The sequence below is a fragment of the Engraulis encrasicolus genome, chromosome 5 (genome assembly GCF_034702125.1).
Source record: "Engraulis encrasicolus isolate BLACKSEA-1 chromosome 5, IST_EnEncr_1.0, whole genome shotgun sequence".
Taxonomy (NCBI): Eukaryota; Metazoa; Chordata; class Actinopteri; order Clupeiformes; family Engraulidae; genus Engraulis; species Engraulis encrasicolus.
Genome location: NC_085861.1, coordinates 47,016,756 through 47,081,221, shown reverse-complemented (window position 1 = coordinate 47,081,221; position 64,466 = coordinate 47,016,756). Strand labels below are relative to the sequence as shown.

Sequence of the window (64,466 nt, the reverse complement as noted above, 5' to 3'; positions counted from 1 at the left end):
AAAGGTGGCTGCCTTCAATATAGGCCTTAAGTGCTGGGGAAAATCCTGGTTTGTGTTCCCTCAAATGAAAAAGAATCCCCACCCCTGCATTAGATTCTGGAAGCTCATTTTTGTAAGGCTAAAAGAGAAATATTACTATAGTAAATCAAAAGAAAAAATTCATGTCATTTTTAACATACTATGAGTGGAATATAGTATGATGTAATAGAATATACAGCCTTTATTGTAAGTGTACAGATACAATATGAGATTTACATCTTAACCATAATTAAATATAGGGGAAATGTTCAGTAAAACTTAACACCAAGGCTACTGGCTACTATACATACCGGTAATCTATACACTATATAAGACTAAGCAAATCCTGGAGGTACACAGGCACATATCATCATCAGGCTTGAGAGGAAAGTGACTAGAGTGATCCGCAGCATCAGGTGATAGCGATGGCATTTACAGACACTGATTTTAAGTCAATGGCATCTAAAAACAGACTGGTTTGGTATTCAATGGCAAATATGATAATTTGCAGATAGCAATGATACAAAATATGTACAAATAGAAATTACATAATAATGACATAGGCCTAATAATAGTGCAAATATGATCACTTACAGTTCTCTGGACAATGCAGAAGATGCCTATGAACAGATTAACTGATTCATACCACAATATGACAATGAGTGTTGACATGCAAGTTTTTGATGTAAGACCAAGTTGTTGGCAGCATTGTGATGGTGGTGACATTTGCCAGTAATATTCTAAATCATTAAGGGATAACTACAATGACTTAATACTTTAAAATGTAATTTCATCTGATACACCTGTAATTACATAGACAGGGGGAAAAAACATTTAATTTAAACGAGGGTTAGGTGTATGGGCCTGTGTGTGTTTTATTAATCACAAGCAAAACGTTGCAATTTTTAAAATTTATTTTTTTTAAATAAAGATTTTGTGAGTGTGTGAATGTGACTCTGTGTGATTCTGTCCCCCAAAACAAGTGAGTCCCTTAAATTTTAGATAGCCTTACTAATTTTACATTTCAATCTCACGTCCCTCTTTAGTGAGATAATGGTAAAAGTAATTTCCAAGCCAGTAGCTTATATCCTATTATCAGAGTTCTAATTTAGCAATAAACTTCTGGACCTGCTTTGCAGCTTTTCAATTTAGTTCGATGCAGAAACATCAAATTTATCTTTTAGATTTGTCACCTCTTTTTTTCCCCAAAGACCCATAGTTTCAAACATGAAAATTCAATTCTCCACAATTTTGCATTCACTTCCAAACCACCTTTCACAAACTCCAGATGAGGCTAGACATTAACCAACAGATGGACTATTGGATCATTGGGCTGCTGGGTTGTTGTATTGAGCAGTCTGTGCCCAAAGCCGGTGACAATGACCCCTCTGTTTGTCTTGAAGCCCACTATGTCTTTAAGAAGCGCCTTCGGTCGACCGGCACACCGGCCCCCAATGTGTGAATAATATTCGGTAAGGAGTTAGGCTAAGTGGGAAAGCTTTTAGCACATTATCCACTGGCAATTGCGAGGTAATCTAATTTGTCAACCCAGGTCCCCTTATAATATATCTGCTGCATTGGATTTGCATTTGGGGGAGCGGCCTAATAGGTTTAAGACCGCGTGGGTGTGGGCCCCTTGTTTATAAATGTGGCCATCTCCCCCGAGTGAGTGACATTGAGGATGAGAGGTGATTCCTCAAGCGAGAAAAACATAGGAGTCAGCACTTTTCCCCAATATATTTATACCTGCAGCGTCGGCTATAGTGGCTTATGCAGCAGCAAGTGCAACCAGGTAAATTGGATATTAGAAGGCGAGTCCTGCTCTAACACATCAACAAGGCCGCTGAAGACGCGCGCGCCCGTGTGTGCGCGCGCGCATGTGTGTGTGTCTCTCTCTCTCTCTCTCTCTCTCTCTCTCTCTCTCTCTCTCTCTCTCTCTCTCTCTCTCTCTCTCTGTGTGTGTGTGTGTGTGTGTGTGTGTGTGTGTGTGTGTGTGTGTGTGTGTGTGTGAGAGAGAGAGAGAGAGAGAGAGGCAGAGGTAGAGAAAGAGAAAGAGAAAGAGAAAGAGAGAGACACAGAGGAGAGGGTGGGGGGGGGGAGAACAAACAAGTAAAAGCAACAACATTTTGTAGAAGTCAACGTTATCGGAACGCCATGGTCAGCATTGGTAACTACATGCGGACAGCCAGCATTTTTCTCCAAGTCAATGAAACATAACACAATTACAACAACTATTTCTGTGAAATACACGCAATAGGCTGGGCTAACTAAACTCACTGCAACAACTTTCCCTGGACGCTTTTGCGTTTTAATCCAGACGGATTACCATGAGAGCATTCCAGGGCGATATTTAGGCTATGCAACTGATAACCTCACTTAGCTGGACTTGCTGATTAGGTCAACTGCTTGGCAACGTTAATAGCCAAAAAGACACGTGTTTCTTTTGTAGAAAAGAGCAAGAAAATGCGCTAGGGCACGAGAGGGCTTGAGGTGGCGTCTAGACAGGATTTGCGTTCATGTCCAGTTCAAAAGGACAAATAGGTGGGAAAACGCTAAACCGTTCTTGAATTGGAAGGGCGGTAGCCAGCCCATTGATAATAATAATAATAGCCTAATAATAATAATAATAATAATAATAATAATAATAATAATAATAATAATAATAATAATAATAATAGCCTAATAATAACAATAACAATAGCCTAATAATAATATGCCTAGGCAATTGTATTAAAACAATGTGTGAAACATGGCCTACAAAACCCATGGCTATGTTGTAATAACTGCATAATGTTGCCGTTATAATACAATAATAATGACCATCAAATCCCGTGACCAATTACAGGTTGACTTTAGAGGAATAACCTACAACTCTAACCTCTAATGGACTGCAGTGAGTGTGCGCATAGGCCAGATTCTCAAAGCACGTTAACAATTTTATTCTGGTTCAAATGTGAGGATGAATAAGTGAGTGAAGTCAATGCATTTTATTCAGAAATGTTAAAAGTAAATACTCGCTCTTAATGACATGACATGGCAATTGCATTTCAATTAGGGCCTACATAAGTGCATACTATTTTTTACGATAAAGGAGAAGACAGTAGCCTAGACTATACTTTCGGGCATTTCTGCACGTGCAGTGCCCCAATGTTTCTGCTATATGTTGCTCCCACTTCTTATGGCAGTAGCACAAAGGTTCAAAATAAACACAAAAATAGAAAGGATTAGGCCTACTGGTTTTGTGTACTGTATGCTAATGATGTGTCATACACGAATTACACATTTCCACTGCCTCTGATAAGTAGTCTTATTTTTTTGTCGAACGCTGCCATACTTTCCCAGCCGTCAGGCAGGTGTTTAAGCGTCAAATTGTGGATTCTCCATTTTGACTGATTTTTTATTGGGCAGAAAATCTGTTTTAGAGGGAGTGCTCTTTTGAGATTCAACTCACCAGGCATTGGACAGCCGTGACGTCGGCAGCGGAACAACTATTGGCTGATTACTGCACCACTGAAAGGAGCTCGAAAATGAAGTGGCGTGCGAGTGTCCCTCGAGCGCAATGAGGATCGTGTCTTCGAGCGACCAACACAGGGGTTCTTGTCAAGGGCATTTCGCTATGTCTCCACCGATTTGGTTTCTACCGACACCAGTGCTTTAATTCTTTCGCGTGTGTTCATCCGAGGCAACTCCTCCGATTGCATGTGCCTTTGGCAACTGGTGGTAAACTTTTTCACAGCCTTGCCCCGCTCTGGATAATCCATTGTACCCCGGCAGTCTTACTGGAAACGACGTATTTTAAGCTTTGAAAAGCACAAGAACTATTTCAACGCCATGGAGTACACAGCCTCTCCGAAGCCCCAGCTCTCTTCACGGGCAAACGCGTTCTCCATCGCCGCCCTAATGTCCAGTGGGAAATCTAAGGACAAGGAAGAAGAGGAAAACACAATCAAGCCACTGGGTAAGCGGAAGGCGCATATGAGATGTTTTGCTTGGACACCATGTAAAACTCAAGATAAGTCCATTTCAGATTTTTGCCACGTTTGATCTTTGTGTAACTATGTGTGCATATGGAGTCCGTGAATTTAAACTCTTGGTGTAGTCTATTTCATTTTTAAACACGTAACGGCGTAGGCCGCGCAATGGGAATGACAGTTTGAGGCGATGCACGTGCGAAAGCCACTCAAATGCAAGCTATTCAATGTCAGGTAACGCCAAAACACAGACAACATGAACTTCAGGCATGCGTTTTTCTCAGACTCTGAGTCAGACGGTGTCCTGAGTGCGATGGCTGTGTTTGGAATTTCGATGTGTGCTGAGTTAAATTGCGCGTGAACAGGGTAGGCATACTCTACCCCTCGGTAAATATGGTACTGTCATTTTCAGCGACTAAAGTCTCAAACCAGATAATCTGTCAGTGGTTATTCAGAGCCACACAGTTGGTGTCCCTCATGTAATGTGCTTGTATTTAGCCTAGACTATTTTCTAAATGGAAGCATGTGTAACGGATGCCAGTTGCGTAGACTGACATTATTATACATTATATTTGGCTAAATGTTCAAATATTGTATGCAACAATACGGTTCAAATCATCTGTTTAAAGTTGAAACATTCTACGCAGAACGCTGCCACACACGTAGGCCTACAGCCAATTTAATATTGACCTTCCCTAGCATTATTACTAGGCTATTTTCTGTATTTTCTATTTCTGGACACTTCAAGAAATTCGTCTATGGCAAACTTACTGAATGACACGACAGAGAGATACACGATACAGAGTTAAATTAATCAAGATTATTTATTATGGTTGACTCCTCCGCATTGACACTGGCATTGACAGAAAGCGTGAATTCCGATAATGCAAGCCAAATGTAAAACAGGCCCGTGCGCACGGCCTTCATCCTCGCCAGTGAATGTACGTGTCTCGTGTATGATATATCTGTCTTCAGCCAACCTCCGTGATGATTATCTTTGAGGGCTCCAACTAAGTGAGTTGTTGTATGTCGTGTGTCACTTCCACCTTTTTAGAACAATTTGTGGAGAAATCATCTTGTAACCAGAGCTTGGGTGAGCTGCCGTCCCTGGACTCCCACGGCGAGTTCAGCAGCCCGGCTCCAGCCGTGTGCACCGAGCCGCTGATTCCCACCACGCCGGGAGTGCCGAGCGAAGAGATGGCCAAGATATCCTGCAGCCTGGAAACCAAGGAACTCTGGGACAAATTTCACGAGCTCGGAACGGAAATGATCATCACCAAGTCGGGACGGTGAGTTAAAAACAAAAACAAACAGCAAACGCCTTCGAACAATATGCGATTATTTAGAAAATAGGGTCTATGTAAAATATATACTTATTCAAAACATTGGCACAGACTTCGTGGCGCACACTGTCCTAGAGTTCAAGCATAACAAGTTGATTATTGCGCATATTGTCTGAGATATGTGCAGAATTTGAGAGTCAGATGGTGTCGTGTCAGAATCCAGACTTTGATTTATTGTATTATTATTCTCATTTTTTTTTACTTGTACACGCCACTAAGATATCAATCATACTGTGCCATTGCATCAAATACCATAAAATAATAAATCAGGTCAAAAATAGGTCAAAATAAGAATTTTGACATTTCATTTTGAATGTGAATAACCTTGTGGCATTGGGATATTTTACATCAATTGATTTTACTGAAATTGCCCTTGAAATATAACGAAATATGATTACTAGTGAAATGTGCCGAAATATGATCAGATATTTTCATAGCCCATTTTAACATCTTTTAAATATGATACGTACGTTTTGTGTTTGAAGTTCTACTTGACGCTCTGCTAAGTTTTTATCGTCCTGTCTCTCCCCCAATCACAGAAGAATGTTTCCAACCATCCGCGTGTCGTTCTCTGGGGTTGACCCCGACGCCAAATACATCGTCCTGATGGACATAGTGCCAGTGGACAACAAAAGGTACCGTTATGCCTACCACCGGTCGTCGTGGCTCGTGGCAGGGAAAGCGGATCCACCCTTGCCCGCAAGGTGAGTAGGCCTGCAATCTTTGTCATCTTCTCAACAACTATTTCATTTCTACACATGACATGTGACGATGTTCTCTCACTTAAAACATATGGTGTTATCTAGCGTATCTCCTCACGTCAGACTTAATGTTATTTGAAAAAAAAAATACCGATTATACAATTACGCATGAATTTACGCACGAGACTCGCTGACATAGTTTGGTTACATTATAGTTGGTTTTTATTATTAAGGGCAACATGTTGTTTTTTGCAGGTTATACGTCCACCCAGACTCGCCTTTCACTGGGGAGCAGTTGCTAAAACAGATGGTGTCCTTCGAGAAAGTCAAACTCACCAATAACGAGCTGGACCAACATGGACATGTAAGCCAAATTTGATTATAAATCTGATTATACATTATATGTACTAGTGCATATTCGCTGTTATACAGTTTGACATTGTTGAACATGTTGACCTACAACAGTTGGATTACAGATTCATTTGCGACAGTGAATCAGAGACGTTTTCATCTCTTTGTATAATATCGGGCACGTGCTCTGGTAATCTTTAAAAAGGCCTACCAATATAGGCTACATTATTTTTGTAACTTTTTCAGCCAAACTCTCATGACATTCTCGCAACATTTAATATCAAGTGTTATGTACTGTTTGTGCCTCATTCGCATCAATAACGCTATTTTAATATGTAGGTAGGCCTGCTCCAAAAATAAATAAATAAATAATAAATAAACACTAATCTACTCAAACACAATATTATCTAGGCTTCTGGGGTGGCTGGCTACCGAGATACAAGGCACATACAACTACAGTAAAGCAGTGTTTCTAAAGGCAATGGCTGTAATGTTCTTATAGCCCACTATGAATAATCACAGATATTTATTTTATTGAATCTGAATTATATGCCTTTACATTGAGTAAATGAAAATAAACAAGGCCTGTATATAAACAAAGCTGACAGATTCACTTTGTCATGGAAGTGTTTCAGTATCCTATTTAAAAATGGGGATATAAATGTTTAGAACATTGACAAAAATTATGTTCATCAAGTCAAATATTATGAGATAATTAAATTAAAATGTGAATATTATTAATATGATAGTATTTGAAGCGAGAGGTCACATGTGATATGTTTATTTCACCTTTATAATGCATTAAATTCTGATGTGAATTAATAAATACAGACGAATGCTCTCTTTGTTCAAATATTTTAAAAGCTGTTATTTATTATTATTATTATTATTATTATTATTATTCCTGATTTGAAAAGGAGGAAATATCAAAATATAAAGCACATGTAAAAAAACTGGATAAAAAAGCTTTTATAGGCCTTTTGGTGCACACAAAGGAGACTTACATTTTTAAGGAAATATCACATGTATTACCACATACGTAGTGTTCCTAAAAATACACAGTGATGTTTTGATGTAACCGATGTGTTGGTGTAACCAAACAACGTAGGCCTAACTTTGTCGGACTTTCCCCATTCTGTCCAGATCATTCTGAACTCCATGCATAAGTACCAGCCGCGCGTACACATCATCAAGAAGAAGGAGCACACAGCCTCCCTGCTCAACCTCAAGTCCGAGGAGTTCCGCACCTTCGTCTTCACCGAGACGGTCTTCACGGCAGTCACCGCCTACCAAAACCAACTGGTGAGTAGCCGGCGGCCACTGGCCCATCCACCACCGGGCAGTGCCGGTACACAGTATGCTATTGGGTCGGGTCAGCTGGGGCCCCAAGTAAAAATTCAAAGAAAGGAACATTTGAAACAAAATTGACACTGTAGGAAAGTGTGAGCTGTCATTAACTATGTAGGGGCTTGGGGCCCCCGAAAGGTTTCCTTCCTAACCTGGTGAAAAGATGCGCCTCATCTTTCGCTGGTACTACATAGTATACTCTTTGTACCGTACAACAGGGCTTGACTTTGACACCTGCTAACCGGCCAAATGCTGGTAAAACTTGGCTGTGGCTAGTAACAGTTTCACTAGCCCCTTTGACAGGTAACTTATTTAATTGATGTAACAAATCACAGTAGTTGCGTCAATTGTTTGTGTTTGAAATCAAAAATAATTACAACGCTGGCTCTTAGAAAGACTAAACAGCTTGTGACTCTGTAAACCACTAGCCACAGTGGCCGGTGAGCAAAAAACTTCAGGCCCTGCCGTACAATTATAGTCGCCTAGTATACTATTATATCTCATCGGAATGGCACAGATCCACTTATTGACACTTAAATAAGGACAAAATGACGCTTGATTGTGTCATTGAACTCATACAGATGTAATATTACAGGATTGTAGTTTAATTTAATATTTAATTTAGTATTTGATACTTGAGCATAATATTTTATTACATTATGTATGTTGGGGCCTATGTAATATTGACACATCGTATCTGTTAGGCTACCACAGGCTCAGTTAGCCCATATCAGCAGCGTAGAAATGACAAGGTGTTGTGTAATTCGCAGCAAGTAATAATATGCTAATAGTAATATGCTATACAGCTATACAATACTGTATCAAAGCAGATAAAGCACTGGTATAAATGGTACCACCACACTGCTGTCATGGGGGCCTACCACATCCAGTTGACGAGTATGTTACCACAGGTCCAGTTTTTAGCGTGTACCCTAGGTTAGAGATTAAAGGCTGAACAGTTGCGTTTGTCAGGGGGGAAATGTTCAGTTGTCCAAGCTCAGCAGTTAAGAAACTAGCCATTTCTTATATCATCACAGCCATCACAGCCTATAAGAAGCAGTTGGTGAATGCAGCAGGTCCAGTTATTGATAAACAGATTCCTCACACGAGCAGCTTAATTACGTAAATGAGTACAAGCTGTATGTCTTAAAGCAGGCTATAAGGCTAACAGGGTCATGCTGTCTCAGGTCAGCCGCTAAAGAAGTACAGCTATGTTTGAAAGCAGGGACAGGGTATTAAAAAGGGGCAAGGGGAAATCAGGTTAGGTTGACCCAGGTCAGTATTTTGAAAGAGTACAAATAAATAAGCGGTTTGTCTTTTAGAAGAGTCTTAAAGAGGTACACGAAATGAGTGGGTTTCATAAAAAGTTAGTAAGGGGGAAATATGGGGTCCACATGTCTTAGGTCAGCAGCTGTACAATTGCTGTAAGTGTGGTGGCTGCAACAATCTCGGCTGGTGGCTGGGTGAATATTTTTGCACGTTGGCTTGTTACCTTATTCAAAGCGTACATGTAGCATTGTCAAGTCAAACTAACTTAAAAAAAGATCCCAAGCACTATGTTTACGTAATCGCTCTGTCTGCTATGGTTGAAGCTACTGTCTCATGTATTGTAATTAGGAGCTTAGACTCATTCTCTTGTTGTGGACTGACTCGTTCAACCTCGTGGTAACACCGCTGAATGTAAAAAAGTTAACTGATTATTTATTGGTATTATCAACCACCGACTCGTCCCAACGGTCAGAGCTTCAGCTGCACTGAATGGGAAACTTAAAAAATAAAATCATGTTAATCTTTCAAGCAAAAAAGTCTTTATGTACGTGGCAGTAGACCGTATCACCTTATCGCGAGCTTTCCAAAGTGGCGAGAGGAGTAGCCGTGTTTATGCTGGTTCCTGTGTCGGGTCGGGAGGCAGTAGGCTTGAAAGTAGGTATGCTTTGGGGGCCGCGTGGCGAGGCCTACGGAGGCACGTGTGTGTTTAGTCTGCGAGGGGCGTTTTGATGAGGAGAGGAGGGAGAAGGTAGCGGAGGAGGACGGCGAACAAAGAGAATGACTGGGGACAGAAACAGAAGCACATACAAAAGGAGTGTGTGTGTGTGTGTGTGTGTGTGTGTGTGTGTGTGTGTGTGTGTGTGTGTGTGTGTGTGTGTCATAGGCACTAAAAAGAGCAAATGTGTTCGACCGAGATTACAAAACATGTGTGTGTGTGAGTGAGAGAGAGGGAGAGAGAGAGAGAGACAGAGAGAGAGAGAGAGAGAGAGCATGTGCAAATGTGTGATTGAGAGAAAAGTGTATCTGTGTGTACACGCGCGCGTGTGTGTATGTGTGTATGTGTATGTGTATGTGTGTGTGTGTATGTGTGTGTGTGCGTGTGTGCGCACGTGTGTGTGTGAGCAATGCGGTGTGGGGGGAGAGAGACAGAAAGGAGTTTAATCTTGTTGTTGGCGTCCTGCTTCACAGATAACCAAGCTGAAGATTGACAGCAACCCATTTGCCAAAGGCTTCCGCGACTCCTCCAGACTCACGGACATCGAGAGGTACTAAGAATTCTCTGTTCTTTAATGTTCGCCTGTTTCTGGCCCAGATGTGATAAGATGGAGAGAGAGAGAGAGACACACACACACACACACGAGAGAGTGTTGGGGTACCGGATGACATCTAGTACAGTACTATTTGTCTCTGTGTGTGTGTGTGTGTGTGTGTGTGTGTGTGTGTGTGTGTGTGTGTGTGTGTGTGTGTGTGTGTGTGTGTGTACATGTGATGCCAGGCTAGGGGCTCCAGGCAGGGTGTAAGAAAATATATTCCCTATAACAAATAGTCAGAGAGAGAAAGACGACAGAGGCCGACGGTGTGTGTGTGTTTGTGTGTGTGTGTGTGTGTGTGTGTGTGTGTGTGTGTGTGTGTGTGTGTGTGTGTGAGAGAGAGAGAGAATTATAGTGTATTTGAGTGCCTGCACACACCTCCGTGTCTGTATGAGAGTGTATGTTTGACTATATTAGCACGTTTTTTACATACTAAGTATTTCCATCACCACCACTCTGACTACCAAACACTAGCAAAAAGGACATAAAAAATCCTCCCCCTGCTCTCTCTCTCTCTCTCTCTCTCTCTCTCTCTCTCTCTCTCTCTCTCTCTCTCACACACACACACACACGCACACACACACATCCTCTTTTTTGGGAAGGTTGTGAATTAGATGTGATCAATTGATCTTCTGGGAGCTGCAGAAATCGCATTAGTCTGGAGTCGGCCGCTGCACTAAAACATGCTGTAATTCGATTGGCCGCCGTGACTGATTGAAACCAGCCACCCACGTTGCGGGAGCTGAGCTGCCCCCTTTCACTCACTTTTTCCTCTCTCCATCAATCTCTCTCTCTCTCTCTCTCTGTTCATCTCTCTCTCTCTTTTTCTTTGTCTGTCTATTTCTTCCTCTCTATAACGTTGTCTCTTCATCTCCCTCTCCTTCTCTCTCCACATGTCTTTCTTTTCTATTTTCTCCTCTCTCTCTCTCTCTCTCTCTCTCTCTCTCTCTCTCTCTCTCTCTCTCTCTCTCTCTCTCTCTCTCTCTCTCTCTGAAGCCCCCCGCTGATAAAAACACACATATTTGTATTGCACTGCTGACAGATATTGCACTTTCCTAACCTAATTGGGGGAGCGTAATGTGGACGCATGGGCCTTTCTGATGCAGGGGACTCTTAGCCCTACCCTGCATGGCCTTCTCTCCCTCCAACCCACCGCCCGCCCCTCTCTGTCACACACGCGCGCACACACACACACACACACACACACACACACACACACACACACACACACACACACACACACACACACACACACACACACACAGGCTGGCAGGCACGCACACACACACACACACACACACACACACACACACACACACACACACACACACACACACACACACACACATATATGCTCGTACGTTACAAGAAGGGCTGCCCATGCAGAGGCTAATCTAACGTGACCTAATGTACTTACAGATCAAAAAAGGGAGCCAGGGCCAATGGTGTGTGTGTGTGTGTGTGTGTGTGTGTGTGTGTGTGTGTGTGTGCGTGCGTGCGGGGGTGAGGTTGAATATATGTCTGTGTGTGTGTGTGTGTGTGTGTGTGTGTGTGTGTGTGTGTGTGTGTGTGTGTGTTGAATATATGTCTGTGTGTGTGTGGCTGCATGCTTCTTACATTGGAGTGGGTTTCACGCCTACACTTTTTTATGGTGTTTGTGGGTGCTGAATGAGCAGTCCTTCATTGACAGTTGACGGTTGCAATCCGTGGTTGTTTACCTTTTTCTACAAATGACCATAGATGTAGACTGTGTTCTGGAGCGAGGGTGATGCTTAAAGGAACAGTCCAGCATTTTTGTAAAGATGCTTATTTTACATCTTCCCCTCAAATTAAATAATTGACTTTTAACTTTCTCCTATTCTTTTAGCTGTTCACTGATTTTGGTGATATTACTTCTGAGCATGTATCACCGAACCAAAGAGGACTAGTTGGTTTTGGTACCATGCGGTTAAACATGCTAAGAAGTAATATCACCCGACTCATGGCAGAGGTATAAAATAAATAAGCATATTTTTAGAAATGGTTCATTGTTCCTATATACAGCGTCCCTTCTGCTAGAATCTCTCCATCGACCCCAGTGCGTCAGTGTGCAAGCAGCAGAAATAATTATTATGTCCATGTCCTTTAGATGTGTTTGTTATGTACCGGTATGTTTGATGTTTTGGTTTCGGGTGTTGGAGAGGAGATCAATGCGATGTGCGATTTTGCTTATGTTCTCAACTTTACAGTTGTTTGGTTGCTGCTAGGGCACAGATTTACATCAGAGTCATAAGTCTCAGCAAATGCTTCGACCAACAATAGTAAGAACAACAGCATACCGAATACAGCATACAAAATAACATTATAGGGTATAGTATATAGGCCTACATACACACACAGTATAGGAGACATTTAAAATAGCCCTTGTTGCTTCCCAAGGAAGAGTGTGCGGAAGGGGGTGATAAGAAATGGCTTGCTTTCCTATGAGTTTTGAGACTAGATTTTTCAGTTTAAAAAAAAAACAACAGTGAAGGGGCTTTAACACCTACTGTAAAACGGTGTTCTCCAGTTTCAACTATTTACTTTGGGTGGGATATATAATTTCATTTTGTTTTTTATTATGTGCGCATTTTGATTCTGTGAAAGCAGAGATATATCTTGGGCTCGTCTCTTGGGTTTTGATGCAGGGAAAGTGTTGAGAATTTGATCCATAAGCACTCATACGCCCGGTCGCCCATCAGGACATACACGGGAGAGGAGGAGGCCCTGGGGGAAGACGGACACGTCGCACACAGCAGGGGTAAGCACTGCAGACTTTTGATTAATGAATGTATTTTCATTTATTATGATTTAAAAAAATATATTTTTTACTATGTTTTTTTTTCTTTTTTTTCGAATGTCACGCTCTCCATTTGTGGTGTGTCTCTGAGGCATTAAGACAGTGTAGAGAATAGGTCACACCGACATGTCTGTGTCTAACCTCTGAAATGGTTGAATGAAAAAGAAAAAAAAAGAACCTGAGTCTGATCTATTCCCTACACTTTATTATTATTTAAAAATGTAATGTTTTACATGTCCATTTATTCATTATTTCATTCTTTTTCTACTTCATTCATTTATTTACGTATTGTTTGTATATGTTTCTTTTTGTTCTAAGTGAAGTTCCGAGTCTTGTGGCTGTTATGCAAAAATGAACTATTATTATTGCTACTACAAATGACAAAGGCAACAACAGCAATAGTAATATTCCAACAACTACTAATACTACTACAGCAATAACATTGTTATTATTATTATTATTATTATTATTATTATTATTATTATTATTATTATTATTATTATTGTTATTATTATTATTATTATTATTAACATTACATTATGCATAAAAAACATGCCATAACAAATCCTTTGCTCACCGCAACATCAACTAACAGCACAAACATATGTAATTGAGGTTGACGATATGAAGTGAGATGACACTAAGTGCTGTTGCTCCTCCACTCTGCCTCCCTCCTCCCCCTACTCCCTCTCCTCCCAGGTTCGGCCTTCACCGCTTCGGACAACCTCTCCCTGAGCTCCTGGGTGACCACCACGTCCGGCTTCACCGGCTTCCAGCACCCGCCGTCCCTGTCGGCCATCGGCTCGGGCGCGGCCTCGTTGGGCAGCCCCCTGCCGCACCCCATCCAGGGCTCCCTGCCCCCCTACAGCCGGCTGGGGGTGCCGCTGACGCCCTCCGCCCTGGCCGCCAGCTCCATGCAGGGCAGCGGGCCCACCTTCCCCTCCTTCCACATGCCCCGCTACCACCACTACTTCCAGCAGGGGCCCTACGCCGCCATCCAGGGACTGCGCCACTCCTCCACCGTCATGACGCCCTTCGTATGACTGCCGTGAGCTCGGACGGATGGACGGAGGGATGGGGATTGAGAAGGTGTGGATGAGTGGAAGCTTGATGCCATGCTCTCATTCTCATTCACTCTGCCCTCTCTCTCTCTCTTTCTCACTGTCGCTCTGTCTCTCCTCTCGTCATTATCTATCTTTTGCACACTCTTTGGTGAATATTCGCCAGAGTGCGCATGCAGACCCATCCACCCACACACGTGTGCGCGTGCACAGACACAGACACACACACACATACAGTACACACACAGATAAGATATGCCTAACACAGCAGCCTACACACTAGCATACACACACGCAAATGCATACCTACATACAGATAAACCCACACTGTAAAAACAAAACCATGGATACAATGACGCAAGTCCTTCATGTAAATAGCGCAAGCGTATGAATGGTTAAAAAAAGAGAACTGCCTTCTCTGTGACGCGGAACTGCCTCAGCAGTGCTCAGTCTATAGTTGGATCGTTGGGAGCGAACTAAAAGAGCGTGGACTTCCTTGTTGGATTGTAATGAAACTGTGGCGCGAGAGAGAGAGAGACAGAGCGGACTTCCTGGATGCCGACCCAGGATCTCGTAGAAGCACTAACAGAACTCACCTTGGCCTGGCTCCTCCTCTCCAGCTTTGTCTGAGGTGAGAGAGAAAATGATTGACAGCTGTTCACGATGACCCACTTGGATGGTCTCACTTTGTCTTTGTGAAGTGAAAAGCATTCTCCTGCAGCCCCTTCCTCCCTCCCTCCCTTCCTCCTCCTCCTCCTCCTGCTTCAACAACTTCTTCTTTTCCATGCCTTGTTGTCCTTCTCTGTCCTCCTCGCCCCTAAATGCATGCAAAGACAAAAAAAGAAAAGAAAAGACAAGCTTGAGGATGCAGAGAAAATTGCTGTGACAAGAACACAAACAGAGCTCTCCTCCTCCTCCTCCTCCTCCTCCTCCTCCTCCTCCTGCTCCTCCACCACATCCACCCCTGTAACATAAGTGAACTTGAACTGGACTGTGGTGGTGCATTGAAAATCTCTGACAGTTCACACAAGCAGGGCGGCCAGGGGAAGAACTGTACACAACATGGCCATCTTCTATATCCTCCTTCAGCAGTGAGATAAGAATTTTAGCTTTACGTTGAATTTCACATAATGGAACGACCTTCCTCCTTGAGATATTTGGAAAAATAAGCCAAACCGGTATACATTGGGAACGTGGTTCATTATTTAAAAAAAAACAAAAAACATATAGCCTAAAAAGCTATGTGCATAGAGAAAGATTACAGGTTGTACCCCATTAAGTACGCCAATTGTATTTTCCCAGTCATTTTTATGAAGGATTGTACAAATCAGAGTCAAATTCTAATATGTCTGAAGCTGTCTAAGCTGTCAAGGTGCATTTGTTCACAGATTATAAAACTGAAAAGTAAGAGAATGTCGCACCATACATTTGACTTTTTTATTGCACATTTTGCCTTCCTCAGTGTGTGAAACACACAGTGTGTGTGACACACTGAGGAAGGCAGAACGCAGAAACGCGTCTGTGTAATAATCTTACTTTTCAGTTTTATGATAATTTGGTCTATTTTTGGTCTAATTTGGACCCTTAATAGAAGAAAACACTTTTTGGGTGATGCCTGATCCAACCTTTATGAGCATTTGATCTGAAATCATCATCCCAGACATGCAGAGCGCCAAAGATGCTGAAAGACTGGGTTATGGTGCTTGTTGTGTGTTGTTGTGCCAATATCTTGGCTTGCAAATTAATCCTGTTCATTTCCTTTTCTAAATCAAGCTAATTTATACATTTGTACAGAGCCACATAATCCAATCCAAGCAGTCTGTATGATTTGTGATGAAGTAACAAGCAGTTGGCATGAAGCAATTGATTGTGTTCATTCTGATCCTGCAGGGATATGTACATTAAGGGATTCTTTCTTTGCAGCTCCCCTGAATATGACAAAGGCTTGAACCTATAATGATGGCATTTCCAACACAGTGAAAAAAATGTATAATGACCATTATTAATGTTGATTCACATGTCACCCAGTATAATGAATATGTTTTGGTCATAAAAGACCTCAGGTGGTTTATTTATTTGTGGGCCATCCTTTAATGTCAACCACCCCCCGCTCTCATCCATGGGTGTCAGATGCAGTGTCTCATGCTGAATGCACCAACAACCAAGAAAAATGTGATTAACATATTTTTATCGACTTGAGCGCTTGGTGCAAACAGAGCTTTAATTATATTTTTTCAGCCTGTTTTGAATCCTGGCCTAGACCCAATGTTGCTGAATCTGATGTGCATGCCTATTCTTAGGCACGTGTCGTTTTTAAAAGGTCCTGTACCATATCCATGCAAATCGTCCAGTGCTGCTGGTGGTGATGGGTTGCCTCGAGTACCTAGTCGGAAAGCAGCATCTCTACACTCTTTCCTTCTGTGAAACTCTCTCTCCCTCTCTCTGGCTAATCTACTGCACCTCCAGGCGGCGTGTCAACAGTGCCCCTGGAGAAAGTCCACACCTGTAAATAATGGCCTCACAGTGTCCATGCCGTCTCTCTCTCTCTCTCTCTCTCTCTCTCTCTCTCTCTCTCTCTCTCTCTCTCTCTCTCTCTCTCTCTCTCTCTCTCTCTCTCTCTCACACACACCGGGCTGGTTCACAGTTAAACAAGTTTCATTTGTGGCCGTGTGGTAGATTTAAAGCATTCTTTGAGGTAGTGAATGAATGTGTGTTTGTGTGTGTGTGTGTGTGTGCTTGCGGTTATTTATGAATGCAAACCATTGCCACTTCTTTCCACTAGCCAGGTGGAGATACCCCATGTCACAACTGGCATCATTCATTCAGTCTTTCCATCAAGTGCTGCAGAAACGTGGTTTAAAGGAATTCTTTTTTTCCTCAAATAATTAATCATATTTTCAATGGAAATATAGGCCCAGATTTTTGATAACACAAATAAATTATGGGGAATCGAAAAAAAATCCACCCATCAAACATCTTCCACCAAAAATGTGAAATAAAAAATGTGCCATCAATTGAGCTTCAGGGGACTCAAGGGTTATCTGCATGGAAGATCATCTCAGTTAAGATTTCAGACACCCTTCTTTTTTTCAAAAGAGATAGGCTTTCTTTTATTTTATTTTTTACGGTGTTTTCTCTGTAGTGGGTAATTCAAATCAGCTTCACAAATGCATTTCTGCTTGGGGGATGAAGTCAACAGTCATAATGGATTCAGATGAAAATGTTTTAAAAAATACAACGACAGTGGGGTTTTTTTTTTTATTGTAAATGATGTCATCGATGCGCTATGGTTGCGGAAGGAGTAAAGAGCTCCGTCGCTTGCCGAGAAGACTTTTTACGCACACATTGAACGAGAATCTGAAGAGTGTCTTTTTGGTTTGCATTTCATTTTGTTTAAATGTTTGTATTATATTTTTGTCCATGTTCTGCGTAATCTAAGTGTAAGGAACATTTAATATCATTTGGATGATTTTTATGTGCAATATATTTATTTCTGCTCTAAAATGATACAGCATAATGTAACATTTGACCCATTTAAAAATAGATGTTATTTGTAAACAGTGACAAATATATACTCTATCACCAAAACCAAATACATGGTGTGAGACTATGATTTCATTTTCTGAAAACAATTATCCCATGTTCTGTTATTCTGACTCGCAAGCTGTCTTGAATGAAATCATTTATTTCGCCAAATTCACGGAACCATCTCGTTTCAGCTTTACGCTTCACTTGAACAGTCCAACTCATCAATGTAACAAGTATCCATTAATTATCCAATTAGTTATTAGGACATTTTTGCACTAATGTTATTTTAAAAAAGATATATAGACCTTGCCAGACGAAACAAAATAGCCAGACGAAACACAATCAACAAATACGCACAACCATATCTCCCCCAGAAAGCAGCTATGTGACATTAGGGCCCTTCCTTTGAACAGTCCAACATTTAAAAACTGTTGCTAAAATGTTTCATAAGAATTAAAATATGCTATGGGCAATGGACTGGGTAGGCCTAATGGTTATGCGGTGTAAAGCTTTGGTGTCATAAGAAACAGCCTGTGTTTTATTTAATTAAATAGCTGTGCGCAATGATGGAGCCTAGGACTCGGGGCGCTCAAAATAACTAAATGAACTCCAAGATTCGGACCGATAGACTGGGCCTACTGTCGATTACTAATTAATCAAGCCCAATCTCACTGATGCTCCATGATCTCTGAAGAACATACATCTTCCAGAGCCCCGCACATCTCCTAGTAAGTAACATAGCAGGGTTACCACATCAATACGCTCATTCGACGAGCGACTGTCTTAGGCAATCGATTTTTTCCAAAAAAAATGTCCACATGCTACATGCTTCAACAAATCTGACCGTATGCCTAGTAGGTAACTTATGTAGGCATACTGCTTCTCTTCACTTCGCACTGTAGTTTGACTTATCATTTCAGTTAAGTGTGGTAATGGAGGTTCTTGCAACATAGGCTAAGCCCGTGGCTGTGGACGAATGATAAATATTAAAAGCGTTTACTACCCACAATAATAAACGCATGCTGTAGGCATTATCTTACAGAAAGCTTTATGGCCATCTTAATGGTCGGTGTGCGCCTCGGCAAAAGTCTCGTCTCAGCAGCTTTGCCGTTATAGCCGTGGGCGCAGCGTCGGATCAATAGCAGAACGTTAGTCACCGTTTCACCAGGAAGAGAGGGGCACTTCTATCCCCTGATAAAAATCGGTTACATCCTTTGGAAATAAATAAATAAACAAATAAATAACATCCACTCCGACTCTGATCGAATTAAAGGGAGAGAGGAAGGGCAGACTTGGGGCGGTGAGGTATGGTTTAACAAATTGAAAAGAGCAGTTCGCCGGAGAGTCCATTTGAGGGAATAACAGCGTAATTTACACAGCAAGCAGTGCTACATGAATCTAATGTCATTTCCATCAATTTTGCATCGCTCTCTCTCTCTTTGTTTTTATTTATTTATTTATATCTTTGTTTGGCCACGAGGTCGTTTTGTGTCTCGAGGAGACACTGCGTCAAAAGCGGAGTTCAGTCTTGGTGGTTTAGTGGCGCGCGGCTTGACCCAAAATCAATTGATGGCGGTGTTGCGTTACACCTGCTGGCAAACAGAGGTCAGCAGGTTAATATCGCAGAATTAATCAAATAAGTCTCCCATCCAGAACTATTAGCCTACACCAACCAACTGCCCCCCCCCCCCCAAAAAAACAAAAACAGTTTACGCAGTTATCACATTCCTTTCCAGATTTCGTCTGCACAACTCGAGTTATGCAGATATGGAAGTTAATCTATTCTACATCTGGCATGACGAGGAATGGGAAATGAAGAGGTTATGATTCAGCTCTAGCAAAAATGAGGGTCAAATAAATCCACTCTCGTAATAGTGCATAATCGAATGGGCCAATGAACCAAACAGGGCCGGTTTTTAGCATAGGCCGGCTAGGCGGTCGCCTAGAGCGCCATGTGAAGAAGGGGCGCCGAAATGGCGCTCTCCTATGCGTAATTTTGCAATATGATTTTTTTTCATGAAGTCGCAATCAACAAAGAGTGGCGAAAGCGCTCCTCACGGCAAAGCGCCCCTCAGCCAATAGTAATATCTCTTCCAACTGTCTCTGGGAAGTCAGTGAACCAATAAACAGACAGTTCTGAGAAAGGGGGCGGGACGAGTGACAGCGTGCGATCTATTTTGAATTTGGAGACTCACTCGAGAGACAGAGGGGGCAAGCGCAAACAGTAGTGCTGCTCTGCTGGATGGAGATTATTATGTTCTCATTAAACCACTCATTGCATGATGCAGGAGTTTCAGAGGGTGTTTTGGAACTATGTGATTTAATCAGCAACCGTTTGTGATTATGGAAAGCCTAATAGTTATGAGGTTACTATTTGGAATTAGAGAGAAAAAGAGCTTTGTTTTTGATCAGAGAAATCGCTAGTTAGCATGCTAACATTAGCCAAGTATGCCAAGCAATGAAATCCAGTAAAGTAGCCTAGCTGTTAGTAGCCTACTCACTACTCACTAACACCCACCTGATATCATAATACTTGCTTAGGTTGACAAGCAATGTAAAGTAAGACTGGTGCAATGTTTAAAACAATTTTAGCTGCCATATCTCCTTCCATCCACATGAATTACCTGCTTGTTGTAAGCTTAAAAAAACATTAATTTCCAGACCAGAATGACATTAATCATGTAACATGTTACATTAATCATGTAACAGAACCATGCACAGCAGACAAGTGAGGCTATTTACTATATTTTGTATATTATGAAATTCAATAGCGTGACAGCTCTTCTCCCTTTCTCTCACCCTGTCCCTCCAAACACATAGATAGCCCCCTTCTCATTCTCCTACTCACAAATGCACCACTATTTCCAGTCCAGAAATGAAATTGGTTTGGAAGACAGCACAAATGTGTAGCTTATTAAAATTGTTATGCTGCCATGCTTTGTGATGCTGTAGATAGTGTAGATCAATGCAGACCTCCTTGGTAGGCTTATTGTCTACACATGCATTTTACATGGAAATGTACTGTATCACTCTCCTGGCATTTCAATTTCACGTTACAATTCAAACACATTGATAACCTCCCTCTCATCTGGTGTTGGGGGCCCCACCACCATCACATCCAACACACCACACAGTGAAGCTACTTTCATGCGACTCAATCTGATGTGTTGGTCGCCTGTCAAAAAGAACCACAAATCCATTTGATGAAAAACGGTTATTGTTCTTGATGCTATTAAGTTAAGCTTACTAAGGATATTAGTCTTGTGTTCTGTGAGGTATAAGAAAGGCACGCGCCAGAAATCAAACTCGCCTAGGGCACCAAATAAGCCAGAACCGGCCCTGGAACCAAACAATCAGTTTTCATTTCGATCAAAGGTTTCTGAGGACAAGGAGTACACAGCCGACCTCAAAACCTACTCATCTCTCCACCATCACAAACTTTGCATCCCGCATGGTGAATCAAGGCAGTGACTCCTGGCTGGAGACATTTGGCAAGGGAAAGCCTAGACATTGAGTAGTAGACCTAGTTCAGATTATTTAAAAGGGTAAAATGAAATACTCACACCGACATTGGAATCAGAATTGCATGTCATTTTCAGAGATGCACCCAAAGACATGTAGGCCTATGCTACTATTTCCATAGGCTATTTCATACTGTGCAGGGACGCCAACAGGGGGTTCAAAGGGGTCACTTGTCCGGGGCCCAGGGTACGAGGGGCCCCAGAATTGGATCCTCATTACATTGTATTGACTGGGTTTGGGGCCCTTTCAGGTGTCGTGTCAGGCCATTTGCCGGTGTGACATGCCATTCAGATCTGTAACCACAGAAGTCACCATTTGTTACATGGACACGAGACACAAGGTGCCTTCCAATATGCGACCTTGCGTCCTCCACTTGTGCTTGTGGCCTCGTACCAGGAAGTAATATGTCACGATGACATCACTGACAACAGCATTACCAGAGATCTTATAGACAGAGATAAGTCATTTCAGTTCATTTCTGGTATCCACTTTCTGTCGGGTGAACGCCCCTTTAGGAGACCTTCGGTTAGGAGACTTTCGGAGTCCTGAGGTTCAGAATAAATGGAGTCCCCTTAGCGCTGTAGATGGCGGTGGCACACTTCTCGTGCAAGCACCTCAAAAATAGGAGGGGACAACGCCCCTTTAGGAGACCCAACTAGAGCACACACTTTTGCATTGTGTGGGCGGGTTTCGAAGCCTCTTTATTACTCCACCCTCTTTGGCATTATATTTCAATATCTTGCAAAAGCTCAATTGTAAAGTCATTTTCTCATTTGCAAACTGGATGGTAAATGAATAGTCCCCCAAAAATTGTTTTGGCTAGGTTGACAGCTGGGAAACTTAATTGTTTTCTCCACAAAGGAGGGGCCAGGAGGCAGGGCAAGTGGAGGACGCAAGGTCGCATATTGGACTGCACAGAATTACACCCAGGAAAGTAAGAATTACACCTAGGAGTACACTTTTAGTCAGCATGGCACACACGCATGTCAGCATATAGGGAGAAGACAATCTGTAGGAGAAGCAGAATATAATATAATGAAGGACAGTGGTGCCACCTAGTGATCCATTTTTGACACAACACTCTAACTCAGGGGTGTCAAACTCAAATTGACTGAGGGCCAAAATCAAAATCTGGAACGAAGTCGTGGGCCAAACTCAACAATTATTTTCAAAAATGGACTAAAATTGTGCATGCATACACTTCATACTGATAGCTAAATTTCACACAGTCTTTCCCATCATATTTGTAAGTTCAAATGTGTCTGCACTCTGCACATCTTGTGACAGCAATTTTCATGTTCAAGTTGTGTTACGCTAAACATTGATGGTGTATCTGGGCCAACTGTAATACACATTTGAATGATCTCACAGGCCGAATGAAATGGCTCTGCGGGCCAAATTTGGCCCCCGGGCCTGAGTTTGACATCCCTGCTCTAACTGAACATTCAGGACATGGAGAAAAAACAAAACAAAAAACAAATCACAGCAAGTGAAACGTCAAAGCTTTTTTATTAATCAAAAAAGCAATACCTTATTGTCGTTAGATCCATTTGTTTAAATATGCAGTACGTAGCTTGTATATATATATACATATATATATATATATATATATATATATCAGTTCTCATATTTGCTTGCATGTGTCAGAATGTGTCTGTTAGTCCTCTTTTAAGCAACTTCTCTTTTTTTATCAAACATGTGAAAAATGTGGAAGACACAGACATCGCCAGTCCACTGAAGGGTACCTTCTGACACGATTAAAAAGGAAACAAATAAAAATAAGAGCAAAATTAAAAACCATAATAAAGTGTCAGCTCAATAAGTAACGCAGAAGGTTTGGGGAGATGTGCACTCACACTAAAAAGCAGCATTTAGGACCCGCCCACAAGTGGCACAAGCAGGACTCTGAGGGTGGGTCCTCTTTCGTTTATTGTGACATCACTTTATTCCGTTTGCAACTTTCCACTGTTCCGTTCGCATTCTTCCTTTCGTTTTATTCCGTTTGCAACTTTCCACTCTTCGCCACTATACACGGCACAGGCCTTTCCACCACTCACACACACACACACACACACACGCGCACGCGCACGCGCACGCGCACGCGCACGCGCACGCGCACACGCACACGCACACACACACACACACACACACACACACAGCTATATGCACATACAGTATATGTGCACATCCACATGTGGCATGTAAACATTCTCTCACACACTCACACATGCACGCACACACACACACACGCCCTTAGTTGGCAGGGTGAGGGGGTCCCTCTGGGATGAGCGAGGTGAAGAAGGTGCTGATGAAGGACCATGCGGCGGCCAGGAAGCCGGGGTGTGGCGGGCCCCCGTTAGCCCCTTCATCCTGGCCCTCCTCGCCACTCTCCCCCTCCTCCTCCTCCACGCCCTCGTCCATCAGACGCTCCTGCCCAACACACAGGACACAAATACATTACATTACAGTACAGTACATTACATGTAGGTGACGAGTATCCAAAGTGATTTAAAGTTATTTCATAGGGTATAGGTTACAGTCCTTGGAGCAATGTGGGGTTTGATGCCCTGCTCAAGGGCACCTCAGCCATGAGTTAACACAAAGAGACACAGATAAAGATACAATCATGACACACACGCGCACACACACACACATACACACACACACACACACACACACACACACACACACACACACACACACACATACACACTGCATCAAGCAGATGGTTCAAGGTAAGCAGGGTATAATTTATCAAAACAAAAACCAAGGGGGGGGGGGGGTTGATAAAAAGAATCTCTTGTCACAACGTGCCTATCATTTCAATTGTGTGTTTCATTAGTATTCATACAAGTATTCAAGTCCCCACCACCCCCCCCTGGTAACTCACACCCTGAAGGTAAGTGTGTGGAAGGTGTGTGTGTGTGTGTGTGTGTGTGTGTGTGTGTGTGTGTGTGTGTGTGTGTGTGTGTGTGTGTGTGTGTGTGTGTGTGTGTGTGTGGTTTTACCATCTCCTGCATATCGTGGCGGTCTGCGTCCTCCTGGGCTGGGCCTGCTGCTCCTGCTCCTGCTCCTGCCCCTACTCCTGCGTTCTGCTCCTGGCGGAAGGGGAACCAGCCAGCCTGGTGCCTGCATTGGACAAGGGAGCACAGGAGTGGAGGATTGGCATAGGACTTACAATAAGGTGACTACTGTATAGAGAGATACAGTACTACTGCACAGTACAGTACAGAACGAGATCAGTAGTATTCTCACAGACGAGTGGTGAAGGCACACAGACAGAGAGAGCGATTCAGAACACTTACCGGCATGGCAGAGAGAGATAGAGAGAGGGAGAGAGTGAGAGATATAGAGAGAGGGAGAGGGAGAGGGAGATAGTGTGAGAGAGAGAGAGAGATACATCGAGAGAGAGAGAGAGAGAGAGAAAGAGAGAGAGTAGCAGCATGGCAGAGAGAGGGAAAGAGAGAAGGAGAGAGCAAGACACAGAAAGAGAGAGAGAGAGAGAGAGAGAGAGATAGAGAGAGGGAGAGAGTGAGAGAGGGAGAGGGAGAGACAGAGAGAGATACACAGAGAGAGCGAGAGAGAGAGAGAGCTTGACTCACAGGTAGACTATTAAGGGCTCCGCATACTTAACGTGCGCAATTTGGCGCGAGAACCATTAAAATGTGGCAGACCATTCATAGTCTAAAGCGACATTTACAGGCTTTTGCTTGCATTTTCGGAAGTGTGCCCTCTGCTGTTCATGAGAGAAACGGCAGAATCCATCGCAACTCGCAGCGGGAGTTCTAGAGATGTATAAAAATAGAAAGCCAAATACGGCTGCTGTAGGGCTACTGAACGTCTGATTTATGACTTACCACAATGAAACATAGACTTTTGTTGTAGCCTACATTGGCAGATCATTCCAAGACATGTGAGAGCATTGTTCTGGCTGCAGAATTTATGAATAGATCGCAACGTGCCTCTGAACAAAGTAAACAATTTTTTCACTGAACAACATGTAAGGGAGAAGATAAAATAACTCTCTAAAGACATTTTATTATCCTCTAAATGATGCAGGGTCCATTCTGTAGTACAGTAGCTGTAGCCATATCTCTTCGCAACTCCTGCTTTGTCTGCCTACCTGCATGGTCTCTGGTGGCGCACGGCAAGTTACAAAAAATGCGGGGTGCACGACCTCGCACCGCGGCAGCTTGCGGAGGGGCGTGTGACGTCATTTTGAGCGCACGCCATCGTCGCGAGGGAGGTATGAATGAGGTTAGCACCAGTTACGCTAAGTATGAATCCGCCTTTAGCATGAGAGAGATACAGGCAGACGGACAAACAGAGAGAGCTTGACTCACAGGTAGATGAGCAGCATGAAAGAGAGAGAGAGAGAGAGAGATACAGACAGACAGATAGAGAGAGAGAGAGAGAGAGAGAGAGCTTGACTAACAGATAGACCAGCAGCATGGGGCAGAGATACAGGCAGAAAGAGAGAGAGAGAGAGAGAGAGAGAGAGATACAGTATATATAGAGAGATACAGAGCGAGAGAGCGCGAGAGAGAGAGAGAGAGAGAGAGAGAGAGAGAGAGAGAGAGAGAGAGAGAGAGAGAGAAATCACTCCACTCACAGGTAGACCAGCAGCATGGCGCCGATGACCATGACGAAGCGGCCGAGCGAGGAGTAGAAGTAGACGATGCTGAGCAGGATGGCGGCGCGCATGCCCGTGTACATCCAGTCCAGCCAGTCGCGGTTCAGCTCGTCCTCGTTCAGCACCGGCCCACCCTGGGCGTTCATCTGGATGTTAGGGGGGTTGGCCGGGGGCTGCTCCCCAGGGGCGGGCGCCGGGTTGGGGTGGGGGGCAGCAGCAGCAGCAGCAGCAGGAGGAGGAGCGGGGGCTGGGGCATCGTTGGCCTGCGGGGCCGGGGTTGCAGTTGGGGACGCGGTGGTGGCACTGGTGGAGGGGGTCGGCGGGGCGGCGAAGGGGGACTGGGAGGCTGCCAACGCTGCCTGGCTGAAAATGAGATGGAAGGGGTGGGGGGTAGAGAGAGCAGGGGAGAGACAGGCAAGAGGGAGACCCAGAGAAGGATGGAACGACAGAGACAAAGAGTGAACAAGAAAGAGAGAAGAGGAACAGAGAAACAGGAGAGACACATGTAAATGAAAAGCGAAATTACAAGCCGTTTGCTCAGGATAACCAGCAAAACGAACACAGCCGTTATGAAAACGATACACACACATTAAGAGTTTGTTCAACTCATCATCATATGAATGCAAGAGATTTTAGAAGAGTTTATGGTGTGCTTTGCCCACACTAAACTTTAACAGTCTTTAAATTTGATTTTGAGAGAGTTCAAACATACTATTAGATTATGACAGAGATGAAAAGAAAGTGATTGAATAACCTATGGACCAATGTTCCCTTGTAAATGAAAGACATTTGTAGTAGTTTTTTCCTCTAACAACTGTTAATCTTGGTCATGCTATAACAGAAAGTTAACTTGCATTAAGATAGAAACAGAATACTGTGATAGAAGCATCTACATTATGAGAGAGATTAGAGATTTTTTTTTAAAAGAACGTTATTGTGTTGATGTGATAGAATAACATTCAGTATGGTCCATATATTCATATTACCAAAAAAATAACGTTCAAATGTTTCCTTGCAAATGGAGATTTGTGCTATTTCTAGTGTTCTTTATGTTTTTTGAAAGAACCATATTGTCAAATGAGTGTAGATGAAAGGCAATAATGAAGCAAAAATTCTCATTTAAAAAACTATGTGTGTGTACACAGTCTGAAAGTGAAAGGTGTCCTCCATAATGTACTGTATGGGCCGTGGTGATATCAATGGAAAGCCAGGGGCACTTACTACTGCATGTAGTAGTGGCGGGCGTACATGTGCTGCCACCACAGCAGCTGCATAGGGGCATACATGGGGTGGGCCGGCAGGTGAGCCCCTTCTGGCATGGGGAAATGGAACCCACTGTGGAGAACAAACACACAGACACGCACGCACACACGCACAAAGAATTTCTATGAGATAGGACAATGCACAAATAAATCATTGAATGTGTGTCTACTGCACATACTTAGGGAGACACTTTTAGAAGACAGAACACTCAAAACAAACCATTTTAATACAGCATTGGATGCTTCAAATGTCAACTGTTGGATCTCCAAAGTGCTGGTTTGTTGTATGGGCCTACAGGACTTTAAAAACACTACATGTAGGTCTACTAACAAGCCTCCTTGTAGGTAGCCTTTAGCTGCAGATGGGATTGCAGATTGGGAGCTCACCGTTTGTAAAAGAAATACTCAATGACATAATAATAACATTGTTCTGACATTATCAAGAGTTTTAAGTAACAGATTAAGGCTTGGTTATTGCTGTTTTGGTAAACAATACGCTTGTAATAGGGGCTCAGTGTGACAGGGTTAGTATCAGAAGGGGCGCAAGCCAAATTACTTTCTCTCCTGTTTTCCTGTTGCTCCTGGCCTTGTGACGCCAATCTTGAGGTCATTGATGATAGCAGTTTTATTCAAAATCTTGCAAAATCACAATTCAAAGGTCATTACCTCATTTGCAATGGGAACGTTAAATGGGGAAAAAGCCGCCCCAAAAGTTTCTCTGATCAGGCTGACAGCGGACCAGAGCCAGGCTGAAACGAAAGGCAAGATACCACAAGCAACAGGGAAAGAATGGGAGGAGGAAGTAGATTTGGAATGGTGCTTCTGCGAGATATTTCATTAAACTTTAATCATCAATGAAGTCTTGCCTTACATCACTAGGCCACAAGCAACAGCAAAGGACGGGAGGTGCTAGTTTGACATGGACCCCTAGGGTGCATTCCAATATGCGACCTTGCGTCCTCCACTTGTGCTTGTGGCCTCACCCCGCCTCCTGGCTCCGCCTCTGTGGAGAAAACAATAAAGTTTCCCAGCTGTCAGCCTTGCCAAAACAATTTTTGGGGAACTATTCTTCATTCACCATTCAGTTTGCAAATGAGAAAATAACTTTACAACTCAGCTTTTGCGAGATATTGAAATATAAAGCTGCTGTCAGTGATGTCATCATGACATATTACTTCCTGGTACGAGGCCACAAGCACAAGTGGAGGACGCAAGGTCGCATATTGGAACGCAACCCTAGTGTTGGGTATCTATGGCCTACCACAAGGCCCTCTCAAGGGGTGATAAATACTGACTCTGGCATGATGCCAGGGGGCGCTGGGTTGACAGCATGGGCATGGGAGGGGCCCCGGTGTCTCAGGCCGTCACTACTTCCTGCACTGGGGGCAGGTGCTCCATCCTGATTGGGTGAGCCAGCTGAGGAGGAGGAGCTGGAGCTGTCAGAATTCTGAGGGACAAGAAAAGAAATTAAATTAATGATCATAATAGTATCGCACAATAATTATTTTTTTGTATTTGTCTGTTTTATATGAATTAAGCTTAAAACTCAAGTTTAAAATATCTCTCTCTCTCACACACACACACACACACACACACACACACACACACACACACACAAACACACACACACAGTGAAGTGGTGGAGGCACATGGCTATGGGAAGCCCCGATGGCAATTTTTGAGATGTGTACTACATTTTCACACACACACAGACGTGCACGCAGGCGCGCACACACACACACAACCCCGTAACACAGAACGGTAGTCATGGTGTGCAGGGCCAGGGCAGTGGAGGCCTTTGCCACAGGGCGGGCGGCCACTCACCTCTGGCGTCCCTGGGGTGCGGGCACTGCTGTGGGCACAGGGGGAAGCGGGGGGGCTGTGACTGGCACACACCAGGTGCATCATGTGGTACTCATCTTGCTGCAGTGCGAAGAAACACACACACACACACACACACACACACACACACACACACCAAGCATAAGCTTATAACGCTCATTAACGAAATAAAAGGGCAGCCAGCAGGTATGTGGAGGTAGCACTGCCTAACAAATTCTGCCAGCTAATTCTGTAATTTTTGTTGTAAATTTAGCAATTTTGTACATTGAATAGAACAGAATGCCTTTTATTGTCACTATTATCACTACTATTGTCACTATTCACAGGTACAAATTACACTACGGCCATGCACAATGACATTGAAAGCGATTCACTTCAGTGCAGAAAAGTGTGATATATACAGTACATACAACATATAGGGTTGTTTACAACACACATTTAGAAAGTCTCATTTAACACATTGCTATTAAGTGTTGAATCAATACCGCAAAATGCACAATGTGAGGCTCAAGTGAGACAGAGCCTTTAGGAGGGGAGGCCGTGGCCCTAGAAAAGAAGCTATTTTTAACAGCCGTAACGAAATGGGGCTAGGCAGAGCCTTCATTGTGGTTCACATTATCTCAGAAACACAACGAGGACAATGCAGCTGGCTACACTGGCCTACTAGCACAGAGAGAGAGAGACAGACAGACACAGAGAGAGAGACAGAGAGAGAGAGAGAGAGAGAGAGAGAGAGACAGACAGACACAGAGAGAGAGACAGAGAGAGAGAGAGAGAGCTGCCTTGGCTAAATGAGAGAAGCTACTGGAACTCAGGGCCATACAAAGAGAAAAACCACCACAGCAGAAATGTGGTGTGGCCATTGACAGTAGAATCCAGTGCATGCATGCATCCAGCCATGGAATTCCACACACACAGGCGCGCACACACACACACACACACACACATACTCACATACACACACACACACACACACACACACACACACACACACACACACACGTGCGCGCACACACACACACACACACACAAAATCGTGCACACACACACACAGCCACAAACCTTTCGTAGAACGTCCCTCAGCTGCAGGTGGTCTTGCAGAAGCTTTCCAGAGTACACCAGCCTTTGATCCTTTGAAGACTGCAAAACAAGTGGGAACATCCACACCTATCATTCCACACATTAAGTACTGCTGGTGACCTGCTCTTGAGGGGTTTGTCATGACGGGCCAATCACACAGTGCAGAGTAGAGTAGTGTAGTACGGTAGAATAGACAGAAACTCATGAAGTGTACATCTCATGAAGGTATGTAGAGTACTCACGTTCACATCATTACAACCTCCAGTGGCCTTCAACACATTTGCTTGTGTCCACGAGCTAAATGAGAACTGTACTTAAAAAAACACTAATGGATGACCTGGGAGGTATACCAAGAGCATGGTTTTGTGATAAACCAGGCGTAGATAACCTACAGGAAGTGGTAAACCTGCTTATAGATGTACAGTAACTTACGTGCCGACATCATTTAGTTAAGAAGATGAGAACTCCATGCTCTTCTATTAGGTAATTTACCTCTGACACAAGGCTAACTTAGCCTGGTTTACTACTGAACCAGCTCCTTATTATGCCCACTGGCGAGCATTCCACAAAGCAGGTTTAGTATCTACCTACTGCATCTATGACGTGTTAGCCCAGAGCAAATGATACACCTCCTAATATCAGAGTCCCTCTGACTGTTTTGATTGGAAGGTGAAGCCATGGGACACAGCATTAACTTAAACTGCAAGTTAACTTGCCTTGTTAAGTTACTGAAACATATTCCTGAAACATCCCCCAAGTGGTAAAATCCCAGCCCAGTGTCTAGCTTTGTTTTCAATGGAAGGATGATGAATCTCGCTCCATGATTTGTCTATTTGGAGGTTTTACAACTCTGTCAGACAGGTCACTCAACCCACTTTCCGGAATATTTACCCCCGTGGACACAATGCATGGTCATCAATGTGTTTCATTTCATGCCAGTTCCTGCCAATCTGAAATTCTTCTGATTTCAATTCATGCAAATCCACAGCAAACCAGGTAGACTGTTTACTGTAATTAGTCTAATCATCACTCGGAACTAACTGATTGGTAATGTGTGATACACTGGATGGTAGTTTCTGCATGCAAATTCAACCCACAGCACAGGTGCTAAAAAATACATTTTATTTCAGTAGGTATAAAGAAACATGTGGATGAAATAACATGTGATAATGTGACAGTGTGTCTACCAGTAGGACAGTAACGATACACTCAATTCATGTTTCGGTTCATATCACCGTTTTTTACCTACAGCTTCATACACCCCACGATTTTGGAAGAGAGACTACTAATAATATGAAAAAAAAAGCAATAATGTTGATGATTTGAGGCACTATCTTATAATATCATGTGGTTGTTTTCTGGACTGATGAAAGGTAACATTTTGAAAGACATATCACGATACTGTCTTCTTGCATTGCGATACAGTACCATGACTGCCACGATTTCTCGGTTCGATACTATATTTATCAGTGGGCTACCCCTATCTATCAGTAATATAAATATAAAATAAGATATTTGCTGTGCAAAGTCAGAGTGCTCGACTACACCGATTTCATTTTCAAATGGTTCAGAGTTAACTGTTTGTGGACTCACCGGCTTACTGGGGTAGACATCTGAGATGTGTTTCTTCAACTTCTCCACAGTCCAGTTCAGGAAACAGCTTATGGTCTGGTCGTCATATTTCTGGTTAGGGGCTTTGATGACAAGCGTGACTGGACTGTCCACTGCACCTTGGTCCATGGTTCATGCTAGTGGTCAGCTCCCTCACTGCTTTTCATGGAAGGGGACGAGGCCCTTAACTTTTGAGGAGCTCTACACAGATGTTTAGACCTCTGCCATGGTCGCCTTCAGTCCAACTCCTGCCTCCTGAGCTATAGGCCTACACTTTTTGAAGATTCATTTTCCTGCTGGATGTGGGTCCACTTGGTTGTTCGGTCAAGTTGGAGGTGGAAAACTCCAGGATCTAAGAAAGTCCAGTGGTGAATAGATCTTTTAAAAGTGGTAGGACATCAACAATTTCACAAGTGACATTTTTAAACATACCTCCCTGGTTAAATGTCTTCCCAAAACCTCAAACTGTTAACACTTTAAATGCTGTAAACTTCACATTGCATGACAGTATAGTACACTACGTTGTCAACACACATGTATGGGTCTACGTCTACCCATAGAAACATCAGACAGTTGACCTACAAACGGAGGAGGTAGGGCATGGTGATCCACCTGTCATAGAGTTTCAACTTGACAGCTGTCATAACAACGTAGGAGGACCACACACACACACACTAACAACCTTGTTAATGCACAGGCTAGCGCTACCTTAGCACTGTAACTGGCATCACATCACAACTACATTATACGATGTGACACAACACACAAGACCCACAATTACCTTCCTAGTTCGATCACATTGCCAATGCAATTAAGACCAAAATGCGCCCTTAGCTAGGAGAGGCACATTTGTGATCGAATGCTGAAGTCTCTTATCATGGAAAGCTAGTAGTCAAAGCTAGATGAAAGGGAATTCAAATTGAAAAAGCAAAACTTCCAACCATATATAGCTAGGTAGTATTTATGATAGAATCATATGCATACCTAATTAACTATCTGAACTCATACGCACCTCAATTAGGCACTGATTTTGTTTTTAAGCCCTTTGTTTTGGTGGGGATCCATAACAAGTTACTTGTTATCTTGCAAAATGGAGTCGGGCGTATCACCGGAAATGACATCATCACCTGTCCGTAGGGAGTTCCACAAAAATCCACAAGGTGGCGGAATATTACAGGTTTAGAGCAGAGCCGTTTGTAGAGTAGGCTGGAGTAGAGTAGTAGCCTGGTCCTGACCATCCCATAATACTACCATTTCATTTCGTATTTATGGTCTGGCATTTGTTTGCTCTGAAGCAATTGTAGGAAGCAGGAAGCTTGCATTCAGTTATGGTTTGAAATTATTGGACACCTCTCACCCAATCGCTGGCAGTTTAACTGCCAGCGATTGGGTGAGAGGTGTCCAATAATTTCAATACTCAACAACAACATAGCGCAGACCAATGGCTCTGGCGCAGATGTGTACGTCATTGTCACGAGCGTATTGGATTATTGGCTGTTTTCTGGGGGGTGTTGCGATCAAAATTCTACTGCTCCAGGCACTCCACAGAGAAGCACGGCCAGACTACAGTAGTGGAGCCAATCCTTTGGCGGAAGTACGTAGGATGGCTCGCGAGGCTAGAGTAGAGTAGTAAGTATAATTTATTGATCACAGGGGGAAAATAAGGCCTGCGTCAAGTAGCATGCATACATAATTTGATAAATACAGAAGACATTACACACAAGTCATTACACACATCCTTACACATATGCTTTTACTGTTATTAGAGCTTTGCTCTTCATGCTACCTAAATAATGTGAATCAGTTAGGCTATTGCCCTGTCTACCTTATGTCCGGGAAGAGGAGCGGACAGAGGCGCCTTACCCCCCCGACGACTGATGACTGTGTATTTTGTTTATTTGTGACAGACCCCAGTAAGGAATACGGTAATGCATGCAGCTCCTGTGTGGACACTCCATTCTGTCAACTACACAACGCAGACCAGAGTCATGAATAGGAAAAGAGTTGTGTATATCCCATTGGCATACGTGGGCAAGGGGCGGGGTCTATTTTCCGTGTCATGGCTCCTCCCTGTAGACTTCAAGAAGTTCCATATCCGGAAGTGGGCCCCGTAGACTTTCGTTTGACTGTCGACACCTTTCTCGGTAAGTTGATAAATGGGAGAACAAATCGAAATGTTTTCTGTGTTTCAGTATCCGTTGTCTAAAGTATAGCCTTCAATTATGTAATTGCATGTGGTTTGCATGAAAATTGCGATGTCGATGTTAAAGACGAACGCTGTTTAGGAATGAATAACCACTTCTGGTAGCTTAAGTTAGCATAGCGGCTTGGCTCCGGTCCAACTTCACAAGTGGCTACGTTACAATCCTATACAATGCGCTATCTGTATCATAAACGACTGTGTTTTCTACTTCCCACATTCATATAACGCCATATTACCCGTGTACATTCGTGGTTTGATCTTCCCAGCTATTTGAATGCATGTAGCTGCATGTGGTTAGCGTAGCGAGTAAGCATTTACGTGTGGATGTGTTGGCTAGCTACAAAAATTACAATTGAGTCCCGAATATTAAAGTACTGAAGTTGATGACCCCAGGTATTTCAGAAACCGAGAAATATATATTTCTGTTGAGTAAACCATGGATGTTTGCTGAACAGTTGCTGAACAGTTTGCTGAACAGTTTTGAAGTTGGCTAGTCGAACTACTATGCACAGTCCGTAGCCAGATGTGCACCGCATTGACAATGCGCCGTATACCTGTATTTCTCCTTTTAGCTCTGTGAAATCAAATAGTTTCTGATTGATTTGAATGAGTGGTGGATTAATGTCTATTTTTTTGTCTGCCAGTCTATCACTCCTCTATCACTCATCTGTTTTGTGTGTTTGATTAGGGACTTTGGTTCGGCATACACTGCTGGCTGTACCTATTGTTGTCATTACTACCATGTGGGACACAGTAAGATGCGTAAGATGCCTTGTGAATCTAAGGTAATTATTGTATTGAAATTGACACGACATATATATACCAGTATATGTGAATAGTCTGGTACTATATGTTTGTAGTTCATATGTGTAGGTCCAAACTCCATGACAGCTGATGAGGTATTGAAGGCACAACTGTAATATTTATTTCAAAGCAATTGAGGTTCAAGTAATATGTAATGTAGTAATGTAGGGAAGTGTGAAGGCATATTTGGCATTAATTTATAGGCAGGTGTTTAAATGGAACAGAGAAAGTAACCATTGAATTGCATTGTAGGACATTCCTAAATATCAATCATAACCGAATCGTTGCTGAAGAAATCGTTTTTCAAATCAAATCGGCATGAATGCTCTGATTTATACCCCTAGTCATGACTAGAAGAAAATAAAGACAAAAACACATTGACAATTTGTCAACGGTTTATTCTCCCTGTTTGACATGTTCATGCTGTGTCTTGAGGTTTTTTTTGTGTTTGTTTTTGTTTTTTTTTGTTTTTTGAGAAGAGAAAATTGTATTAGCACAGCACTGTGTCATTGTACATCACATGGTGGACAAAAGGGTGTTTTCAATGAATACATCACCAGAAATGTGCAATCATCACTTTCGTCCAAACTAGAGATGCTGCTCCACCCCCTCCCCACATTCACAGCTTGGTGTGTTGCTATTATTACTATGTGATTCCTCACTTCACTGATGACCCCTGAACTTCATGTGTTTCTTTATTTCATTGCTCCAGGTGTGTCATATTCACTCATCATTGACTGATGACCCCTGAACAGATTGTCAGTGCCCTTCCTAACTTCATGTGATTCTTTATTTCATTGCTCCAGGTGTGTCATATCCACTCATCATTGACTGATGACCCCTGAACAGATTGTCAGTGCCCTTCCCAACTTCATGTGTTTCTTTGTCATTGCTCTTCCTCATACAGCTTGCCCCCACACTCACAGCTTGGTGTGTATATTGTAACAATGTGTTTCTTTATTTCATTGCTCCAGATGTGTCATGTTCACTCATCATTCACAGATATCCGGCCCTTCTTCATACAGCTTGCCCCCTCCCCACATTCACTGCTTGGTGTGTTGTTATTATTACTATGTGATTCTTTACTTCACTGATGACCCCTGAACAGATTGTCAGTGCCCTTCCTAACTTCATGTGTTTCTTTATTTCATTGCTCCAGCTGTGTCATATTCACTCATCATTGACTGATGACCCCTGAACAGATTTCCGGCCCTTCTTCATACACCTTGTCTTCCACCTTCACAGTCATGGTGTGTATATTGTTATTACAATGTGATTCTTCATTTCATTGCTCGTCTTCATACAGCTTGTCTCCCACCTTCATCTGGTTCTTCACTTAATTGCTCCAGGTGTACCATATTCACTGATAATGATATTTGTTGTTCATATACAGCAGCATAGACCCCTTTTACAGTTTTAATTTTCTGTCTATTTCAATGTTACACGTTGAGTATGACCGCTGCATGTCTGTGTTGTTGACAGGCACAACACTCAGGAGTGCTGTGAGTTGCATGACACCTGCAGAGGCTCCATACTACAGACTACTACTACTCGGTACTACAGAAACCGGATCACTTGACAAGCCTGTGTCCTGTTTTGGCCTTCCACACTCTGTAGGATTGCATAGGCTCCATTTCTTCTCCCACATCACCATTCCAAAACAACTCCAGATGTTTCGTTTGTATTATGGCCAGTTTCTTTACATCTGTTACACTACCTGTGTTTTGCACCCAAAACTGGACTGCTCTATCTGTTTCTTGTTTTTTATCATTATCACTTGCATTGCTGTAAATATGTTCCATTAGCTCAGTTTTGCAACTATGAAGTGTACAGTTTTGTTGTTGTATTACTGTTACGCTGAGCAAAAAGAAACCTCAAACCTTACTCTTAGGCCTATGTGAATTCTTCATGCGTGTCGTGCTCTGTCAACAGTTTGATGCTTACAAAGCATTCCAAGTGTCTGTATGATGTTCTACCATTATGCTATGCCTTCACACAGTTAATAACAAAAGGTATACAGTATTAAAAATGCATATTCACACTAGGTTATTGTCTAACTTGGCACCATAGCAGTGAGCATCCAGTGTATTTCTGTGTTCAAAACATACATAAATACATTAAAAAAAAAAAAATTGACCCACTCAAGTACTGGTTATACAGTTGTTGTCTTTTTTTAATTATAATTTATTTAGTCCACATGACAGATCCATGGCCCTGCTCCATGCCACTGATTCAGAGTCGTGTGTAGGGACTACACGTCTCTGCCCTGATCCTCTTCACTCTGCCTGCATGCAACGATGCATGTTTTTGGCAGGTCTGATGCAGCCTCATAAAGGCTAAAGCTGGCCTGCGTCTCACTGCTAGAGATCTATAGACATACAAGTGTATGTGATTAGTTTTTAACGAATTAATATTTGTAGTGTAAATAATGAACACAACGCTTTTGCGATTACAGTCAAAAGCTACCAAGAAAGTTAGCATCTCATAGGTAAGTGGCGGGCTCCTGGCTAAGCTAATGGTGATTTCCCTCAAAACGTGATAAAAACACACCAGTTCTACGACAGTAGCGTGTAAACAACACAGTATTTTATATCACCTAGATGTACTAGACGAATTACCTAAAAAAATGGGATGGATCCCGTTTGTGTGCATATTTATTCAATGCTTACCGTAGAAAGGCTTATTCTGCTCAGTAGAAGTCAATGACGGCTCTCTGTTTGTTTAGAACTTTAGCGTGTCTTTAGCGTGTCTACACAGCCACTAGGTGACTTTCCCGCCGAGATCAAAGGTAGGCGTAACTCTGTTATCAATGGCTCTGACGCAGACGAACCCGTAACAACCCGTAACCCGTAACAACGTCCTTCTCACAAGGCTGGAAACCCTATTGGGCATCACTGGTACTGCACTCTCATGGTTCAGGTCCTATCTAACTGGAAGAGAGCAGTTTGTCTCTATTGGTGATTTCCGGTCTCCAAATTCACTCCTCACACATGGTGTTCCACAAGGCTCAGTTCTAGGCCCCCTACTCTTCATCATTTATATTCTTCCCCTTGGTAACATTCTCTGAAAACATGGCCTAAATTTTCATTGTTATGCAGATGACACCCAAATCTACATACACACTAAACCCTCCCATCCACTCCCCCTCGCTAACTTAACAACCTGCCTCAATGAAATTAGTAATTGGATGACCCAAAACTTTCTTAAACTTAATCAAAACAAAACAGAAGCTATCATCATCGCCACCCCATCATTACTTAAAAAGATAAACCTTTCTCAGTTCTCTATCCCTGACTATTTTACCTCCACTTCCTCTGAAGTAAAAAATCTGGGCGTCATCATCGACTCTTCGCTCTCCTTTGAATCCCATATTAAACACCTCACCAAAACTGCGTTTTTACACCTTAAAACCATCTCCAGACTCCGCCCTTCTCTTACCCCTACCTCTGCTGAGACCCTCATTCACGCTTTCGTAACCTCCAGATTAGATTATTGCAATGCCCTACTCACTGGTCTTCCTACTAAATTGATTAACCGTCTACAATACATTCAAAACTCAGCAGCTAGATTACTTACACACACCAGACCCTGGCATCACATTACCCCTATCCTCTATCAATTACACTGGCTTCCTATCCATTCACGTATCCATTTCAAAATTCTCCTCCTCGTATACAAGGCCCAGCACAACCTTGCACCCTCCTACATCACAAGTCTACTCACCCCTTACAATCCCACCCGCACACTACGCTCCACTGACTCACTCCTCCTTACAGTTCCCTCCACACACCTGCGCACCATGGGCGACAGGGCATTTAGTGTTGTTGGCCCCAAACTTTGGAATTCTCTCCCACTGTCACTTCGTCAGTGTTCTACACTGTCTACTTTCAAATCTAAGCTGAAGACACACCTTTTCACTTCTGCTTTTCAACTTCACTGACAGGCACTTCACTCTATTTTAATTATCAGTTTATTTTTTATTTTTCATATTATTATTTTTTCCCCTCATTTTTATTTTATTTTCAAATGCATTCTAGTTCTTTTTCTTATTTTAAAACATTTATTTTTATTGTACTTTTACTTCTATTTTATTTTTGCATTTATTTACTCTCCTATTGTTAATTCACTGAAGCTTTGTTATACTTTCCCTACTGTTATTTGTTTTGATTGTTAAGTGTCCTTGGGTATTTTGAAAGGCGCTCAAAAATAAAATGTATTATTATTATTACCAGTATTATATATTAATCATATAATATAGCTTACTCTTACATAGGCTACATTTAGCCAAGGCAGCTCGCTCTCTCTCTCACACACACACACAAACTCTCTCACACTCGCACACACACACACACACACTGTGCATAGTACAATATCCATTGTATTCCTCGGGAAAAAAAGGTTATACCAAAGAGACTGGATAATACTCCTAGAATCTCTGGTTACATAGGGTTTTCACACCTTTCAGTCATTTAAATGAACTCAGACCTGTGACTCAGCACTTTCGGTGTATGTGAACGCTTCAAAGTGTACCGTAGTGAGACCTTTATTGACATGGTCTCAGCGCGGTTCGCTTACGAGTTCTCTGAAGTTACACTTGTAACTAGGTGTGTCACTTCAGGAGAGCTCTAGAGGACTGGGTGTGATCATAAAGAGTGCTGACACACCATAAACGCTTAACAGGACCAGAAAGAGTAGACGGTTCTTTTTGTAATACACTCACAATATGAACAAAACCAGAAATAAATCCTTTTGGTGGTGGCTCCTTTTTTGGTCTACTTAAAGACGACTGAGATTGGTTCACTTAGGTGTGAAAATGTCCATACAGAGCTGTAGACTGGAGTCTGGGCTATTTTGGCCTATTTCTTTCACCGCAGGCCCTAATGGCTGGCAGTCAGTCATTTCAAGAACATTAAAAACAGAACTGTACTGGCCCTGCCGTGGCCAAACGGTGGGGCACTCGTCCGCCGTGCGGCTAACCCGTTACTATTCCCGGCCCGGGTCCTTTGCCCGGCCCTTCCCCGTCTCTCTCTCCCCACTCGATTCCTGTCACCACCTTCATGGTCCTATCATAAATGAAGTGTCCAGACTCCAAAGTAGAAGTAATTGGTGTGAGTAAAGTGTAAGTGTAAGTAAGCAGACAACAAGTAGACTACAAAGTGCAACTAAGTAGACTACAACACTGATAAGTCATTGTGATTTTACAGTTGATACGCCAGTTAGAGACACTTGCTACACTGTACAATGACCTATGAAAATTAAGTCTTATAGAAAAGGGGGGAAAAGTCCCAAAAACTGACCCAATCAGCTGATCATAAACAGTAATTGTAGACCAGTTGTTAGTCACATAGCCTACATACGTATAGCCTATTGAAGGAAACGGTGGCAGTCCGTTGCCAGTACTATAAGCTAAATTACCAGAGCATAGGCCTATGTACAAGGTAGTGCAAAGGCATGGCATATGTTCATTCATGTATTCGTTACTTCCCACCTGGACTACTGCAATGGAGTAGGCCTACTCTATGGCCTACTCAACTGGTTCCCAGTGAAGTCCCGTATTGAATCAAACATCCTTCTATAGACATACATCTCACTTCACCCCCTTCCTCATTACTGTACCTCTCCTGAACTCCTCCATCCCTTCTCCCAGTCAAGGTCACTGAGGTCCCTGGAGAGGACCAACTTGCCATACACCGCACCAGACTTTATACTGTTGGTGACTGGGCTTTCTGTGTTGCTGCCTCCACCATCTGGAACAGTCTACCTGTTCAGGGGTCAGTGGTGGGCATGGACCTGGAGACACTCACCTCAACAGCAGAGAGCAGAACACTGAGCAGACTGCACTCTATTATGGACTATCAGCATCACCCCCTTAACGCCACCTTCACTAACCAACTGAGTCTGTTCAGTCACAGACTCCATGCTTTCACCTGCAGGACTGACAGACTAAGGAAGTCCTTTGTCCCATGGGCAATTCAGCTATTTAACAACACCCAGAAGGACACTAAGACGGACATCATCATTGGGGACTGGACTGCCTGAGATGCCAGAGCTGGCCCAGACCGGGAAACCTCTTGGCGTGTGTGTGTGTGTGTGTGTGTGTGTTGTGTGTTGTGTGTGTGTGTGTGTGTGTGTGTGTGTGTGTGTGTGTGTGTGTGTGTGTGTGTGTGTGTGTGTGTGTGTGCTGTCCAATCACTGCACTTTTAAGGAACTTTTGACTCTTGACCACTGGACATACTTGTTTTCCTGCTTACCACAAGCAAAGACTGTGATCTGGCCCAGTTACTGGGGAACCTCTTTGTGTGTGTGTGTGTGTGTGTGTGTGTGTGTGTGTGTGTGTGTGTGTGTGTGTGTGTGTGTGTGTGTGTGTGTGTGTGCGCGCGTGATTGTCTAATACACTTACCTGTACTTTACTGTGACACTGTGAGAAATTTCCACCCCTATACTCTGTACACTCCCTACTTCTACATACTACACTATATCATAGATCTGTCACTTATTCACACTTGTTCCAGGTCATGTTAAGATTGTATACCTTAACTGACAGAGTATGTTTTCTGTCATGGTCTATCCCAACTCACAGAATGTCTTTTTGCACATTACCTTTTTACATTTTCTATCTTTACTTTTTTATTTTTTATTTTTCCCTCCCTGACTATTCCTGTTATTTGTGTCTTGAAATGTCCATGTGGGCATTTGTGTATTTGTGTATTTATGTAAGCTACTGGATACCCCCTGGGGATTAATAAAGTTACTCTACTATACTCTACTCTACCTCCCAACATACGCCAAGCGCCCATACTGGCTACGTTCAAGAGGCACCTCGCCAAGGCATGTGACATAAACACCTTGCCCATTTCCCCCTCGCCCTAACACCCGCTTGTAAAGCAACCTTGGCTTGCATACAATGACAACTCCTATACAATTCAATTTTGAATAATAAGGAAATCAAAAAGAAAAACAACATGTAGACGGTGGCGGTTCTAGACCAAAATTGCCAGGGGGGCGAGGTTGGCCCAAAGTTTATTTAGCGGGGCACATTTATGAATAAACAGGTACAATATTCTATTTTATATTTTTTATATTTATATTTATACTTTTCTATTTCATATATTTTATAGTCAGATATTTCAGTAAAAAATAATATTGACCATTGACTGTTTAGTACAGGGGCCGCAACAGGGGCCAGGAGCAATTCTACAGGGGCCGTGGCCCACCGTGCCCCCCCCTTCTAGAACTACCTATGCATGTAGACCTATTAGGTTTTGGAAAGGATGTGAACACACTGAGGTTTCATGACGACAAGATATACCTGTACACACAAACGATTTACATGCTTACTTTGAATGTTCACACACTCTGACGTGCTTATGGAAATACTTTCTGTGTAAATAATTTCAGAGACACATAGGGTTTTCACACCTGGTGCCCTTTAAGTGAACCAAACACAATCCTTTTTAAGTGGACCAAAAACTGAACCGACAGTTCTGTTTTTGTTCATATTGTGAGTGTATTACAAAAAGAACTGGCTGATCTTTCTGTTCCTGGTAGGCTTTTTATGGTGTCACTCTTCTTTTTTTATCAAACCCGGTCCTCTAGAGCCCTCCTTAAGTGATTACTAGTCACAAGTGTAACTTGTCAGGACTCATAAGCGAACCGTAAAGGTCTCAGTACGGTTCACTTCCGAGGAGTCTGGGTCCACTTTTGAGCGTTCACATATGCGGGAAAAATGCTGAGTCAGCTTAGGCGGCTGAAAGGGACAAAGTGTGAAAACTGCTGACAGACAGACAGAAAAAAACTGATTTCTATTTAAATTACCATAACATACAATACATACAATGCATTATATGTGACATAAGGTCTCAGTTTAACTCACTTCAGCTGGCTTAGTAGCCTACATCTTGGGCAAGCTTCCTACAGTAGCCTACTTATCAACTCTATGTTGCCCTGGCAACCATCCTAGCAGGAATCTGAGGAACTGCGACCAGGCATAAGGAAACATGTCTCTCCACTCCAGGGGTGGGGAACCTTTTTCATTCGAGGGCCGTAAAAGTCCTCTGAGGTAAGTACTATGAACACAAACCAGGATTTCCCCCTGCTCTTTAGGCCTATATTGAAGGCAGCCACCTTTAAAACAGACCCCACCTTCTCTAGATCCCCTTAATATAACTTAATTGTACTACAAATGGATGTTCTAAGATTCCATTACAAAATATGTCATATTTCATGTGAAGCTGCATAACATTACAATTATATCGGCAAACGGCCTTCGAGACATAGGTTCATATGTTCCCCACCCCTGCTCTACTGCTATGTCAGATATAAGAGGAGCACAACCACTTCTCCATAAACACATGTTCTCTGTGTCTGAAGTGGCTTATATAGTAGTCTTATTTACAATAAAGAACAATTTAAATGTCAGAGAATGAAGAAGCCATTACAGAGTGTGAAAGAAAAAAACTACAAGTCAACCTTGAGTCTTCTCCTTTTATTTAAAGAATAAAGCAACAATGTTCCAGTTAAAAAATATAGAGAAAATGTGAATCAATGAACGTATCAGTAGTCTTTTAGTTATTAAAATACATTACATTAAATCAAAGATCCATCTCAGAATTGTACGTGTACGGCAGACCAAGAATAAAGGTGAAACAAACATGAATTAAGACACAATGAACAGAAGAAAAGATTCAAGTCAAGACTTCACATTTTAAGAAAAAAAATCGTAAAAATATCAATATAGCATAACTGTTGAAATGCAAAATATCAATCATTGCTTACAAATAACCAGCGAAAGAGTACATAAAATACACATACGTAAACCCTAAAATGTTTTGTCATTATTATACACCATTAGAACTAGGGGTATTTTCACACCTAGTCCCCTTTAAGTTTATCAAACCCAGTCCTCTTAAAGTGCACCAAAAAGTGAACCGACAGTAAAAGGACTCGGTTCTGTTTTTGTTCATATTGTGAGAGTGTTTTACAAAAAGAACCGGCTGCTCTTTCTGGTTAGGCTTTTATGGTGTGTCAGTCCTCTGTTGAACTCTCCTCAAGTTATAACACCTCAAAGGTGTAACTTGTCAGGACTCATAAGCGAACCATACTGAGACCATGTCAATAAAGGTCTCAGTACGGTTCACTTCCGAGGGCTCTGGGTAGGCCTACACTTTGGGGGATTCACATATGCACAGAAAATGCTGAGTCGGGGGACGCTGTGGCGCAGCGCGCTAAGCCCCCCCACATATGGGCTTGCATGCCCATCCACGGGGACCCCGGTTCGAGTCCGGCCGGGGTCATTTCCCGATCCTCCCGTCTCTCTGTCCCATTCACTTCCTGTCCCCATCTTCAACTGTCCTGTCAAATAAAGGCATAAAAGTCCCTAAAAATATATATTAAAAAAATAAATAAATAAAATGCTGAGTCACAAGTCTGAGTTACTATCATACCAAGAAGACACTGTCAGTAAAAGACTCAACATCTATATTTGTAAAGTATCAAACAGGTTTTGTAAGAAATTATGAGCACCCCTGAAAGCAAACAATGCCCTTAGCCAAACCATAATATTCCCCTGTGGACCCCTACAAAGCATGGGCCCCCCAAAGTCATATTGATCTACAGGCAACACCATTGTCACAGTCATCTACACATGATTATCTCATACTATATGGACATCGGCTAGGCAAGAATCAATATGAATATGTACAGTAATAGCCTCCAGGAGCTTCAAAGAGACTTAGGATGTCTGCCTTTGCCCGTTAAGCAATAGGTTAATAGGTCAATAATCATCGGTCAACTCAAAGCTGCCAATGGATTCAAGCATTACTGCAGGATATAGAGGTTCTGTGAAATTGGAATAAAATGTGTGAAGATGGTGAAGACTCTGATCAGGATCTACACGGTAAAATGAAAGCGATCCTGCTGGAAAGTCTAGGAAGACGCCCACTCTCTGAGCATCAAAATGGAGAGCTGGTATGATAGTGCCAATGTTCTTGTGTTTCGCAGTGTAGTAGTCATTGAAGCAGACCATGCACCAGGATTTCTCATTCTGTCCAAGTTTAGAAATGTTAATTTTATAAGCAACACCAACATGGACTCGGCCAACCCAATCTCCTTCCCAATAACAGCATCCCGTCGAAGCCTCTTTGCACATTACTTGACCAAATCCACTACAGCTGCCAGCTATGCCAGTGATATATATTTTGCAGATCACACTTCTGTCGTCTTTCAGCAGAGAAAGTCTGGTGTTCCCTTGTTGTATTGTTGTATTTGAATCCAGTGTGAGGTTGCATAAATCTGAATCAATGAGGGGAAAAAAAGACATCTTAGACTTTTACACACACAATCCCTTTGGTACATTTCTTGAATGATTCTCACAATTTGCCCATGTTCTCAAAAACCATCACAGAGAACTCGGGACAGTGTTCTGATGTAAATGGATAATGCATGAGTGAATTATAAGTTACACCTTATAGCAGATATATTACAAGTGATTGGATGGGAGTAATCTTGGACCATTTAGGGCTACACAGTTTTCATTTATTTGCTACCATTAGGCCAGTGCAACACAGGAAGATACTTAATAGCACTGTATAGCGCAAGGGCGAACTAAAAGAACAAAATTGGAAAGTGAACATGAGCATCCCCTTAAGGAAAACTGCACATAAAACCAAGTCCAGGGCAACTCTGAAAAGTGATGGATCATTGATGTATCTAATGTTTCACATAGTCCTTTGTTAGAGAACAGCAAAATTAATTTGGGGTTTACCTTGCAGCTCAGGTCTAAGAATAAAAAAATATGCTTTGACATATGGCGACAATTGGGTATATCATTTTGCATGTAATGTCTTATGTCACCGGACTTCGGGCTTGTTTCGAGCTAGTAGTACCATAGCCTTTCTACCTCTATAAATCCTCTCTGGTAGTAGCCAGCTGCGTTGGATCTGTTGGGCTCCGAAGAGTTGGCTGTGCCTCTGTGCTATCCGCTTCTGCTCGTTGTGAGCTGCGCTGCTTCGTCGCCTTTAGTCGCTTCATGCGGTTATGCCAGATCGGTGCATTGCAATCCTCCTCCTTGTATACAAGGCCCAGCACAACCTTGCACCCTCCTACATCACAAGTCTCCTCACCCCATACAATCCCACCCGCACACTACGCTCCACTGACTCACTCCTCCTTACAGTTCCCTCCACACACCTGCGCACCATGGGCGACAGGGCATTTAGTGTTGTTGGCCCCAAACTTTGGAATTCACTCCCACTGTCACTTCGTCAGTGTTCTACACGATCTATTTTTAAATCCAAGCTGAAGACACACCTTTTCATTTCTGCTTTTCCACTTCATTGACATGCACTTCCACTTTATTTTAATCATCAGTTTATTTTTAATTTTACATATTATATTATATGTTATATATATATATATATATTATTTTCCCCTCATTTTATTTTATTTTCAAATGCATTCTACTTCTTTTTCTCACTTGAAAACATTTATCTTTATTGGACTTTTATTTCTATTTTATTTTTGCATTTTAATTACTCTCCTATTGTTAATTCACTGAAGCTTTGTTTTACTTTTCCTACTGTTATGTATTTGTTTTGATTGTAAAGTGTCCTTGGGTATCTTGAAAGGCGCTCAAAAATAAAATGTATTATTATTATTATTATTGCATAAGCTCCTTTCGGTCATTCGGAGCGTGGAGGCTGTGCTGTCTCTTCACCTGCCGTTTGGGCAGTTGTTTACTTCTGCCACCTTGCTTTGTGGAAACTCGGAAACTCGGAAACGGGCAGCCGTGGCCTAGTGGTTAGAGAGTGGTCTTTCAATGTAGGGGTTGCAGGTTCGGAACCCCCCTGTCCTCTCCTTTCATCTGCATCCATGGCTGAAGTGCCCTTGAGCAAGGCACCTAACCCCACATTGCTCCAGGGACTGTAACCAATACCCTGAAAAAGAAAAGAACTGAAAAAGAACTGTAAGTCGCTTTGAATAAATGAAAGCGTCAGCTAAGTGCAATGTAATGTAATGTAATGTAATGTAATGTGTGCTCATGCCAGAAACGGGCGTAGGCCTACGGTGTATCCAATATTTAGTCAGCAAACAACGCGACCAGCTCCGACCCGGTAAGTTTATATGTCATGTTCACCTTATCCAAGTATCCCTGTAGTACGCTATTAACATGCTGCCTTCGCTTTAGAGGTCTAACCCCAACCGCTACTGCTGTTTTGCCTGGAGTGGGTGATTGCTGTCGCTGCCTTTTCATTATTTCCCCTACACTGTCGCTGTTTGTGCGTCCCAGCTCCCAGTTGACGTGAGAGGCCGGTATTACTGGAGCTGCCTTTAATGTGTGTTAGTGTGAGCGTGCATGTGCGTGTGAAACCACTACTGCGTGTGTGAGTGTGAGTGTGAGTGCGTTTGTGTCTTTTGTTTTTGTGTGTTTTGTGTTGCTGCATTGTGCTGCTTCGCTATTGCTGCTTTTGTTTTTTGGCTTTACGTTCTTCCCCAATTGTCTTTGTCAATTTTGGATTCATTTCAGCAAGCAATCCAGCTCCAGTAGGTTAAAGTGGGACTAGCTTCTCTCCCCTCTAGCTCTCCTCCACCTGACTCCCATGTGGAGTGCTTAGGACTAGTAGAGCAGACTTTCTTCTCTCTTTCTGTGTGTATTCGATGTTCCTTATTTGTAGTGAGTAGAATTGAAGTTTGCAGTGTATTGTCTTTAATTTGCTTTTCTTCCCTCTTTTGCAGTATTGCAGTGACTTGCGGTGTTGGGTGCACTGGTGGTGGCTTTCCTGTCTAGTCTGCCTTCTAAACCCTTTCCTCTCCAGGTTATACTACAGGTGGTTGGTGAGTGTGAGGAGGAGTAGCCTATAGAGATCCCTTGATTTTTGTAAATTGTGATTGCCATTGGTACCTAATGAAGACTATTTAAAAAGAAATTAAATTAAACTTTCTATTGATCTATTTATGAAATAATATTGTGAATTTGCCTTGTGACTCCATTTTCCTAACTGTTGAACTGAGAAGAAAAATGACAAGTCCGACAGGCAACAGACAACAGATGCGTCCGTCTATGCCCATTCTGTACCTTTTTTGCCCAAACGCCCCCCTGTCCAGGGCTTTGAACCGTTATTTTTTTCCAAAAGTTCCGTTCTGAACAGAAACGGAATTATAATGTTTCCGGTTATGCGTTCCACCAAAAAATTGACGTTCCCGAACCGGTTAGAACAAAAAAATACTGTTCCCGGAACGGTTAATTTCGTTCCTGTCAGCTGATTACTCCCCATAGGTCTGACTGACGTTAATTAACCAAGAAAGACGGAAGTGCAAATGAGTCAGCCTACATTCCAAACTGTTTATTCAAGTGGATGAAAAGAATATCCTCCAGAATTTTGTCATTCAGGGACGACCTAAGCGGAGAATAAACCTCAATGATGAAAATGCGTGCTCCACGCTGACTTGGGTCACGGCGAGCGCTATGATGGACATTGTGAGTTTGTGCATATTTGAAGCGCCCATGGATGCCCAATAACGGCGAACATTCTCGCACTCGCTTTACACACGCTTTTCTGCAATATCTTACAATGATGCAATGGAGAGACTGCCCTTTTGCATTGGTTTCTCTTATTTAAGATGTGGAGTGGAGACTTTGTAATCCACAGCTCTCTCTCCATTCAGTCAGAGAATGTCTGATGTCACACAGGACGTGAACCTCAGCCGTCATGGTAACGTGCACAGGAAAATAATTACTTTTTTTTTTTGTTTGAGGAACGGTATTAACCGGTATTAACCGGTTACCATTATTTTTAAATAAGTGTTTCCGTTCCCGAACATAAAAAATAATAACGTTTCCGGTTTCGTTTCTGTTCCCTTTAAAATACAAAAAGTTCCTGGTTTTCGTTTTCGTTCCTTGAACCGGTTCAAAGCCCTGCCCCTGGCCTCCTCATAACCTGTCAAGGCAGTTTATCAATACGCCTACCATGTATAAGCCTGGATTTGAAAAAGTACCATAGGATTTGTGAGCCTGGATTTGAAAAAGTACCATAGGATTTCAACAGTGTTGGGCAAGTTACTCAAAAACTGTAATGCATTGCTGATTACATGTTACTGTCTTTTCAAAATAATCCCTTACTTAGCAATTTGGGGGCCTAAGGCGAATTGAGCTAGGGGACAATCTTGGGTTACAACCCTTTGTGGACAGATTTCAATGAATATTTGCAATTTTGCATGCAAACATTAAACAAACTAAAATGTGAAATTTTCTGTAATCCTCTTTTCACTTTAATATGAGAGCAGTGATTTCCCCCCCTCACTGAAGTGTTATTTCATGTGTGCATGCTTGCTGTCACCTATTTGAAGTGACGTTGATGTTGGATTTCATGGAATAGGCTACTTGCAATGCCGCTGTGGGAAGTAGACAGAGTAGGCGACAGGTGCACACTGTTTTCTGACAGAAAATCGGTTTTATTTTATTTTACTTTATTTGCAGGCATTTGCGTTTTCACGTGGATATTGTGTTCGTAGACGTTACAGACACCCTAAGTTCCAAAAAACTAATCAATCACCGAAAAGCACGCTCTCTGTCAAGCGGTCGCCCCGAACAAACCCTTTAAAAAGACGTGCGTGCGTAAGATAAACAGAAACACAGCCTTCACTCTCCCTGCGCTCGCGTGCCTGTGAAATCTAATCGAAGTATCGAAGTAACCTACTCCACGCTCAATGCGCGAGTTGCTTTCTTGCCTGCACTTCTCACAGCATTGTCAAAAAAAATCAGGGGATTGCCGGTGTTCGGGCTGTTGTTTTCTTCTATGGGTGTTGTTTCTTTTGAGTGGTGACGCTGTGTAGTGTGTAGGCCTACGCAAACGCTATCTGCAAATGTCTGGTGTCTTCCTATTTTTTGTGCTCCGCTTGATGTACAGACCATGAAAAGTTTGTTGAGTGTGGCGCTTGACAGTTATCCTCCTTATCTGAAGACGTCGTTGTGTGAATGTTTAGGAACTCGCCTAGCACACATGGATGGAATATGCATACAGACTTCTGTGCTTCTGCAGTTGTGTCAGAATGCAATCAATCAGCTGTGTAGCCGGTTTGCTAACCATTATGATAGACGTTTTGGCTTGCACGCATGAGCTCCAGGCCAAACCGGAGCTCTGCCACCTTGTGGACACAAGAGGGAATCACAATTCAGAAACACATCACGGGCGGACGGGCGGACACCAAAGTCTCTTATAGAGATGTGTTGGACGCATCTAAAAAGAAATTGTATTTGTACACCTCTTGTCCTCATTCTTACAAATAAAAAAAACTTTTGCACATCCGAACCTGTGAAGCCTTTTGGGTCTGTGTTGTAGTCTTGGGGTAGCGCCCCCAAGTGGTGTAGTCGAGAAAAACAAGCAGCTTATCTGCCACTGGTTACACTAATACAATAGCAACAATAAAGTAGTAATGATTTACTGCATACCGTATTAATATAATAAGAGGGGTGAGAGTGGGGCACTGGAAGAGGATATTGTGTGTGCTTGCTGTAATACCATGCAGTCTGTGATCAAACTTACATTTTCGCAATCCTGCCCTCAAATGGTGTTCGGAATTAGGTTCAACACTGAGGACACAGAACAGAACAGATGAATGAATGGTCAAAGCGACGTATCTACTCAATCAAGACAGACATTTTATGAGGCACACCTGTCAAACTGCTTGTTGACGCAAATTTCAAATCAGCCAATCACATGGTCGCAACTCAATGTATTCTATACATATATTTTGAATATTTGTAAACTTTTAAGTGCGCGCACAGCCAGGGATCCCAAAATGCTAGGCAGCTAGGTGTTTATCATTGGAAGTCCCATTGGAGCCCTGCACAGTGTATGTCAAGAACCTGTTGTCTTGTCGGCTGGCGGTTTTATCCACTTGCTCGCATGGTGTACAGTCGGTGACACGTTTAGAAGAAAATAGGCTACTATCATGTCGCTGGTAATGCTTTGGCATGCTCCCTAAATAACACAGTGTTAGCCACTGCTGTCAAGGCGGGGTTTCGCGATCGGAGGCAGCCTCTGATTGTTTGGAAGCTGCCGTCACTCAAACGTCCTCCCCACGTGTGATTGGTGTGATACAATATAACTTAATTTACAAAGCATATGAATCAATTCTGATGCACTCACGTTAAGATATGTTATCCCAGAATGGAGTTGGTAGCAGTACAGAGGCCACAGAAATCGCAACATCCACACGACGAGAAAATAGGTTCTAACCACGCACTACACTGGTCCAATGGAACTTCCTATGTTAAACACCTTGCCGCCTAGCGTTTTTTAATCCCTGGCTGTGTACGCATTCGTTTGTGTACAACCAGCCGGAACCCATGTATAGGTGAACTGCATTTACAGTGCATCCAGTTAGTATTGGCACCCTTGAAGCTTAAGCACATTATGGGACATATCTCCAGACAACAAATAATAAGGTCAACCATGATTTTTCTATAGATAGCTTGTGGTTGATACTAAATGTAAAAATTATCAACAGCATTAAATACTAAACTATGAAAGGGGAAAAAAAATCTTGTGCGTCTTTGACAAATGTGAAGAGAGATGAGCTGCCTGAGGACACCAGAAATACTATTATTTGCACTATTATTTAGTACCAGTTGAGCATTATTGCAATGCCACAGCTTACCTGAGTATTGTTGTTCACCATGGCCATCCCTTTAGGACCACAGTGTACCCATACACACTGTACCTAATAAAGTGGTAGGTGAGTGTATACATACATAGATAAATTAAATAGATATTTACATGAGCCGCTCAAGTTTTGTGTTTGGTTCCTCTTGCATCCATTTCAGCAGCTCCTCTCCCAAAGCAGGAGAGTTGTAGCTCATGTCCAGCTCTCTAAGATGGGAGCAGTTCAGTTTCAATGCCGTCGTCAGGGACTTGCATCCTCTCTCAGTGACCACACAGCCACGTAGCCTACAAAAGACAGGTTAAGCTTAGCTGTCTTTGTTTGTGTAGTTAATAGTTCCACACTGGAGTCACCAGGGCATTCAAGTAGAGTATAAAACAAGATTGCCCAATAGTACCTCTAAAATACATACTTTAGGTTTTAGCTCCCTGAAACAGACATTTTTAAATCCAGAATTTTCTAAAACACACCGGTCACAATGGTGCAACAAAATCACACCATTATCGTATCATAACGTATCATTAAAGATGGGCTTACACTGGGCGACTTTTGCCCCGATTTGGCACTCGCACGGCTTTTTGGGAGTCGGGCCGATTTCTTTTTCAATCGCAGGTCAATCGTGAGTCTCACATCGTGCAGTGTACATGGGGTAACGTCAATTTCACCTCACGATCGTGCAATCGCAGGGTCGCAAGAAAATCAAAACGGTTTGAATTTCTGGTCGTGCCTCGAGAGTAAATCGCAGTTAAAACAGTGCTACGACCCGATTTGACACTACACATGCACAAATGAATAGGGCCGTGCGATTCGCTCTTGAGTGCCTCCTCATCTCCACCTCAGGTGCGCCCTCCTCTGCAGACCCGGGAAACATGGCTGTTGCGTCGCGCAGTGGGAGCATTCGGCTCGCATCCGACTGTCGGCTCGTATAGTGTGAGGACGTGAGTCGTGAGATATGAACTTTTTAAATGGCGAAATTTCCTCGCGTAGTGTGAGCAGGAGCTTAATACCCACGACTGAAAATATTGCACAGTGTATGCCTGGCTTAAAGCTGGGCTTACACTGTGCGACTTTTGCCCCGATTTTGCCCCGATTTGGCACTCGCACGACTTTTTGAGAGTCGGGCCGATTTCTTGCTCAATCGCAGGTCAATCGTGAGTCTCGCATCGTGCAGTGTACATGGGGTAACGACAAGCGATTTCGCCTCACGATTGTGCAATCGCAGAGTCGCAAGAAAATCAAAACGGCTTGAAATTCTGGCTCGTGCGTAAATTGCACAGTTAAAGCAGTGCTACGACCCGATTTGACACTTCACATGCACAAATTAATAGGGCCGTGCGATTCGCTTTTGAGAGCGACGTCATCTCCACCTCAGGTGCGCATGTTCCCTCCTCTGCAGACCGGGGAAACATGCCTGTCGCGTCGTACGGTGGAAGCATTTCGCTCGCATCCGACTGTCGGCTCGTGTAGTGTGAGGACGTGAGTCGTGAACTTTTAAACAGTGAAATTCCATCGTGCAGTGTGAGCAGAAGCTTAAGACCCACGAGTGAAAATATCTCATAGTGTATGCCCGGCTTAAAGGGGTATGCCACTATTTTGGGGCTTAATACAGTTAAAATCATTGGCTGGGGTTTATAAAGGTGGTTAGTTGTCTTATTTTTCATGTTAAGAGTTGTCTTGCTTTAAGACAAGTTAAAAGAGGGAGCATGTCGCTAAGCTAGTGAAAGTCAATGGATCCGTGTAGCATGCTACAATGCTACATGGATCCATTGACTTTCACTAGCTTAGCGACATATTCCCTCTTTTAACTTGTCTTAAAGCAAGACAACACTTAACATGAAAAATAAGACACTTTACCACCTTTATAAACCCCAGCCAACGATTTTATCTGTATTAAGCCCCAAAATAGTGGCATACCCCTTTAAGTCACTTCGTAGCTCGGAGAGCGTAAAATGAATCTGTAGGCCTACTGATCCAAGGCACCTCAACAGTGCCTCCAGCCCCCGTGTGAATGTGACACCAGCGCTGGCAAGGGAGTCAGAAACAGATAGCAACCGTTTTATGAGATGTATTGATGTGCCCCTTACTGCTTGTGAGTAATTGTCGTAGCATATGACTAACGCTCATGTCCTGGAACATTTGTATTTAAAACAGGAGAGAGGTTGCGTGTGTAACATGATGGGATGTGTGCCTTTAAGCTGCATCATAAGTCTGTCGTGCGTTAGTGCGCCATGTGATCAGCAGGCACCAATTGGCACTACTTGGCATGCCTTTTGAAGGTTGGCACAATCTTCACTGAGGGAAGTGGCAGATTGTGTGTGTGCTTGGGGCAAGTTTTGCCTTTGTTGGTGGTGCAGCTAGGGAGTCGGGCCTGTGTAGAGCCTCGCTTCACGAGAGATGGTCAATTTCGTGGAGTTTGGCCTAGGATGGGGGTGCGACTTTGCTGTAAGCGTGACCACATTTAGTTCACTTCATATTTGGGTATGCAGCTCTTGTCTGTTTCCTACATCACAATTTTAAGCCTATTCTATTGCATGCGCGCTCATAATTGCTGTTACTGCAGTGTTACAGGAACCGGGTGTTGTGCGTCCTTTTGCCCTGCGATTTGGAGACAGTCTGTGCTCCTCGCTGTTCTTGGTAGGTGGCCATCTCATTGTAACCTAACCAAGCATTGCGCATCACCTGTGTCTGTTATGGGTACTTAACGGTAATTTCTGTGTGCAGGTACCTGTGGATCCACATGCTGGCCTGTCTGCGGGCTGCTGCTTATATAGCCTAAGTTGCCGTAGGAGAATACCTTTTAGTCCACGGGCCAGGTGAGATGTCAAGGTTGCTTATATTTTTTGAAAAGATACATGTCTGAAGTTAACATTTTTGTATGATAACCTTTCTGCAAGTACAGCCAAGTTAGGGTTATCAGTCGTTAAAGTAACACCCCCCCATCAAAAATAAAGGTTTTTAAGATGGGTGCCTGTCTTTCTACTGGCCCTTGTTTAAGACATATAGGGATGGTTAATTTTGTTATGTGTGGTATCGTTGCGAAGGGGAGACTCTGAGCTTTCATCCGACACCTTTCGAGAACATTTTGGTTAAGTATAGCCCTCCCTGCAGCTCTTCAAACATTTACTCAGACACATTTTTTTCCATTTTCGCCGATATCATCTCTTGTCTTTTCATACTGTGGCATCAGGGAGCATCAGAGAGACCTATTTTAAACTCTAAAATACTGTCTTGAGTATCAGGAATCTAAAAATGTATCCTTTCACTATGTTATCCCATTGTTAGGGGGTAATTTTCAGTCTTGTATCAGGCATGCCACTTTTTTGTTTCTGTTTTTTTGTGTGCTAATGTCTTGTATAGTCAAGTTGGTTATCATAGCTTGTTATATATCATCAGGGAAGCTGACGGGGGGGGGGGCACACACACAAAGGGATGTCTTGTCCCGGGCCCAGGGAGAGACGGGGCCCAGAATTGGATCCTCATTACATTGTATATGTAATGGAGCGCTGCTCCTTTAAGGGAAGTCTGACGCTGCGGCACACGTCACCACGCCGCTCGTAGAGGCTTATGGGAAGTCTCTTCATAAATACTGCCAGTGGCTAGTATTCGGTAAGCCTGCAAAGTCCCCCTTTGCGCGTTTCATCGCCACCGGCGAATGCTGTGGGTGCTTCTCCCCTCGTCGTCGAGAGGAGTGCGGTGTCCAGTTCAGATCTAGGAGATGTGGACCATTTCTTGTCCTCGTTGTGATTCCAACTTGGCGTCTCTTACTTGGCTAGAGTGATCTCTTGCTTCTCCACTGGCAAGGACTTCGGTGGACAATACCAACGGTTACCTTGCGCTTTTCCCGTCTCCTGCACGCCGCGTGTGGTCGCTACCGGCGCCTCGGCCGTGTACCTCTGTATTGGCACTCCGACTGTGAGAATTGCGCATCGGTGCACCCTCATCTCCGGGTTGTATCCGTGTGGCCGTGGTCAGACACACCACGCGTTTAGGTGCACGAGCGGCGACTTTTAGCCCCGGTTGTGTGGTGCCTCTGGACGCCGGGAACCCGTATCTCGGCTGCTGCTCCGGCCTCGGGAAATTGGACATTCGTGTGTGTGTGTGTGTGTGCGTGTGGGCGCTCGGCTCGGTGTGAGCTGGTGTGTGAGCCATTCCACAGTGTGTGTGCGTGTGCGTACGTTGGTGCGTGTGAGTGTGTGTGTAGGTAGTGACGAGTGAGTGTGGGGATACCTAGGGGACTGCACTGAGCTGAGCCTCTGGGGTTGGTTTACCTCATGTTTTGATTTTCGTTTTCTTTCGTTTGCTGTGCCTAATTTCCCTTTTTTTCATTATTTCATTCAATTATCTAATTTCTTATTTAACTGCATGTATTTACTGGATTTTGATTTATTTTGCATGGTTTGCTGATTTCTTGTTGGTTCTGTTGCCGTGAATTATTTCTGTTTGTTGTGAACTATTTCTTTACTTTTTCTTTTGTTAATCCTGAGGTGTGCCATTCGCCCTATTGTGTTAGCCGTGCCAGCCCCTAGTGGCAAAGTCTGACAACCTGAGTGTGGGTTCTAAGGCCTTAGGCCTACCAGGTGTGTTGTCTATTGTGAATTAGTGAACATACTTTGGGGCAGGTGTTTATAGATCCGCGGGTGTGGTGGCAGCACACCCACCCCTCCGCACTTTACTGTGAACGTGAACATACTTTGGGGCAAGTGTTTATCGATCTGCGGGTGATTGCGACAGCACACCCACCCCACTGCACTTTGTGAATTGTGAGTACCTTTTTATATTTTATTACAAAGAGTGAGAAAAAGATATTTTTATAACGCAAAGAATAATAAAGATTTGAATTATTAATTGTCACCACTGTCTCTGCCTCCATTGTGCACGAACCTGTGTTTGCCTGGTAATCTATTGTGCGGGTACATTGTGTGTTGGTCCGGGGTATCTGTAACTACCCCTTATTCATTTCCTCCGGGGGCTCCACCCCCGGGGGTGGCGTAGTCGAACTACTTCCTGTAACGGTCTCGCCCACTACATATATATTGAATTTGGGGCCCTTTCAGATGTCTTTGTCCCGGGCCCAGCCAAGGCTGTCAGCGGCCCTGTATATCATATGAAAGCTTGGATTGTATAGTATACAGATATGACCATGTATTTGCATAGTAACCTATTTGCATAGCAACGGTTGCCAATTTGTTGTTATGACTGAAACTTAATTATATGTCCAAAATACCTCAAGACGTTTCAACCTTGAAGATGAATTTGAGTGGTAACCGTAATATATCTGACTCCCACTCCACTTTTCTTTTTTACACCGCATTGTACATGACCCCACACTACTCTATCAGTTCCATGTAGTGGTAAACTGGCAACGCTTCTAGGGCCATTCTGCAATTGGTTATCATAGCTCATTATACACCATATTAAAGCTTGGAGTTTAGAGTGTATGGGATATTATGATATATTTGCTGTACCTATTTGCATTTGCAAGCATTTTCCTTACCAACCAGCATAAATGATACAGTTTCTCAGCGATTCCATTGTGTTATGATACGTGAATCCTGACTACTTGTCCTAATATCAGTGTTGTGATGCAATACATCAAGAGTTTATATACAACATCTGCAACATATGTGATAATGGCCCATTTGATGTTAGTCTTCCAACCGAAATCATAGCAAGTGTTTAAACATATCGTGTCAACTTTTGTAGACATATTGTATCATGTTAAATATGACTTAAAAATATTCGGTTACTACATGTCAGACCTACATGTACAGTGGTGCTCATATGTTTACATACCCCAGCAGAATATACGCTTTCTCTGCGATTTCTCACAAAATATGAAGGATTACACAAAACCTTTTTTTGACTCATTGCTAGTGACTGGCTTAAGACATTTATTAGCAATCTTCTGTGTTTACTCTTTCAAAAGCATAATCACAACCCAAACTACCCAAATGACCCTGTTCAAAAGTTTACATACCCTAGTTTCTGATGCTGAATATGGCCCTATTTAACATCAAGGACCACTCTAAATTGTTTGTGGTAATTGTGGATAAGGCTCTTAATATTCTCAGATGACAAAACAGCACATTGTTCCTGGCAGAACGGTTGTTTCCTATAATATCTTTGGGTGTCTAGCTGGAACCTCACATTTGAGGTTTCCCCTGAGAGGCTCAATGATGTTGAGATCAGGAGAATGAGACGGTCGCTCAAAAACCCTCATTTTATTCTTTCTGAAGCTAATGACGGGTTGATTTGGCTTTCTGTGTCGAAATATTGTAACTCAACAAACTAGGGTTGTAAACTTTTGAACAGGGTCATTTCGGTAGTTTGGGTTGTGATCATGCATTTGAAAGAGTAAACACAGAAGATTGCGAATAAATCTCTTAAGCCAGTCACAAGCAATGAGTGAAAATAAGTTTTGTGTGATCCTTCATATTTTGTGAGAAATCGCCAAGAACGCGTATATTCTGCTGGGGTAAGTAAACATATGAGCACCACTGTATCTGAAATTTCAGGTTTTCAAAACTAAAGAACAAATTTGCCTTTTTTGCTCATCATTTACAGTCAATGCTCCTGATATACCCACTGTCATCCACTTCAACATGATTGACTAGCAATGCGGATTATGTCACTGATCCAGACTTTGAATCATACTGGCTGTGCGTGGCCCCTGAACCGAAATTAGTTTTACACCCTTGCTATACAGTTACATGCTAAAAACTAAACTAAAAAGCTATCTTAATACATAGAATATCATCATGACAGTGGAGAGACGCTACCTAAGTTTCTCCAGGAGACATTGTGAGTTTCCCTGGGAATCCAAGAGCAAGGTTACCCCAGGATCCCCTAAGTCATTATCACTCATGTCAAGGTCCCTCAGGCATGATCCTTCAGCCATAAGGACCTTGCCCACAGCTTCACAGGAGCTTTTGGTGAGGTTGCAGGCAGCAATCCTGCAATAACGAAATGGTGATGAGTGTGTTTTATTCTCATTATTCTATCCATTTTACATGTCCAGACAGATAGGCTGTTCAATCACAATGTCTACCTCAGTGAGCGCAACATGGACTGAGCATTCCTCATCGCCAAGCATAGTTTCTCCACTCCAGAATCCTGCAGATCATTGTAGCTCAAATCAAGCTCTCTCAGTAAGGATGATGATGATAATACTGAGGCCACAAGTATACAGGAGTCCTTTGTAAGTTTGCAATGGGCAATTCTGTAATCATATTGGAGAAATATAATTTTTTTGCAAACATACAGCATGCCAAAGTGTAGACAGCCATCAAACATGGCAACAATAACAATGACAGAAGGTTAAAATCAGACACGTAGGTCATTCAGTGAGAGAACTGTAAGTGTGGATGCACACAAGGAACAATGTACAGTCATCGGTCATGACGAAGGAGTTGGGAGAGGAAATCATTCAATCTAGTAATACTAGTAGTAATAAATAATAGAAACAACGGCTAACTAATCCTCTTCCTCTGAAGAAAGCCTCTGAAGAGTTGTGTAAAATTGTAAAACCATGGAAATGTCTATGTAAATTCATACAAAGATGTCCTTTCCTCGGGCAAGTAGCAAAACTTTTGCATAAGAGCAAAACTTTAGCGCCTACATATCCACATTAAAAAAATAAAATAATGGATAACACTGACTTCAGACATTCAAGGCAGCACTGCGGATTGCTTAGCCCAGTTGTGAGTAATTTTAGTCCTGGTTCCTGCACTTCATTTGAGCTCAAATCCAGATCAGACAGATTGGGTGACTGTAGAGCTTTTGCAAGGCTTGCATATGACTTCTCATCCAGCTGACAAGAGGCCAGCCTGAGCAAAGACAGCAACATATTAGGCACCAAAACCAAGTACATTAAATGATAAAATATATTGCAGTATATCTGAAATATGACAGAATAATAATATGATAGAAGAACACAAAAACAGAAAAGTCACGATTCCAATTTTGAGAAACAACTGTTACATAAGAATCTGTATTAGTAGTAGCACATGTCAGGGTGGTGCAACCACAGCTAATAGAGCTCTTCAGCGTTGACGTCAACTTGTATGCGGCGTTTGGACTACCGGTTCCCTGGCGATTTTTTACATTGCAAAACGCCATAGAGATTCAGGTTTGGCAAAAATATAAGTTGCACGGCAACAACGAACATTAGCGTGTCCCCGCATCCCGTTCTCATTAGTGGAACGGATCGTATCATCATGTTGGTGTATTCACATGTTAAATCATGACGATTATAATTCAATATTGCTAACCCCTTTCTGATCATTAAAACTTCCGAACTACATACTTTCCTTTGGTTGCCATGGGTACAACCTTCCGCACGTACATGCCGTTAGATACTGGCGCCGTTTCTGTAGTCGCCAAAAGCTTCCGGGTTTAGCATATGGACGCAACATCGTATTTATGTCGAAGTTTGACACAAAATGATCAACCATGTCATACCTACAGCCTATTTTTAACACCCTCGACAGTTTGCGGGGGTTCGCTAAGCGCGTGCTTGCACTCGGAGCTTATTTGAAATTTACCCCTATTCATTCCCAATGGAGGCCGGAAGCCGATAGGAACCAGGACGTCCTTAAATGCTAACATGAAAGACTACAATCTACTACATGCTTCCGCTTCCGCTGAAGAACTCTATACCACCATTGCATTGTGATGGACAACTGCTTTGTATTTCATTTATATGCTTCTGTCCATTTTATCATTTGAATAGGCTGTATTTGAATGTAAGAACATTGTTATTATTCATTGGGGTTGCATACAGTATTTTCTATACATGATTATTTTGCAAGATGGACATTTGACATGCACAGTATGGGACTCCCAATTTGTTTTGCATGTGATTAATTAAGGGATATCACATGCAGTTCAGTTGAGTTATGTTTGAATCGATGAATGTACTATTTCAGGTAAACAACTGTTAAGGACATTACTACAAGTCTTCTGACAACGCGGACATACAGCCGTTGTCCCTCGACAGTGCAGAGTGCAGCAAAACCACCAAGTAGCTGCCTCTGATACTTTTAAGTTAACACTTTTTATGGACATATTTGTTTGTGTTTGAGTATCTTGTCGGACTAAGTGTCTGACTAATCATACAAGGACTTGAAAAGATTGTAATATTTATATTTTGTGTTGAGGCTACAGATATATGTATGTACGGCGGAGCATTAGGATCAATAGGAGAAAGGAACTCTGAATTTTTGAAAAAAGTCAACATTTTCGAGAAATAAAGTCAAAAGTTTTGAGAAAAAAAGTAGAAAATTTAAAAGTCGAAACTTTCGAGAAATAAAGTCGAAAGTTTTGAGATGCAAAGTCAAAAGTTTTGACATACAAAGTCGAAAATTTCGAGAAAAAAAGTCAGAAATATGAAGAAGGCGGTCCTCCACGGAAGTGACATTCACTGGCGGTCAGTCAGTGGACATGAATGAGACACATTGCCTGGGGCAGACGCAGAGACATTCGTCTCGCATTGTTCTCGGCGGCTCAGCAGGACACCGGAGTCATGACTGTGGCAGGTGTAGGCCTACAAGTTTATGCCACATTATGTGATATTCAGGTATATGTGTCGAGAGGGACTGTGGTTGGTAATGTAACAGTGTTGCCGAGGATGTTGTCGGGCTGTTAGCCCAAGTATTCGGCTAGTGTAGCTAGTTGCTCGTGTTTTGTGGTAAGCTTAGAACTAGCCCTTGAATGTGAGCTTCGCTGAGTTCGACCAGACAACTTGGCAGCCTCCGAGGCAAACATCTGTTAGCAACCACACTCCCTCTCGACACATACTACCTGAATATCACATCATGCAGCATAACCTATAGCACCTGCAGCCATGGATCCCCAGTGTCCTGCCGAACCGTGTGAGTGTGAGTCATGCGATTGTGTGACTTGACTTGATGTTGCTGCTCTTGGAACAATCTGCCCGACCACATCCAGAATAGGCTACCCCTTCACTGGCAATGTTTAAACTTTCGACTCGAAAATGTTGAGTTCCTTTCTCAGAGATTTGCAAAATATATATCCCCTATTGAGCCTAATGCTCTTCCGTATGCAGGTGTAACAGGGTAGACCTGTCTATGCCCAAGGTGAGCTTTGTCCCTTGCCAGCCCCCGTACTATTTTGACGTCAGCCTCTGCTGGCCACTGAGTGGCTCCGCAGTAAGTGGCGGCGAGGCTATGTTTTTATAAAAACGAGCTGAAAGCGGTAAGCGCGCTGGAGTTCTCCCGGTAGGGGATTCGGTTGCTGCTGTTGTCTGTGCTCTTGCTGCAGCTAGCAAGAGACTCTGATGCCTATCCCCAGTGTACCGTGTCATGTCAGTGATTGAGGTATGTGGTTATGTGAAATATCCGTGCTGTGTATTTCCACCCTAGCCTTCAGAACATGGTATTTACTATTCTGTTACTCACCAGGTGAGCAGGAGATCCTCCCCAGGTTTCCTGAGTGTCGGTACCAACCTGTATCTGGCACTTTGTCTACCTGTAACGAGGTACGTGCATACCGATGTGTTTTAGGCTATGGTAACAATATATTGTGTACTGTATAATGAACTTTCACTCACTGATATTTATTTGCCTACTCCTCAGATGTGCCTATCGAGGGTCAGTGGCACCAATTTGTTCACTGCTGTTTTGCCCTTAGTTAATTAAGTGTCGCCTTTCTGTTATTTGTTTTTTTGTTTTGTTTGATTCGCTCCGGCCGCCTCTTCCTCTCTCTTGGCTCTAGCTGTCCAGTAGCTATTGTTGCTCTAGTAACATTTGACTTGTTACTCCCCACCGCCTTCAGTGCAGGCCCCGTGTCTCGTTACGCACACGTATTGTAGCTTTAGTAGTGGTGACGTGCATCGTTTGAGATCACCTTGTAAAGACTTACTGATTGAATCACTTGCTTGCGGTGTGAAATATTTATTGATTGACTCACTTGCTTGCCGTGGAAAGACTTACGGATTGAATCACTTGCTTGACGTGGTAGCTAGCCTATGTGCATAGGTGCGCAAATAGGAATCCTTACACCACGGTTTACTTTACACTGATGGCCTGGTGGGGTTGAATTAAAGCCGTTCCCCTCCCCCCTCTGGACAATCCCGTTCCCTTTTTGTTTTTGGCGGTGCGAGAGTTTTTAATGTATGTTTATTATTTTGTTATTTTAAGTCTGTATTAATAAAGAAAATATTTTATTTTAAAACTGGAAATACACGTCTCTGTCCAAGTCTATCAGAACCTGTGTTTGCCTTAATCCATCCATATATCTAGGGGCGAAATTCCCCTAGTGGCGTAGTCGTGTTATTGCAGGTATTCCAACTTGATCATTATTATTTTGGGTTAATTATCATAATTCGGTCCACCTTACTACACATGTTATTTATGTATTGTAAGGGGTTTTGAAGGGGGACTTCTCTGTTGTGACCCTGACCAGGTCTTAGTTTTGTATCGTGTCGGGGGGTTTGTGGTGACTATGATTTAATCAATATAAACGTTTGATTTTTTTTTAAAAATAACATATTCTTTGGGTTGAATGTTTCTCAACTTCCCACTTAACATTATTATTATTATTATTATTACTATTATTAACAGGGTTATTTATTTATTTTTTACAAGAATCATATTCATTGCAGTACAATAATTTACCAATTAACCTTTAACTGTTGTACCACCTGACGTCTGAGCCCAAAAAATGTCATTGACCCATGACGTTAGTTAAAAGTATTGACACAGGACACTGATTATTGAACCATATTCATATAATATTTTGTGAAAACGTCATTCATACTTGTTATGAATAGCAGCTGGGTTAGAACAGAAAGAATATAAAATCCTGCCAACCCACCGGGCTTTTTTGCAGAACTTCACAGCTGGCACAAGTCTCTTGCGACCTTCATTGGTCGTATTATACATCTGAAGGTCCAGAATCTCTCTGACTTGTCCTGACATCTTTATTGCATAGGCCAAGCCAGAACAATGAAGAGGAGAGAGGGTTTTTTCTTTCAAAACTTTGGAGGTGCTGTGTTCAAGGATCTCAGCTTGTAGGGAATGGTCATCCATCTCAGTCAAACAGTGGACAAGATTTATGCATCGATCAGGACACAAATCACCTATCTCCATGTCTTTGATGTAATTAATGACTAACATGATGCTCATACTGTCATATGGACACGTTAGTAGACCTTGAAGAAGTAACAGATTGGACTTCATTGAAATGCCCAGCAAAAAGCGGAGAAAAAGATCCAGATGCCCATTTTGACTCTGTAAAGATTGGTTCACGGCACTTCTTAACAATTCAATCAGGAACTGGCTAGATCGGATGCCAAAAAACTGCTTCACTGCTTCATCTGTAAATTTCCTCGCTGAAAAGGACTCAAAAACATAAAGAGCAGCGAGGAATTCTTGAATAGTCAGATGCACAAAGCAGTAGACCTTCTTTTCTGTGAATATGGACTCTTCTTTGATGATCTCTGTGCAGATCCCACAGCTCAAGGATCCTTTCATGTCATTAATTCCATACTGCTTTAGGTCATCTTCATAGAACATGATGTGGCCATTGATGAGGTTTCTGAATGCAAGCTTAGCGAGTTGTAAAATAGGTGCTTTGTTTAACTGCAGAAGCTTTGTACGGTCTGTTTCTTCATGGCTGTCATATTTCTCATTCTTCATCTTTGTCTGTGCAATAATGAAATGTATAAACATTTCTGTCAGGGTATTGGGCATGTTACGACCTTGACCAAGCATGTTATGAAACACTGTGCTTAAGATCCAACACAAGACTGGGATATGGCACATGATGTTGAGACTCCTGTTTGCTTGCAGGTGCATTAGGATTCTTTCAGCTTGAGTGTCATCACGCATCCTCTTTCTGAAGTAATTTTCCTTCTGTTCATCGTTGAATCCTCGTACCTCAGTAAACAGGTCAATGTGAGATTCAGGGATATCTTTGACTGCTGCTGGTCTTGATGTCACCCATATATAGACTTCAGGGAGAAGGCTTCCCCTAATCAGGCTAGTTAGAACCACGCCAATAGATGATGACTGGCCTATGCTCGTCAGCGTGTCCGTGAAGAAATCCAGATTGAATCTCATTTCATCAAGACCATCAAAGATGAATATTACCTTGCGATCCAAAAAATTCAT

The 64,466-nt window shown here is 42.7% G+C and overlaps 2 protein-coding genes and 1 long non-coding RNA gene across 4 annotated transcripts; 2 read left to right on the top strand and 1 right to left on the bottom strand.

Moving 5' to 3' along the window:
- Positions 1 to 3,849: 3,849 nt before the first annotated feature.
- Positions 3,850 to 15,091, top strand: tbx20 (T-box transcription factor 20). Its single transcript, XM_063198284.1, has 8 exons — positions 3,850 to 3,976; positions 5,044 to 5,278; positions 5,872 to 6,036; positions 6,289 to 6,397; positions 7,528 to 7,686; positions 10,189 to 10,265; positions 12,977 to 13,089; positions 13,828 to 15,091. The coding sequence occupies exons 1-8, from the start codon at positions 3,850 to 3,852 to the stop codon at positions 14,169 to 14,171; spliced, it is 1,329 nt and encodes a 442-aa protein (XP_063054354.1). The 3' UTR covers positions 14,172 to 15,091.
- A 7,644-nt stretch (positions 15,092 to 22,735) lies between these two features.
- herpud2 (HERPUD family member 2) lies at positions 22,736 to 32,779 on the bottom strand. The gene is made up of 9 exons (XM_063199585.1): positions 32,680 to 32,779; positions 31,650 to 32,019; positions 30,039 to 30,116; positions 28,959 to 29,057; positions 28,430 to 28,581; positions 27,094 to 27,207; positions 25,852 to 26,235; positions 24,248 to 24,368; positions 22,736 to 23,669 (listed from the first exon to the last, which is right to left on the bottom strand). The coding sequence occupies exons 2-9, from the start codon at positions 31,794 to 31,796 to the stop codon at positions 23,493 to 23,495; spliced, it is 1,272 nt and encodes a 423-aa protein (XP_063055655.1). The 5' UTR covers positions 31,797 to 32,019; positions 32,680 to 32,779; the 3' UTR covers positions 22,736 to 23,492.
- Positions 32,780 to 33,671: 892 nt separating this feature from the next.
- Positions 33,672 to 36,718, top strand: LOC134448610 (uncharacterized). 2 transcript variants are annotated; one of them, XR_010034805.1, is made up of 3 exons: positions 33,672 to 33,811; positions 35,834 to 35,924; positions 36,157 to 36,718. It is a non-coding gene; the product is annotated as an uncharacterized LOC134448610 (long non-coding RNA). The 2 variants fall into 2 exon arrangements; XR_010034804.1 differs by lacking the exon at positions 33,672 to 33,811 and adding an exon at positions 35,475 to 35,727.
- Positions 36,719 to 64,466: the final 27,748 nt, after the last annotated feature.

Excerpts from the sequence above, each read along its gene's own strand:
- tbx20 (XM_063198284.1), top strand. The coding sequence starts at position 3,850 with ATGGAGTACACAGCCTCTCCGAAGCCCCAGCTCTCTTCACGGGCAAAC. Across the intron at positions 6,037-6,288 it reads GATCCACCCTTGCCCGCAAG|GTTATACGTCCACCCAGACT; the intron begins GTGAGTAGGCCT and ends TGTTTTTTGCAG. Across the intron at positions 13,090-13,827 it reads ACACGTCGCACACAGCAGGG|GTTCGGCCTTCACCGCTTCG; the intron begins GTAAGCACTGCA and ends CTCTCCTCCCAG.
- herpud2 (XM_063199585.1), bottom strand. The coding sequence starts at position 31,796 with ATGGACCAAGGTGCAGTGGACAGTCCAGTCACGCTTGTCATCAAAGCC. Across the intron at positions 28,582-28,958 it reads GCACCCCAGGGACGCCAGAG|AATTCTGACAGCTCCAGCTC; the intron begins GTGAGTGGCCGC and ends CTTGTCCCTCAG. Across the intron at positions 23,670-24,247 it reads GCCACGATATGCAGGAGATG|GAGCGTCTGATGGACGAGGG; the intron begins GTAAAACCACAC and ends TGTGTTGGGCAG.